The 67,440-nt window shown below is 50.8% G+C and overlaps 5 protein-coding genes and 1 long non-coding RNA gene across 8 annotated transcripts in view; 1 reads left to right on the top strand and 5 right to left on the bottom strand.

Moving 5' to 3' along the window:
* LOC144228576 (eukaryotic translation initiation factor 3 subunit C) overlaps positions 1-5,357 on the bottom strand; it is a 20,508-nt gene extending 15,151 nt beyond the window's left edge. The window contains exons 1-8 of the mRNA XM_077760442.1: positions 5,315-5,357; positions 5,041-5,179; positions 3,558-3,623; positions 3,266-3,455; positions 2,749-2,874; positions 2,503-2,557; positions 2,262-2,371; positions 1,538-1,665 (exon numbers count right to left, since the gene is read on the bottom strand). Of these exons, the coding sequence (XP_077616568.1) occupies positions 1,538-1,665; positions 2,262-2,371; positions 2,503-2,557; positions 2,749-2,874; positions 3,266-3,455; positions 3,558-3,623; positions 5,041-5,141 (776 nt within the window). The 5' untranslated portion in view covers positions 5,142-5,179; positions 5,315-5,357. The remainder of the gene's footprint in view (positions 1-1,537; positions 1,666-2,261; positions 2,372-2,502; positions 2,558-2,748; positions 2,875-3,265; positions 3,456-3,557; positions 3,624-5,040; positions 5,180-5,314) is intronic.
* Positions 5,358-16,082: 10,725 nt separating this feature from the next.
* On the bottom strand, positions 16,083-28,951 carry CLN3 (CLN3 lysosomal/endosomal transmembrane protein, battenin). Of its 2 annotated transcripts, XM_077760438.1 has the most exons (18): positions 28,523-28,951; positions 28,091-28,304; positions 27,203-27,396; positions 26,893-27,015; positions 26,661-26,739; positions 25,107-25,203; positions 23,983-24,054; positions 23,525-23,604; positions 23,068-23,153; positions 22,496-22,568; positions 22,270-22,413; positions 20,944-21,056; positions 19,912-19,958; positions 19,768-19,836; positions 19,619-19,674; positions 19,435-19,528; positions 16,564-16,704; positions 16,083-16,461 (listed from the first exon to the last, which is right to left on the bottom strand). In XM_077760438.1, the coding sequence occupies exons 4-18, from the start codon at positions 26,936-26,938 to the stop codon at positions 16,342-16,344; spliced, it is 1,317 nt and encodes a 438-aa protein (XP_077616564.1). In that variant the 5' UTR covers positions 26,939-27,015; positions 27,203-27,396; positions 28,091-28,304; positions 28,523-28,951; the 3' UTR covers positions 16,083-16,341. The 2 variants fall into 2 exon arrangements, with proteins under 2 accessions (XP_077616564.1, XP_077616565.1); XM_077760439.1 differs by lacking the exon at positions 16,083-16,461 and adding an exon at positions 18,432-18,499 and having other exon boundaries at positions 16,616-16,704; positions 28,091-28,951.
* A 25-nt stretch (positions 28,952-28,976) lies between these two features.
* APOBR (apolipoprotein B receptor) lies at positions 28,977-34,069 on the top strand. Its single transcript, XM_077760437.1, has 4 exons — positions 28,977-29,034; positions 29,382-32,816; positions 32,902-33,167; positions 33,258-34,069. The coding sequence occupies exons 1-4, from the start codon at positions 28,978-28,980 to the stop codon at positions 33,325-33,327; spliced, it is 3,828 nt and encodes a 1,275-aa protein (XP_077616563.1). The 5' UTR covers position 28,977; the 3' UTR covers positions 33,328-34,069.
* A 64-nt stretch (positions 34,070-34,133) lies between these two features.
* On the bottom strand, positions 34,134-38,453 carry IL27 (interleukin 27). 2 transcript variants are annotated; one of them, XM_077760440.1, is made up of 5 exons: positions 38,296-38,453; positions 36,114-36,286; positions 35,933-36,031; positions 35,138-35,296; positions 34,134-34,464 (listed from the first exon to the last, which is right to left on the bottom strand). In XM_077760440.1, the coding sequence occupies exons 1-5, from the start codon at positions 38,324-38,326 to the stop codon at positions 34,159-34,161; spliced, it is 768 nt and encodes a 255-aa protein (XP_077616566.1). In that variant the 5' UTR covers positions 38,327-38,453; the 3' UTR covers positions 34,134-34,158. The 2 variants fall into 2 exon arrangements, with proteins under 2 accessions (XP_077616566.1, XP_077616567.1); XM_077760441.1 differs by lacking the exon at positions 38,296-38,453 and adding an exon at positions 37,730-37,985.
* A 16,745-nt stretch (positions 38,454-55,198) lies between these two features.
* NUPR1 (nuclear protein 1, transcriptional regulator) lies at positions 55,199-56,892 on the bottom strand. The gene is made up of 3 exons (XM_077760436.1): positions 56,605-56,892; positions 56,060-56,209; positions 55,199-55,509 (listed from the first exon to the last, which is right to left on the bottom strand). Exons 1-2 carry the CDS (start codon positions 56,717-56,719, stop codon positions 56,073-56,075), a joined length of 252 nt encoding a protein of 83 aa, XP_077616562.1. The 5' UTR covers positions 56,720-56,892; the 3' UTR covers positions 55,199-55,509; positions 56,060-56,072.
* An 8,868-nt stretch (positions 56,893-65,760) lies between these two features.
* Positions 65,761-67,440, bottom strand: part of LOC144228571 (uncharacterized) — a 4,022-nt gene continuing 2,342 nt past the window's right edge. Inside the window, exons 3-4 of the long non-coding RNA XR_013334222.1 lie at positions 66,357-66,464; positions 65,761-66,008 (exon numbers count right to left, since the gene is read on the bottom strand). This is a non-coding gene — a long non-coding RNA (uncharacterized LOC144228571). The remainder of the gene's footprint in view (positions 66,009-66,356; positions 66,465-67,440) is intronic.

The raw sequence follows: 67,440 nt of genomic DNA, 5'->3' as shown, positions 1-67,440 counted from the left end.
ATACATGCAATCAAAATTCAGTGTTCCGGATCATCTGTGGTTTTTGTCTTTTCTTCTTGTTCTTTTTTCTCTTTTGTACATCTTTTTTTCCCCCGTGGTTGGAAATCAATCTTAAAAATTGGTCTTACGTGGTGTGCCTGGGTGGCTCAGTCGGTTAAGCATCCGACTTCAGCTCAGGTCATGATCTCACAGTTCGTGGGCTCGAGCCCCGCGTCAGGCCCTGTGCTGACAGCTCGGAGCCTGGAGCCTGCTTCAGATTCTGTGTCTCCCTTCCCCTCTGACCCTCCCCTGCTCATACTCTCTCTCTCTCTCTCAGAAATAAATAAAACGTTAATAAAATATATTTGAAAAAAAAATAAATAAAAGACATTAAAAATTTTTTAAATAAAAGAAAAAAACAAAAACCAAAAAAACCCCACACATATGGCATCAGAAGTGTCGTAAGTAAACACAAGTCAGATATGCGTGCTCGCTGGACTTGACTGGTCAAGTCGAGCACAGAATAAAAGAATGCTTCCCTCTGCCTGGTCCTCTGTAGTGGCAGGGAACTCACTACCTCTAGAGCAACACAAACCTAACTTCTGAAATCAGAGCAAATCCCGCAAACAACAACAGTTCCTGTAGGAACACAGCACATTACCGGGCGCTCCATGCTGGACCCCTATGAGGTGCCCCGGGGCCACTCTCACCCTGACCTCAGAGGAAGAACTGGAAGCCTAAGGTTAAGTAACTGAGCAAAGTTGACAGCTACCACAGGACTAAGGGTTGAAACCAGAATCTAAACCAGTTTCCTTCCCATCCTCTTCCAAGACGGTCCCGGCCAAGTTCATGAAGGCCTGCTGCAGTCTCTGTGTCACACTCTACCAGGTTCTCAGGGAGAGAGGTCAGAGTGGCAGTGCAGCGTGGCAGCCGCAGGCTCAGCCACTGCCCTACATCATTATGCTTAACTACCCTTGGAGGTAGGGTCAAGTGGCCCTCATTTTACAGGTGAGAAGACCTGGAAAGGGGAAATATACTGGAAAGGCCCAGTACCGCACGCATGGCTAGTTGAGGCCAGAAGTCGCACTCAGTCCACATACAGAGCATCATGTCACAGTTAAGTATCTGCCTCTGGGGGTGCCTGGGTGGCTCAGTCAGTTAAGCCTCCGACTTCGGCTAAGGTCATGATCTCACAGTTCGTGGGTTTAAGCCCTGCGTCGGGCTCTGTGCTGATAGCTCAGAGCCTGGAGCCTGCTTCAGATTCTGTGTGTGTGTGTCTCTCTGACCCTCCCCTTCTCATGCTCTGTCTCAGTCTCAAAAATAAATATTAAAAAAAGTTAAAAAAATAATCTACCTCTGAGGCTTTCAAATCCCATCCTTAATCTTGTGAGACCCATTAGCTTTGTGACCTTAGCCATCCAACATACTTGACCCCGAGATCCCTCCATTTGCCTGCACAACCTAAAAGGATCCCCGTGGAAAAAGCAACAAGCTTCAAGATGGTGCCAGGCATTCCCACCCTTCCCACTGTCACCTGAGGCACCCCTACTTTTCCTACTTTTTAAGGAATCTTGAGGCCAGCACGGTCTGTTTTCCTTCTTCCTCCTCTGAGTCTGAATCAGAAGACGTGGAACCCGTGTCCCAATCTTCATCATCCTCTGAATCTTCTGAGTCCTCATCTTCATCCTTATAGAAATAAGAGCATCAGGGGTGCCTCGGCGGCTCAGTTGGTTAAGTGGCCTACTTCGGTTCAGGTCATGATCTCACAGCTCATGAGTTCGAGCCTCACATCAGGCTCTGGGCTCTGGTGCTGACAGCTCAGAGCCTGGAACCTGCTTCGGATTCTGTGTCTCCTTCTCTCTGCCCCTCCCCCACTCACAGTATGTCTGCTTCTCTCTCTCAACAGCAGAAGGACGACGGGGAGACTGACTGGCTTCCCTGCTCTCCCAGCTGACACATGTTCCAGGGATTTCCAGGAGCAGAACAAGAGTGGTCATTTGTGAATCGGCACATGAAGAGCTGGACTGGACCACTGAGACGCAGCAAGAAGGGCTGACTTGCGCCAGGGACACACAGCTCCCCAGGCGCAGAGCTGGGCCCCGAATCTAGTTCTCTATGTCCCAGGTCACTCAGCGCTCTAATCCAAGAGGAAGCCAGTTCCCAAACCAGACACTCCTAACCCCACCCCTCCCAGCCCTAGGATTCTGGGGTCTTTTCCCCAGGGAGCCAAGCACAGTCCACAGCAGGCAAATTGCCCTTTGTAGTCTCACCCTGGCTCTTACCTCCATTTTTTTGAGGAATTTGCGACTGTCTCCAGAAGGGGCTTCTGATTTCTTCTTTAGGAACGCTGCGGCGCTGACTCCGTCCTCGTCCTCATCCTCATCTGAAGAGGCTGGTGGGAAAGGAAAGAGGAGACAGCCAGGTGGTAAAGAGCAGAGCTGAGGGGCCACCAAGAAACCAGGCCAAGAGAACCCCCAACTTTGGACTTCTATCCACTGGCAGGAAGGGTGTGTCCCCTCTCACCTTCTGAATCCTCCTCATTCTTCTCAGCATCTTCATCTGCAGACTGTTCGGGATTCTTGACAAAGGCAAACGAGACTGTAACTGACGATGCCTGCCAAGCACCACCCTCTCCTACCCCTTCACCCCAGACAGTTGTGACCCGATTCCTTCTCTAGTCACAACTTCCATCTGTAAATGCTTTTCTTTCTCACTTGGGGGGGGGTCCCTGGCCCCACAGTTCAGAAGGTCTGCCTCTAGCATCCCTACCTGCTTATAGTTTGTAATATGGGACTCAAAATCTCGGTTGTATTTTCGGATCTTCTGGCGTAGGGTGCTCAAGGCCTTGGCATTGTTCTTGTTCATCTTCTTCTTCCCTTCTTTATCCTCCCATAGCTAAAGGAACGATGAGGGGAGAAAGCGAGAATGGGGATTGGCGACTAAGCAGTATTTTCCTAACCTTCAGTAAACCATCCTGAGTGCTGCTATCTGCGTACCATCTGTACCACTTACCAACCGTATTTGTTATCTTTTAAGAATAAAAGACCCTTTGGGCATCACCACCAAATGAAGAAAACCACAAATAAATAACATAAAACTAAACAGGATTAAAATTCTTGGCCAAAAAAGGTCCCCCTCCTTGCTTCATCCCTCTTTTTCTCATGTTCCAGGAAGTACCGTATACACAGGACACGCCAAGAGGAGACAGGAGCCCTGGGAGCGGGTTAGGAGCAGGCCGTAGGCCCGCAATCCCCCCTGTACGCCTCCTCACCGCCAGGAGCCACACCTCATTAAGATAGTCCTCCAGGTCAGCCAGGATGCGGATATAGAACCGGGGGACACCTTCCTTGTCCACAATGCTCTTAGCCTTCCCATACGCTTTTCCCAGGAGCTCAAACTCTTCCAGGCACTTGGTGACATCCCGAATCTTCATGGCATTACGGATGGTTCGGATGAGGTTGGTCAGCTCCTCAAACCTAGATTGGGAGCCCAAAATCGCTTTGGACACGCGCGCCAACACCAGGAAACCCACTATTGCTGCAGAGAGTCCCCAGCATCCGGTGTCCCCCTGGCCTCACCTTTTGTCCTTGGCACTTCGGACAACTCTCTTGGTATCTTCTTCATCCTCACTGAGCAGCAACGGCCTGTTTGAAAGAATACAGATCACTAAACTCCCTTCCTTGCTCTAGTCTTTTCAAGTGATCTCTAGTTCCCTTCTCAGACGGGGCAGAAAAATGCAATTATTCAAGCCATCACACCACACTCATCTTTGATTGGTCTTCAAAACCTCATCATATATAACTCAATCACTTAAGCCTACTTCAAGTATGCCCTTTTTCAAATTGTTGCACATACAAAAACGACCAACTCCAGAGCGCCTGGGTGGCTCAGTCGGTTAAGCATCCAACGTTGGCTCAGGTCATGATCTCACAGTTTGTGAGTTCGAGACCCGCCTCAGGCTCTGTGCTGACAGCTCAGAGCCTGGAGCTTGCTTTGGACTCTGCATCTCCCTCTCTCTCTGCCCCTCCCATGCTCATGCTCTGTCTCTTTCTGTTTCTCAACAATAAATAAATGTTAGAAAACTAATTACATGAAGACACAAGTAACTAAGCACCAAAAGAAAAAAAAAAGAAGGTACTTCAACTAGAATGAATGGAAATGGCTTTAAGGAGGTGGTACTTGAATTAGATCACAGAAAGCAATGTTTCCCAGAGTGTGAGAGGTCAATGGCAAGGGAAAAGTCTGTGGCTTTAACAGCTCCGTTACTAGCACCTTCCTCTAATAAGACCACAGACAGCATTCAACCGGCAATATACTTCTACTCTTTTCCTTCCATTTTATTAATTTTTCCAATTATTTTCTATTTTAGAAGAAGTGATGTTGGTTTTCTGGTCATGGCAATGATAAAAAATCGTATGCAGGTAGGTACACATGTATACCTGTGTGTATTTTCCAACAGCAGCACAGGAATATAGAAAAGGTCAAAGTGACACGTGTAGGAAGGAAGTTGGAGAAACAACATTCCACTGTTTCAAAAGGTGAAAAGAATTTTAATTTTCAGAGATAGGAAAAGAGTCTTTAAGTGAACATAGAAAACAGAAAAGAAAAGAAAATAGGTGTTTATGAACCAGGGTTTCAAAGCCACATCAAGCAGCTCTTGAATACCAAACGAGAAATTTGGGTTTCTTTTCGTGAACAGGATTTTTTGGTGGTAAGAATAACTACGACTTTTGCTGGAGTCCGATGATGACGAGCGGAGAAGCGGTACAGATGCTGTTGACATATAAGCCGGTTAGGAAGCTGATGTAACAGACCCAGCCAGTGGGAAACCTCTGACTCTATCCCTGGTACCCGGCGGGTGGACTCCCAAGTTCACAGCACCGCGAAGCATGAAGGCTGTCCCACCAACACTAGTCTGGTTCCTCACAGTCTCGAAACGCTCGCGATCCTCTGAACTCGCTCTCGCCCCCACTTCACTCCCCTCCCACATACGCGGCCCGGCGGAGCCCGCCGAACCCCGCACGCCCCGACTGTTCACCATCGCGCAATCCTCCCACTTACTGTTTGCCGTAGTTGCCCCCGACAGGTTTGGTGACGAGCTCTTCCCCCGACAGGGAGGACTCTGACTCGCTGTCCGAACCGGTGGTGAAAAACCGCGACATGGCGACGGGCTGAGAGGCTGCGGCGGACGCAGCGGGACCTGCGGAGAGAGCCGGAGTCACAGGCCACAAGAAGGGACCGAGGTCGTTACCTCCCGACTCCCACCTCTCACTGTCCCCGCAAGCAACCCGATCTGCGTCCCCTCCTCAAAGAACAAGGCCCAAGAAACACACACCGTCGGAGCTCGCGAGTCACACCGCGTAACCGGAACAAGCGAAACGGAAGGAGAGGGAAGGCGGGACACTTACGTCATTTCCGGGAGATGCAGCCGAACTACACCGGGGACTACAGTTCCCAGTGGTCTTCGCGCCACTCAGGGGGCAGAGACAGGCCTGACGTCACCTTGGCAGGCAGGGCGGTTCCTCAAGAGTCTCCCAGCCAACTGCGCGATGTTGTCACGCTTTACTACTCAGTTACTCAGCCTCACCCGGCGGAATCAGAATTTCGGGGCCGGAGGTTTACTTTTTTTAAAGTGTCCAGGTAATACTGATGAACTGCTAGATTTTGGAGCTAGCCTTAGATAAAACTTCGAATCACACTTTGAATTCAAATCCTACCTCCACCACTTTGTGTGTATTTAGGCAAATTTCCTAATCTCTCTGCGTTTCATTCTCCCCGAACTATAAAATGACAATAATAGCACCTACCTCATGGGGTGTATGAGAGTTAAATGGCTTAGTAGATGTGAAGCATTTAGGACAGTGCCTTGTATAAAATAAGCATATAATAATTAGCTAGTATTCACTCATTATTCCACGAATATTCATTTACCAAGCATATACCATGAACTAACAGTGTTCTAGGCACTGGGTACAGCAGTGAACAAGACAGAAATGGTCCCTAATTGCACAAGGAACTCATAGCCTATTGGAGTAGCATAAATTCGCAAGTAAGCATAATTTCAGATAGTAATAAGCACCATAAAGATATTAAAGTAGCTGATTTGGTGGGAAAGTTATTTTGGATAGGAAGGTCAGGGCCTCTTTGAAGAGGTGACCTTTGAGTTGAGATCTAAATGAGAAAAAGAAGGGAGCCATGCAGAAGAGCATTCCTAACTCTTCTAGGAAAGGGAAACAACAAGTGCAAAGGCCCTGAGGCCACATTCTGGGAGTAAAGAGAATGCCAGGATGCTGTCAGCAAAGTTAGCAGGCATTAATAGTATAGTAATAGATAATATCAGATCATATAGGTCCTTCTAGTCCTGTGGATTTAAATCCAGGTGGATTGAGGAAACCATCAGCAGGGGTTTTACCAGCACAGGGACTGTCTTACATTTTTAAAGGTAGTTTCATTCATTCAGTATTTACTGCATGTCTGGGCCGGTGTTTAGCATTGGAAGCACAATGCTTCTCTTAAAGAAAAGTAGCAATTAGCAGCACTGAAAGGAAAGAAGGAGGCCACTTTGAGTAGGGAAAAGAATATGAAAATCCTGGAGACAGGAGAGCTCAGGGCACATTCAGCAGCTGGTATACTGGGGTTAGAATGTGGCAGGGCCTCTCCGCACATCTTGGCCAGTCATCCCTGTTCTTCCCTTCTCCCTCTTTCTGTCTCAGTCTCACTCTCTTTTCCTCCCTCCTTTCCCCTCTCCCCACAGGCCCATTTGATTCCTGACATCAACCTTATCACCTCCCCAAACAAAAAGAATGCATTGAAATTGTCAAAGGAGCCCAAGGTAAAGGGGAAAGGAGGTTGGATGAGATAAAGATCAATGTCACTGAAGATGAAGAAATGCAAATTCATGCCAAAGGAAAGCTACTGATTTTAGTGTGGTTTCCTGTTATTCTCCAGACCCTGACAATTTGCAAAAAAATATATATATATATCATCTCATACTCAATTTTTTAAACCAATCTGTAACTAACTCAGTATGAAAAATATCAATTGACAGGGAGGTTTTTTTTTTTAGTAAACTTTTTATTGAAGTGTAACATAGGTTCAGATGGTAAGTGTACAGGTTGATGAATTTTCTTTTTTTTCCAAAAAAAAATTTTTTTATGTCTTTATTTTTTATTTTGAGAGGGAGGGACAGAGAGAGAGAGACAGAAAATCTGAAGCAGGCTCCAGACTCTGAGCTGTCAGCACAGAGCCTGATGTGGGGCTCGAACCCATGAACCATGAGATAGTGACCTGAGCAGAAGTTGGACGCCTAAGCAACTGAGCCACCCAGACGCCCCAATTTTGCAGCTCTTTTTATAAGGCACATGGACTCATCTCATTTTTTTTTTCAGAGAAAGAGAAACCAGGGGAGAGGGGCAGAGGCAGAGAGAGAGAGAGAGGGAGGGAGGGAGGGAGGGGGGAGAGAGACAGAGAGAGAGAGAGAAAATTTCAATCAGGCTTCATGCTCAGTGTGGAGCCCAATGTGGGGCTCATTGCCATGACCCTGGGATAATGACCTGAGCCAAGATCAAGTCTGGCTGCTGGATGCTTAACAAGCTGAGCCACCCAGATGCCTTTACAACAACCCTTTAGAGAAGAGCATAGTGACACCTAGAAGGTCAAATGACTTGCCCAAGATCACACGGCTAGCCCATATTCCAACCCAAATATTCTTTTACAGCCATCAAAACTGTTGAGAGCTTTTCTGTTTTAGAGCTAGAGCCTCACGATGTTTGAGTGAAAAAAACAAATTTGGTCTTCCAAATAGGATGGATGGGAATGAGGACAGCAGAGTAAAGAAAAGCTGAGAATTTCTTCCTTTACGAGCAGAACTGGGCTTCATAAACTGGAGCCAAGCACAACATGGGCGTTTTTAATAGGTGAATTTTGTTAATGCCTAGATTTTGATGGGGTCCTTCGTGGCCGCAGGGCAGGAAGCACACCCTGGCAGAGCTTTGATCAGTCCAGTGCCTACAGCTCACGCGGGCGTCACAGTCCCCTTGGCAGATCGCTTCTCTCTGAATGCCTGTAGTCATGCAGCCAGCAAGCCGAAAGGTGTTAGTCATCGCTGGCATTTGAACGGCGATTTCATATGCATAAAGGCATCTGAAATTCATGACAAACCTGTAGGCAGGCTGGAAAAGCAGCTACTACTAACCTCGTTCTACAGATGAGAAAACCAAGACTCAAAGTGCAGGTGACGGCTAAGCTAGTGACAGATCCTGTACTTCAGAAGCCACAGAAGACTCTCCTGGATACACTGTTTTACTTTCTAATGCTGACCAAAGCGGGATACATTATAATTGTAAGAGGGAAGCGGCTGACTGAGAGGAGACAGGACTGAGCATGGGGGAGGGGAAGGGGGGCATTAAGGCCCCTCTCTGGGACTGAATCCTAGGCACCACGCTCTCTCTCACTCACTCAACTCCAGCCTCAGTTCTGGTAGATCTGGTGCCTCATTTTTAAAACAAATATCTTAAAAAAAAATTTTTTTTTTGTAATGTTGTTTATTTTTGAGACAGAGAGACAGAGAGAGACAGAGCAGAGACAGAGCGGGTCTTCCAAAGTGGGGCTCATGTTCACCAGAAGCAGGGTTCATGCTTACCCAACGTGAGACTCAATGCGAGATTCATACTCACCAACCATGAGATCATGATCTGGGCCAAAGTCAGATACTTAACCAACTGAGCCACCCAGGCACCCAGGGCTATAGAATCTTTATACATCTCAGTATCTCTCTCAATGCATTAAAAACAAATTTTTATTGTTTATTTTTGAGAGAGAGTGAAAGAGAGAGAGTGCACAAGCAGTGGAGGGGCAGAGAGAGAGGGAGACACAGAATCCAAAGCAGTCTCCAGGTTCTGAGCTGTCAGCACAGAGCCAGACCCGGGGCTCGAACCCACGAACCATGAGATCATGACCTGAGCCAAAGTTGGATGCCTAACCCAGTGGGCCACCCAGGCGCCCCTCCCTCAATTCATTTCATGTACTATGTGATCAATAACATGTCCTTATGATTAATAATGAAAGGCAATGGAACATACATACAAGTAGATGCACCAACTGTTTTCGTTTCTACCATCATCTATTAGTTTTGTCCNCTGAGCCAAAGTTGGATGCCTAACCCAGTGGGCCACCCAGGCGCCCCTCCCTCAATTCATTTCATGTACTATGTGATCAATAACATGTCCTTATGATTAATAATGAAAGGCAATGGAACATACATACAAGTAGATGCACCGTTTTCGTTTCTACCATCATCTATTAGTTTTGTCTGCTCTTGAGCCTCATATACATAGAATTATAATGCATGTCCTTTTTTGTGTCTGGCCTCTTTCAGAAGCCTGTAAGATTCACCCATTTGTCACATACCCATAGTTTCTCCTGTTGCGATTGCCAAATACTCTCCCATTGTGTAACTAGGCCACAATGTATTCATTCTCCTGTTGATCTGGGTTGTTCCCACTCTGGAGCTATGATGAGTAACACTTTTATCAACATTTTTATACAACTCTTTTTGTGGACGTGAATACTTATCTTCTTTGGTGAGATAGACCCGTAGCTGAACCATCGAGTAAATGTACATTCAGCTTTAGAAAATACTGCTATGCTTGAGCTGTATTTATAAAGGAGAAAAAGAAAAATATACTTTATTTAAAATATGTACTTGAGGGGTGCCTGAATGGCTCAGTTGGTTAAGTGTCCAGCTTTGGCTTAGGTCATGGTCTCATGGTTCATGGGTTCAAACCCCACGTTGGGCTCTGTGCTTACAGCTTGGAGCCTGGAGCTGGCTTCGAATTCTGTGTCTCCCACTCTCTCGCTCATACTCTGTCTCTCTCTCTCAAAATCAATAAACATAAAAAAAATTTAAGTATGTACTTAAGGGGTGCCTGGGTGTTCAGTCAGTAAAGCGTGCAACCCCTGGTTTTGGCTCAGGTCATGATCTCATGGTTTGTGGGTTCGAGCCTCACATTGCGCTCTATACTGACAGCTCAGAGCCTGCTTGGGATTCTCTGTCTCCATTTCTCTCTGTCCCTCCCCTGCTCACGCATCCCTTCTCTCTCTCTCTCTCTCTCTCTCACTCACTCAAAAATAAATAAATAAACTTGAAAAGCAAAGCAAAGAAGTACTTAAATATGTAAATGATACAGTGTGTTTCCCTAGAAGATACAAGGAAGTAGTCAGAGATTTGCACCTACTTACAATGACCTAGTTGGATTTGTGAGAAGACAATTATAATATGAACAGATGTTGAACTTTTTTCTTTATATTTGATCATTTGAAAGAGGTATGTGTATATATACTCAGCCTTTTTACATATATTTAGAATCACAGTGAATGAGGCAGCTACAATGCCGCCAGAAAACAATACATTTTTACTATAAGGGATGCCTTCAGCGAGGGGATTTTTCCAAATATAGTGAACAGCTCTTGGTAGAGAGCCAAACAAAACAAAATACAATCTTCCTTCAATGTAAATGATGGTTGAATTCCTGGAAAACTCAGTGTATATGAAAAGCAAGCGAGATAGATCTTGAGTTTACGTGTAAAATGAAGTTAGATTCTTGGCTCACGTTGTTAGATTTCTTTTTTTTTTCTTTTCTTTTTTTTTAAATATTTTTTTATTTATTTCTAGGAGAGAGAGAGACAGCGTGAGCAGGGGAGGGTCAGAGAGAGGGAGACACAGACTCTGAAAAAGGCTCCAGACTCCGAGCTGGCAGTCAGCACAGAGCCCGACGCGGGGCTCGAACCCACGAACCGCGAGATCATGACCTAAGCGAAAGTCGGACGCTTAACCGACTCAGCCACACAGGCGCCCCACACGTTGTTAGATTTCTAGCATCTGACAACAATGCTGGATGTCTAGCAGGGACACTGACAAGGAAAATTACTATCCGTGCAGGACAAGATTACACATAGCAGGGGGGCGCCTGGGTGGCTTAGTCGGTTAAGCGTCCGACTTTCGCTTAGGTCATGATCTCGCGGTTCGTGGGTTCGAGCCCCGCGTCGGGCTCTGTGCTGACTGCCAGCTCAGAGCCTGGAGCCTGTTTCAGTCTGTGACTCCCTCTCTCTCTGACCCTCCCCTGCTTATACTGTCTCTCTCTCTCTCTGTCTCCTCTAGAAATAAATAAAACATTAAAAAAAAAAGATTACACATAGCAGGATGGCTTGGCCCTCACCCTGTAAGGGCGCTGCCTTCATTCACAGTGAGATTCAAAACCCCCACAAACACAAAATGACGACAGGGGGCAGTATCGCCCCATTGAGAACCACTGTCCAAGCAAGATCTGTTCTGTCCAATACGGTCGACAGTAACCATCTATGGCTTGTTATATATTAAACGAAATTAAAAGTCCAGTTTCTCAGTTATACTAGCTACATTTCAAGTGCTTAAAAACCACTTGTAACAAAACTACCCACAGAGAAAAGCCCAGGTCCATATGGTTTCGCTGGTTAATTTTGCAACTACTTAAAGAATTAATACTAGTTCTTCACAAACTCTTCCAAAAAAAAAAGAAGAAGAAGAGAGAATACTTTTCAGCTCATTTTATGAGGTCAGCATTACCCTGATACCAAAAACCAGACAAAAATGACATAAGAAAACTACAGACTAATACTTCTTATGATTAGAGACACAAAATCCTCAACAAAATACTAGAAAATCTAATATACAGACCATGACCAAGTAAGATTGATTAGGAATACAAAGTTGTGAGCGGGGGGCGCCTGGGTGGCTCAGTCAGTTGGATGGATGGCTCTGGCTCAGGTCATGATCTCGAGGTTCATAGGTTCGAGCCCCACGTTGGGCTCTGTGCTGACAGCTCAGAGCCTGGATCCTGCCTCAGATTCTGTGTCTCCCTCTCTCAAAAATAAATCAACATTAAAAGTATTTTTTAAAAAAAGAATATAAGATTGGGTTAACATATGAAAATGAATTAGTGTAGGGGCACCTGGGTGGCTTAGTCAGTTAAACACCTGACTCTTGATTTCAGCTCAGGTCATGATCTCACGATTCTTAGGTTCAAGTCCTGCATTGAGCTCTGCACTGACAGTATGGAGACTAATCCTGCTCTCTCTGCTTCTCCCCTACTCACTCTCTATCTCTCTCTTAAAATAAATAAATACACATTAAAGAAAAAAATGAATCAATGTAAGACACCATATCAATAAAAGACAAAAACCACATGATCATCTCAATAGATGTGAAAAAAAAGCATTTGACAAGATGCAAAACATCTTCATGATAGAAACACTTTACAAACTAGGAACAGAAGGGAACTTCCTTAATATGATATATAGGACATCTACAAAAAATCCACCGCTAACATCATACTTAATGATGAAAGACTGAAAGCTTTTCCCCTAAAATCAGGAATAAGACAAGGAAGTCTACTCTTACTACTTCTCTTCAGTGTTGTACTAGAGGTTCCAGCCAGGGCAATTAAGCAAAAAAAGTTACATAAAAGACAGCTAGATTAAATAGGTTTGCAGAGGACATACCTTGTATATAGAAAATTCTAAGGAATTTGCCAATAATCTATTGGAAGTAATAATGAGTTCAACAAGATTGGAGGATAAAAGAGCAAAAGACAAAAAGCAATTGTATTTTTATACATTTGTTAAAGACCAATCCCAAAAGGAAACTAAGAAAACAATTTCACTTACGAAAGTACCAAGAAAGAATAAAATACTTAGAAATAAATTTAACAAAAGAAGTGCAAAACGTATACTTTGAAATTAGAAAGTGTTGTTGAAAGAAAATAAAATTCTAAATAAGAGGAAAGACATCTCATGTTCATGGATCAAAAGAGTTAATATTGTTAAGTTGGCAATACTTCCCAAACTGATCTACAGGTTCAGTGCAATCCCTATCAAAATCGCAAGCTGGTTTCTATGCAGAAAGTGACAAGCTCATCCTCAAATTCATAAGACATTTTTTAAAAAGAAGAACAAAGTTAGGGGATTCACACCTCCCTATTTCAAAATCTCACTAAAAAACCACAGTAATCAAGACAGTGCTGTAATGGCATAAGAATAAGCACATATGAATAGAATTGAACTGACAGTCTAGAAATATATCCCCAAATTTACAGCCAACTGATTTTTAACAACTGATTTTCCAAAAACAAATCAATAGGGAGTCTTTTTCTTTCCTTCACAAACATTTTTTAGAAGTTTAATTATTTTTGAGACAGAGAGAGAGAGAGAGCGAGCGCGAGAGCATGAGCGGGGGAGGGGCAAAGAGAAAGGGAGACACAGAGTCCAAAGCAGGCTCCAGGCTCTGAGGTGTCAGCACAAAGCCTGACACGAGGCTCGAACCCATGAACTGTGAGATCATGATCCGAAGTCAGACGCTTAACTGACTGAGCCACCCATATGCCCTGGGAGTCTTTTCAATAAATGGTGTGGGGACACCTGGATATCCACATGCAAAAGGATGAAATTGGGCCCAGTTTGGGGGTCCCCAAGACCACCCTCAAGTTCAGTGATTCCCTAGGAAGACTCCTAGGACTCAGCATATGGTCATACTCATGGCCGAAAGGAAACAAGCCAAAACTCAGCAAAGGGAAAAGAAAGATACATGGAATGAAGTCCAGGGAAACCAGATGCAAGATTCCAAGAGTCTTGTCCTGGTGGAAACACACAGGATATACTTAATTCTCCCAGCAATGAATTGTGACAACACCTCTGAAATGTTGCCAACTAGGGAAGCTCGTTGGAGACTCGGCACCAGGGTTCTTACTGGGGGCAGGTCACACAGGCATTCTGCCTAGGATGCACCAAAATTACTGATCCATGTTACACCATGGGTGAACCTTAAGAATATTATGCTAAGAGAAGGAAGCCATTCACCAAAGGCCACATGGTATAGATGAATCTATTCACACAAAATGCCCAGGATAGGGAAATCTATAGAGGCAGGAAGTAGACTGGAAGTTTCTTAGGGCTGGTGGGGGTGGGGTGGGGATGGAAGAGTAGGGAGTAATAGCTAATGGGTCCAGGATTCCTTTGTGGGGTGATGAAGGTGTTCTAGAGTTGACTGTATGGGCATACTTATCTTTGATTATACCAAAAACCAATTATAGTACACGGTTATGTGAAGTGATGTATATCTCAATAAAGCTGTTAAAAACATTTAATCAAGATTGAATAGGTGTTCACTCACTTAGCAAATGATTGAAAATGATTATACCCAGTGCTCAGGAGGGTGCTGTGAAACACACACACATGGCTGGTGCACTAAACTGGTGAAAAAAAACACCTTTCAGAAACTAATGTGGTTACTTATCAGCACTCAAAAAGTACGCATCCTTCAAATTTCACTTTTGAGAATCTACCCCAAAGGAATACTCTTGGATACAGAAAAATCTAATGTACAAAGGGTTATTTTTAATAACATTAACAATAATAAAAGATGGAGACAAGACAAATGGCCAGCATTAATAGAACGATTAAATAAGCCATAAAGAGCCACAGTGATGGAATACTATGTACCCATCAAAACGAAACCTGCTTTTCTATTTAAAAAGTTCCTGGCCTGAAGAACAAACTCATAAATTTGTTGAACTGAAAAAGAGGAGGGGGGAAGACCTATAAAGAATGTTTTTAAGGGGGGTCTGGATGGCTCAGTGGGTTAAGCACTTCAATTCAGGTCATGGTTTGTGAGTTCGAGCCCCACATCAAGCTGTCTGCTATCAGCACAAAGCCCCCTTCGGATCCTCCGTCTCCCTCTTTCTCTGCCGCTCCCCTGCTCTCTCCTCCTCTCTCAAAAATAAACATTAAAAAAAAAGAATGTTTTAAAAAGGAAAAGCATAATTCAGTGGTGCTCAAAAAGTGTGGTCCCAAGGGACCCTGGGGTGGCTCAGTTGGTTAAGTGTCTGACTCGTGATTTTGGCTCAGGTCATGATCTCATGGCTCGAGTTCGAGCCCTGCATAGGGTTCTGTGCTGACAGCCTAGAGCCTGGAGCCTGCTTTGGATTCTGTGTCTCCCTCTCTCTCTCTGCCCTTCCCCACTCGTGCTCTCTCTCTCTCAGAAATAAACATTTAAAAAATTAAAAAGTATATATGATTTGTGCATTTTACTGTATAAAAATTATACTTAAAAAAGGACGGTACAAAAATACTGGATTCTAGTTAATGTGCACGCTGAAGCATTTAATGTTCATTTGTTTGAGTGAGAGAGAGGGAAGAGGAGCGGCAGAGAAAGAGGGAGAGAGACCTTAGGCAGCCTCCATACTGTCAGCACGGAGTTTGACATGGGGGTTGATCCCACACACTGTGAGATTAGGACCTGAGCCAAAAATCAAGAGTTGGATGCTTAACTGACTGAGCCACCTAGGCACCCCCGTGTGCTGATGTGTTCAGAGGGGAGTGTATTAGGGCAGCCTGTCTGGCTTAGTCGGCAAAGCATGCAACTCCTGGTCTCAGAGTTGTGGGTTCGAGCCCCAGGCTGGCTGTAGAAATTACTTTAAAATAAAATCTTGAGACGCCTGGATAGCTCAGTCGGTTAAATGTCCGACTCTTGATTTTGGCTCAGGTCACGATCTCACAGTTCATGAGATTGAGCCCTGTGTCAGGCTCTGTGCTGCTAGAGCCTGCTTGGGATTCTCTCCCTCTTTCTCTGCCCTTCCCCCACTCGCTCTCTCAAAATAAACTTTAAAAAATAAAATTAAAAAAACAGGGGAAGTGTATTAAAGTCAGCCTCCTACTTTGAAATGGTGTCACAAAAATAAGATAGGCTGATTTGGATGGAGTGTTACATACGGGATAAAGTAATTATAGCAAAAAGGTTTACTGTAGAACTGTGCCTACATCAATATGAATTCTTTCAACCTCCCTGTATGCTTGAAAGCTTACATGTTAGGGGGAAATGTTTGTAGACTGCCCCATGCAGTGAATGAATGAATGAATGAGTAAAGCCTCAAAGACGAAGTAGAAATCTGCTGCAATGATTTTTGCGTTTCTTGCATTTCTCTCCTGTGTATATTCCAAAGTGGGTTTGTATTACTTGTATATTAAAAGAAAAAAAATTTTCAACCAGAAAAAACGGCACAGGAATCAACTGATAAAATTGTTAAAACAGGCATTTATTCCAAGGACATAATGCCGTGAAGAAACTCCCCAAGGCCAGCCCGGGAGTGGGAGAAAACGGCTGCCCCCCCACGCAAGGGGGAACGGAACCTCAGCACTTCTCTGCACCCCAGTTTAGGGAAGTCCAGGGCAGAGCTCGTGAATGGGCTCTGGGCTGTAGGCCCACGGTCTGACTCGCCCGCCTGTCAATGCGGGCCCAGATTAGTGTGTCCTGTGTCCCAAGAAGCCAGAGTGTCAAGACAGGTGACAAAGGAAGTCGTGCAGAGGTAGGGCCAGGAGCCCGGACAGGGAGATGCCCAAGGTGTCGGAGATACAGGCGGCTGCCATGGCAAATTCCCGGTGCTCATCACTTGTCTGGGGAGGGCAGGGAGCAGGGGTGAGGCTTCGGTCCTGGACGCCCCTGCCCTGGCCGTCCCCAGAGAGGCCACCCACAGCCCTCACCCAGCTGGTGCTGACCTCCAGGGCGATGTTGTGGAAGGTGTTCACGTAGGCAGCACCGCCCAGGAGCCCCTCATACAGAATGATCAGGAAGATGAGGTAGATGCTGGGCAGGAAGCTCAACCACACGTCCACCAGCAGGAAGGCCAGGTTGAAGCACTGTGGATGCAGGCGGAGGGGAGGGCTGAGGTGGGCAGGAAGGGGGGCCGCGATCCCGCGCGGTGGCCCCAAGATCTGAGAGATGCTGAGAGGGCTGACGGGCCTGGACCAAATCCCAGCACCCAGCTGGCCTACCAGACCTTGAGATGTGGGGTGGGCTTTCTCCCCGTCCTGCCCCAGCACCCGACACCTCGCAGGTCATTCCCCACCTCGCCTTGGCTCATGTCGCTCCTGCTGCCCGCCTGGAACGCTCTCCCACGTTCCCCTCACGTGGGGTCTCCTAGTCACCACTGTTCACCGCTCAGTTTGGACCAGGACCCCCGCCACCCCAGTGCCGTCCTCCCGAGGGCCCGCCCCTCCCCCACTTTACCAGGCTATATGCGTGAACAGGCAGTTCTCAACCGGGTGTGACTGTGCAACCCAGGGGACATTTGGCAATGTGTAAAGGTGCTCCTGGCGGTCAGGAGTGAGGAGGGAGTGGGCAGGGGTCATGTCCGCTGCTCAACACCCCTGCAGGGCACGGAACAGCCCACAATAGAGGATGATCCAGCGCCACTGTCACCAGTGCCGAGGCTGAGGAACTCAGCTATAAGGTTCTCGGGTCTCTTAGGAAGCCTCTCCAACCCCACCCAAGGGGGTAGGTCCCTCCTCTGTGCTCCCGTCCTCCAGAGGACCCCCAGTGTCCCAGGTCTGAGCACACAGGGTTGCCTCCCCAGGGGGTAAGCCACCACGGTGGTTCACACGCTTGATGTGCTATGTAGACCTGGGGGTCTGGTGACCCATAGACCTTGCCCTCAGAGGTTCTAATTCATTAAGTCTGAGCACTTAACCTAACACACACCCACCCAGTAGGGGCGTGTGGGCAGCTCAGTTGGTTAAGGGTCCAACTTCAGCTCAGGTCATGATCTTGCACCTCGTGAGTTCGAGTCCCTGCAATGGGCTCTGTGCTGACAGCTCGCAGCCTGGAGCCTGCTTTGGATTCTGTGTCTCCCTCTCTGCCCCTCCCAGAGATTCTGTCTCTCTCTCTCAAAAATAAACATTAAAATTTTATTTTAATAAATGAAAGAGCACGCCCAGTAATACTTAAGTGACTGGCAAAACACTGCAAACGCTTGTGTCTGTGGTATCAGGCCAGATACTTTCTGTAATGGAATTAAATGGTGATAAACCACCAATTCTACAGAGCAGCCTTGGTTAAAAGTACAGCTAGGGGCGCCTGGGTGGCCCAGTCAGTTGAGCTTCCGACTCCTGATTTCAGCTCAGGTCATGATCTCACGGCTCGTGGGTTTGAGCCCCACATTGGATTCCATGTGGGGCATGGAGCCTCCTTGCAATTCTCTCTCCCTCTTTCTCGCTCTTCCTCTCTGCTCTCCTGCTCATGAGCACGCAAACACATGAACTCTCTCTCAAAATAAATAAATAAACTTAAAAAAAAAATTAAAAAAAAGGATAGCTAAAATCGTAAACTACACATTTCAGTGGCATCTACTGAGAACCCTGAGCTTAGAATGGTTGACGCAGCGATTTGGCACGTGGGGGTAACATAGCCCTGGGTTGGCAGTACTGCTCAGACAGGAAAGAAAGCAGCTGGACGGCACGCACACGGCGTCATCATAACACGGAAGTGCACAATCTACATTTGTCTTATATCTTATTATCCGAGAACTGAGCTCAGCTTATTAAAAAGGACTTTTCTGTACTAACCAAAGACTTATTTTGAGAGTTACCTTCAGGGGCTGTAGACACAGGACCTTGAAACAGCGAAGGCGGGTTCTGTGAAGCTACTTTGGTTAGACTGTTGGGAGTGAGTGGAGTTTGTTCACTTAACACTGTAAAACTTTTGCTGCGGGAAGTTAAAATTTGCTCACCAGCCTTGAGGTCAATAACCTGTTGACTACAACATCACCGATTCTATTACAATGAACCATCCAGAATAAAAGAACGGTACGTTCTTTTCCTATCCTTAGAAACATTATTTGGAATCTGTGTCTCCGCAGGAGGCTTGTACAAATAACCATTACGTAAGTGCTTCTAATGGATTAAAACATAACATAAAATCTCGTTCTTTTCTTCTTCTTCTCATCTCTATTTCTTACAACTGCTCTGAGAAGCAGATGTTGGCCATACCTGATTTATAGAGGAGGAAATCTAGGCTCAGGCTGGTTTAGAGACCTGCCCTGAGTCACACAGCTACAGAGCACAGAAGGTCGGCCAGGCTCCTGAGGCCACGCATTTTACACGGAGCCGGAGCCCTGCCAGCCTTTTGTTCCCTGGGCCCAGAACCTGATNATAAAAGAACGGTACGTTCTTTTCCTATCCTTAGAAACATTATTTGGAATCTGTGTCTCCGCAGGAGGCTTGTACAAATAACCATTACGTAAGTGCTTCTAATGGATTAAAACATAACATAAAATCTCGTTCTTTTCTTCTTCTTCTCATCTCTATTTCTTACAACTGCTCTGAGAAGCAGATGTTGGCCATACCTGATTTATAGAGGAGGAAATCTAGGCTCAGGCTGGTTTAGAGACCTGCCCTGAGTCACACAGCTACAGAGCACAGAAGGTCGGCCAGGCTCCTGAGGCCACGCATTTTACACAGAGCCGGAGCCCTGCCAGCCTTTTGTTCCCTGGGCCAGAACCTGACGGTGGGCAACGAACACTTCCTGCTGAGGGAGGGAAGCCTGGGGTCTGGGAGCTGAGGTGGGAATGGAGGGAGGGCCGAGCTCGGTACCTGCAGCAGGGCCAGGACCCACGTGAAGCGGATTCGACAGCAGCGGAGAGAAGACCGGGAAACAAAGACGCCAGCCTGGTAGAGCATCTGGTACCTTCGGTGGAGGCAGGGAGTGGGAGGAAGCCCCTTCGGGTGCCACCCCTGGGCCCCTGCCCATCCGGCCACCCACCCTCCCCCTTCTTACCAGCGGTACTGCTGAGCGTGCGTCAGGGACGTGTTCCGGAAGAAGAGGAGCTCAAACTGCAGCCGAGAACAGACAGGGCAGATGGTCAGAGACACGTGGGGCCCCCGCCTCGGTTGCTACTTCCACCCCTCCCAGCAGCCTTCACTCACAAGGCCCTGATTGATGAAATACTCCGCAAAGTAAACCAGGACCAAGGGGACGATGTACCACAGCAGGCTCTGAAAGGGTCAGAAGCGGTAAGTGGAAGGCTGGCAGGTGGCCACTGGCCACAGGGGACCCGCCACCGTCCATACCTTGAACACGGTCCACCTTTCCCGAAGGGAGAGGCTTGGGCTGGAGTCTGCAGGAGAACAGGAGAGAAGGGCAGGTGAGGTCGGCGCGTTGACTCAGCAGAGGGTGCTGGTGTGCAGGAACCAACCACACTCACACTCGCAGTGTCAATGTGCTTAAATGCCACTGGACTGTAACAATTCCAAGTGATCAAATTGAGGGGTGCCTGGGTGGCTCAGGCAGCGAAGCGTCTTGACTTCAGCTCAGGTCATGATCTCACAGCTCGTGACTTCAAGCCTTGAGTCGGGCTCTGTGCTGACAGCTCAGAGCCTGGAGCCTGCTTCGGATTCTGTCTCCCTCTCTCTCTCTGCCCCTGCCCTGCTTGTGCGCATGTGCGCACACACTCTCTCTCTCCCTCTCTCAAAAATAAACATTAAAAAAATGGTCAAGTTGGTAAACTTCACATTAGGTCTATTTTACCACTATATATATATATATATATATATATTAAAAAAATGAACTGGTGAGACATCTTCATGGCCCTTGCACAGCTTAAAGGCCACACAGCTCCATCCCAGCCCCGCTGTCCCCTCCTTTCTGTTTCTTGAACATCCAAGCTCATTCCCACCCCAGGGTTTTAGAACCTGCTGTTCCCTCTGCCTGCAATCTGTTTATCCCAACATCCATAAGGCTGACGCCGGCCATTCAAATTTCCGCTCAAGGACACTGCCTCAAAAAGGCCTTCCGGACCACCATCTCTATGTAGGACCCTTCTGTTTCCTCCCAGTTCCCAGCCACAAAACTGCTTTATGTCCGGCCAGCACTTACCAATGCTTGAAAACAACACGCTTCTGATTCAGCTACTTGTTCACGAATCTGCATTATGTCAATGACCCCCAGCAAGCACTCAATGAGAGCACTTCTTGCATAGATGAAGGCAAATGGCTCTTCCCAGCACACCCATCTATCTCCCCTCCCGACTGACCCGGGTCCACTGTAGACAGCAAAGGCTAAAACCCATGAGAGAGAGTGATGGATGGCTCTGAGTCTCCTACCTGGCTTCGCCTCTGGGGCCTCGCTGCCTATCAGGGGCTGCCGCGCTGATGTCTCTGCCTCTTCCTCCCCTCCAGGGTCCTGGGGCTCGGGAGATGTGAGCAAAAAGAAATAGCTAGGAGCGGGTGGGATGGAGATAAGACCGGAGCGCCTCGGTCAGGCCAGGCCGGAGAGGCAGCTCCCTCCCAGGGCAGCCCCCAGCCTCACCCCGTCATTTCTACAAGCGCCCCATCCGTGCTGGAGAGCTCCAACCGAAGAGCTCCAACCGTAGAAAGGTGCCTCCTTCTTTGGAGCTGAAATTTGCCTCCTTGTTGTTTCTACTTGTGGGCCCTCGTTCTGACTTCTGGCTCACACCAAGCAAGTCAACCGTTTTCTTGTGGCGGTTGTTCTAATGATCGCTCTAGCTACTGTTTACTATGCGTCCATTCAGCTTCTCAAATTTGAGTCACTTCTAATTTGTCAGAGCTACACTCCTCCTGTATATGGTATTTTTTTGCTTTTGTTATTTTCCTTTATTGATTCCCTTTTCTTTTTTTTTTAAGTTTATTTATTTTTGAGAGGGGGTGGCGGGGCAGAGAGAAGGAGACAGAGGATCTGAAGTGAGCTCTGTGCTGGTAGCAGAGAGCCCAATGCGGGGCTCAAACCCACGAACCGTGAGATCATGACCTGAGCCAAAGTCAGATACTTAACTCACTGAGCCACCCAGGTGCCCTGTTTTAATTTATTTTTGAGAGAGAGAGAGAGAGTGTGAGCAGGGGAGGGGCAGAGAGAGAGGGAGACACAGAATCTGAAGCAGGCTCCAAGCTCTGAGCTGTCAGCACAGAGCCCGACGTGGGGCTCGAACCCACAAATTGTGAGATCACAACCTGAGCCCAAGTCAGATGCTTAGGTGACTGAGCCACCCAGGCGTCCCCAATTAATTCCCTTTTACTAAGTGGCCTCCTTCTAAACAATAACCTGTGGAATCACAGGTGTGATTGGCTAGTTAAAATTTTGTCCTGATACACCCAGAATTAATAAAGTAAAGGACCCCCCTGACCCCCGCAAATCATCTTGGAATCCACACTGTCCTGGAGGCTTCGCACACATCACCTCAAGAGGACGCAAGAACTACTACCACCATTTAAGATCTGGGGAAACTGAGGGCCGGCAAGGTGGAGCACCTTGCCCACCACACAGCCAGCAAGTGGCGGCTCCAGAACTCAAACCAAGCCCATCAGAGTCCCGAATCCACATCCCCTCTTTACGAGGCGGCCGGGATCCGAAGACTGGGAGCAGGATCTAGTTTTCTCCCCTTTCCCCTCACCCTCCCAGCCCAGGCAGCCTACCTGGCCAGCAGCAGGGCGGGAATACCCAGCATGGACAGCAGGGTGTGCTGGGGGGAGAGGCCAGCCTGGGTGAGGCCAAGGTAGGACAGTGCCCCCAGCAGCCCTGCTCCCCCCGTTCCTGAGGACCACCAGGAGATCACAGCCCTGAGAAGAACACAGGAGATGAGCAAGGGCCAAAGCCAGCACTGGGAGGTCCTCTCCCCCACTCCCTGCTCCGCTGGCTTACCTGGGGTAGAAGGCAGTGAGCGAGAGGAAGGTGACCTCCCCCAGACCTGACGAGATGCTAGCCAAGACCACACCTGTCGGGGGGGGGGAACAAGCATGGCAGTGGCCACACCCAGCCTCCCTGATATCACCGGTTCCCTGAGGCATCTGGCCAGGGCTTCCTTGGCATCAGCTCAGCGGGGCTAAAAACAGATCCCTTGGACAGGCGGGCTTCAGACCTGAAGCAGAACCAACCCGCTCCCCCGCACATCCCCTTGTAGGGAATGGTACCTCCATGCACCCAGGTATCAACTCCGGAGCAAACTCATCCCTGATGCCTCAGCCACCCCCATCATGGGGTCTTGGTGACTGCTCATCACGAGCTCCATGTATTCCATCCATTTCCTCCGCTCTCCCCACCCCCCATCCCGTCCAAAATGACCTCTGGCCCCATCGCCTACTTGTGACAGTCCCAGCAGGCTTCTGAGGGTTACAAAAATAATCCCTTTCCTCTGGGAAGCTGGGGAGACTACCCCAAAATGCTCAGTTTCAGTTCCTCTGGGTTCCCCACCTGACACAAAACCTCACACTCACCACACAGGCTGGTCCCCACGGAATGAGAAAAGGCGACTAGGATGAAGCTTCCGGCGCAACAAATCCCACTGATGAGAACCCGGGGGCTGAGGGGGAGAGGGAGGGAAGAGGGGAGTCAGCTTCCGCCCGCAACCCCCCAGCCCTCCCACCATCTTCTTTTTTTTTTTTTTAATGTTTTATTTATTTCTAGGAGAGAGAGAGAGACAGCGCGAGCAGGGGAGGGCCAGAGAGAGAGGGAGTCACAGACTGAAACAGGCTCCAGGCTCTGGGCTGGCAGTCAGCACAGAGCCCGACGTGGGGCTCGAACCCACGAACCGCGAGATCATGACCTAAGCGAAAGTCGGACGCTTAACCGACTAAGCCACCCAGGCACCCCCCTCCCACCATCTTCTTAGCCCTCCTGGCCTCCTCGCGCTCAGATCCCACTTGCCCTTCCTCCCACCACCCCCGCCCGGACCTGTAGGGCAACAGATGAAGACCAAGAGGAGCCAGTAACTTGATGACCAGGGTGGGGAGGATATCAGCCAGGAGCACCGCCTGGAACAGGAGAACAGATTAAGACCCCAGACGGTCCCAGGCACAAACCTCCCAACCAACGGCCAAGGAAAGACACAAACCAGCCAGGTGGACCCGCTACCAACACAGGCTCTGAAGTCAGAGAGCTCTGGGTTCAAGTCCCAACTCTGCCGCTCCTGAGCTAGGATTCACACGCTCTGAGCTGCAGTTTCCTCATCTGGCAAATGGGGGGTGGTTATAGCACCTCGCTCAGAGCACTGCTGTGTGGATCAAATGAGCCAATAAATGCCACATACGGGAAAGGCTCAGCCAATGGTCTTAATTATTATAATCACGACAGTCACAGCTGGATGCTGGGGGTGGGGTTGGGGGGCGGGGGAGGACCAGATGGGTACTCACAGCCGTGGAGACAGAGTTGCAGTCAAATCGAGATGAACTATTGTGCATGCTGGGCGCTGGGTCTGGGTCCACCTGATAAAAGGAAAGAGTCTTTTACCCGGGGAGGCAAGAAGAGAGACAAAAAGGGCCTGGCACCCAGTCTGAGCTTAGCCCTAACTTGAAGGATGGCCTTGGCTCAGCATTGGCCTCTTGGGACCTTGGGTTTTCTATGTGCACAACAGACAGGGTGAGGTGACCATAGAAACCTTAAGCTAAGGACCCGAAGGCCAAAGATGGCCCTGTAAATGGGCTCTCCTTGGGGAACACATTCAGGAGCTTTCATTTTTAGAAATTTGGAGTTCCAAAAAAGCTGATCTTGGACCAAATTCTCTGTTGGACCTGCAAGGTGGTGGCTGCTGTCCTTGGACGTGCACTCCCCCCTCCCCCCCCATTATAGATAAGAGGTTCTCCATGGGAGGTGATTTAGTCCCCAAGGAACATTTGGCAACATCTAGAGACATTGTCATCTCAACTGGAGAACTGGGGGTATGCTACTGTACTGGTATCTAATGGGTAGAGGCCAGGGGTGTTGCCAAACACCCTACAATGCACAAGAAAGCCCCACAACAAAGAATTCTCCAGCCTAAAATGTTCAGTGTTGGGGCTAAATAACCCTGCCATGGCCCCACCCAGCCAAAATTCGAGTTCGGACACCTGGTACCAACTGATTCTTTTTTAATTTTTTTTTTAAATGTTTTATTTTATTTCTAGGAGAGAGAGACAGCGTGAGCAGGGGAGGGTCAGAGAGAGGGAGTGACAGACTCTGAAACAGGCTCCAGGCTCTGAGCTGGCAGTCAGCACAGAGCCCGACGCGGGGCTCGAACCCACGAACCGCGAGATCATGACCTAAGCGAAAGTCGGACACTTAACCGACTAAGCCACCCAGGCGCCCCTGGTACCAACTGATTCTTAAAAACCCTTCCCACTCAGAGTTCTGGGAGACTGGGAACTTTAGCCCCCTTGCCCAACCCCTTGGCTACCCCCATTCCTTGAGTTTTTTAAAGGGGGCCCCTGCCCTAGGGTGAGTTCTTCATCTTCCCACAACGACTAAATATGGTGGCTGTGATAGAGGGAGGGTCACTTACTTGGCTTTGGTTCCCAGACGCCCTCTGGTGGCTAAGGATGTCATGGGCAGCGCTGAGCATCACCACATAAGAAAAGTTGTTGCAAAGGCCAAGGAGCCTGGAGTGAGAGGGATCAACTTTTTGTTTCTGCAGTTTTATTGAGATATAACTGACACAGAAGAGCAGATCCTAGCCTCCTTCCAGGCTTACAATCTACCCACAGTCCTAGCACCAAATCTCCCCTTCCTGTGGCCTTCAGTCAGCTGACTTGTTTTTTCTCTATCACTAGACCCATCTCCATTCAACGTTAGGGCTAGAAATAACAGGTCTTGGGAGGCAGACTTGGCTACACATCTTCTCTCTCCCAGGAAGAGAAGGATGTCATCCTTGATGACTCTCTCCTCCAAGCTCCCACCATGATTCAGTCCCTGGGACATTTCTCATCCACTGACCCACGGTCTCTGCCGTGCTGTGGGACAGTAGAAAGATGCCGGGGCTTGAAGCTCAGAAGGATGGTGTTGGGGGGTGGGGGTGGCCAAGCCTGCTGCTTCCTACTTGAGTGGCCTTGGTCTACCCATGTGCAAATGAGGATACAAGTTTCTCTTCTCACTGAATCTCACAGAGGGCTGCAGGGATGAAAACAAGATAATACCAAAGTCCTTTATGACCCACGAAGGATCTTTTTTGCTTAGTCTCATTTCCCAGAGCTGCGCTCAGTGATGGGAAAGGAACTGGGCCAAGAGCCAGAGATTGCACGTGCTCCTTCACTAGGCTGTGAAGTGGTACAACCGTTCTCATCTCACTGCTATGAAACCAAGGCTCAGAGCGGTTACTCTTCCAGAGTCACATGGGAAGCCACTTCTAACCCAATGTGCCACCCAAGCCCTCCATGGTCAGGTTAGTGCTACAAGTATTTCCAAAGCTCAATATTTGAATGATTCCAGAGCTAAAGAGCTAAAGAGCTAAAGGCTCTTTTAAAAAGCAGGGATGTGCTTATTAAAACATGCAATCTGGAAAATAACTGGTTTTCTGCTTAGAGTAGTGACTTAGTTTTCTTTTAAAAAGTACATGCATTGGGGCGCCTGGGGGCTCAGTCGGTTAAGATCCGACTTCGGCTCAGGTCATGATCTCACAGTTTATGGGTTCAAGACTCGCGTCGGGCTCTGTGCTGACAGCTGGCTCAGAGCCTGGAGCCTGTTTCGGATTCCGTGTCTCCCTCTCTCTCTGACCCTCCCCGGTTCATGCTGTCTCTCTCTCTCAGAAATTAAAAAGAAATAAAAAATAAAATTAAAAATACATGCATTTACAAATTTAAAGCCTGAATTGCTTGAAGTAAAACATGGACTCGTTCCTACAGGTGAGCTGAGGATCTGGCCAAAATGTGAAGGTGGTAGGTAAATGAGTAGTAAGGCCTTGGAACTTTACCGGGTGCCTCCAGGCAAACCAACTGGTTCATTAAATATTTGTGAATTCAACTCCTTTTTCACAGCTCAATTCTTTCTTCCCTCTTTCCTCCTGTTGCTTCCCCTCTTCCCGCCGCATTTTTACTTCCGCTGAACTCTTCAGGCCACTCACCAGAAACCCATCGCGTTCTTCCAAAGGGCGCCCTGACGGTCTAACAGAGGGGACCGAGGTTCGGGGGCGGTCTCCTCCCCTGCAGGGCGAGAAGAAGAAAGCATGACCTCGACCCCACTCGCAGCTGCACGAAGGCTCCACGGGGATCCTCCCGGAACCGAGCCAGCGGCCGAAGCCCGAGTCTGGTGGGGACAGAGGCTGTCACTCTCAGGGGGCGGGCAGGAATACGCACCCTCGGAATCCAAAAGGCGCCGCCGAGAGCCCGCACAGCCTCCCATGGCATTGGGTTCAGATCCCTCGAAAAGTTCAAAGTCAGCGAGAGTCCAGACTTGGCTCTGCCCCGGCGGATGAGGGTCTGCGACAGATGAGAAGGATCAACGCCCCACTGCCGGTCCCAGCTCCGGCTTCTCCGCTGCACTCGCGCCCGGCGACCCACCACGTTATCCCGGGGCGCCATCTCGCGCCCACGCACACCCCACCACGTCCCACCCGTGGGACTCTGCCCCCGCCCCCTTTAAAGCAGGGGGCTCTGCGGTCTGTACCTTTAAGAGCAGCTGCAAGTTCGGCGCCGAGGTACCGCAGGTGGGCGGGTCACGTGACAACACCAGCGGGTCCCTCATCACGTGCTTGGAGGTCACCACAACTTCCGGGTTCTCGGTCTTCGCTTTAGGCCTTCCCAGCCTCGGGGCGTGGGACAGAGAGAGGCCAGGAGGACCCCGAAACGGCTGGTTTAAAACTAGAGCGGATAGGATGAGCAAGAAGAGCCATGATGTTAGACTAGCGGCGCGCGAGGTCTCGACCGTATCCTGCCAGCACTAGGCATGGCAGCGAGCGGCTTCAGCTCCTCTCGCCGCCCTCAATTGACAGAAATAAATATGGCCACCTGGCTCCTCCCTTCACTGTTCCTGGTTGGGAACAAAGACAGCCGGTTTCGGGTCATTCTTTTTCCTATCTGTTGCCCTTAGATTGCTTAAGGACTGAAAATAAAAATAACACTTATCTAAAAGGATTTCTATCTGTTGGCAATATTCCAAAGCATTAAAGAGATCCCTTTCCCCAAATTATCCTAGAACCAAAGAATATCGCAGAAATAGTCCACCAGCCGGCTTTACAGATGAGAAAACAAAGAAAGGACGCTTGCTGGTGATGATGCAAAGTGAGACCTAACTGTGACCCTACAGACCTTTTTAGCAGTAGGAAATAGACCACCAGAGGCAAGTGGGTTTGGCTGAGCAGGTTGCGGCTGAGTCCCTGCCTGCATCAAGGATACTTAGACCAGACGAGTTCTAAGGTCCAAGATTCTGATTCTGTGATCGTATCTAGTTCCTTTAGTTGGAAATTTAGAAAGTGGGGATCAGGGAGGGAATTAGGGGAAGAGTTGTAGATCAAAGTCACTTCACACAGTCCCAAATAAGTGATTATTCTCTTACCTTTCTCTAAGTAGTTAAGCAGCATCCTGAATTTTCTTCATGGAGTCTTTCCCCTGCTAATCCCTTCTATGGGCTTCCACCAGCTGGTGCCCACCTCTATCAGCTCTTTCTCACCACCAAGTCCTCAGACTGCTGTTTGAAATGTGTCCCCTTTGGTCTGCTTCCCAGGTCACTCAACCAATGAAATATGGTGGCCGACAACCCTTGCGGTGCCCTAGAAACTCAGCAACATGTCAAACATGGCCTCTGCCTTCAAGGAACTCATAAGACGTTGGGAGGTAGACACAAATAACCACAATCCAAAGCTCAGCCAAGTTTTGTTTTGCAAGAATGAGTACAGATGAAAGAATGGGCATTGGAGCCACCAGCCCAGCCCCTTCTTCCCCTTAGGGAAGCATTAATGACCCTGAAATGAGAAGCCAGAGCTCTTACCAACCCCTCTTCACTCCTACTCCTGGTCGCTAGGCAAAACAGGAACCACAAACCCCAGCTTCCTCTCACAGAGTGGCTGTGGCTTGAGGGGAGACGGAAATGGCTGAGGTGTGAATACAAGACCTGAGTCATTTAAGCTGCAGTTGCCGCAGGCCCCCTTCCCCCCTCCCCAATGCTGAGGTCTCCTGCTCCTACGTTTTTCTTTATGGCCCCCCTTCCCTTGCCCTTCAGCTCCAAATATGCACCTGAGTCCCCTGGGGTGATGCACTCCCATTTCCCAGCCTGGACCGTAAGCTGCTGTGGGCATTGCAGAAGGTGGGCAGGGCCTGGGGAGGGGATGCGTCAGGGAGATTTAGGGGAAGAGGAAGTGTCTTGGGCCCCGGGGGAAGACTGGCTTGTCTCGGTGGGTGGGGACGGTCATTCGTCATCTTTCTGGACACACAGAGACAGACAGGATGGATTTTCTCCGGCTCCATCTCCCTGGGCTGCATCAGGCCTTGAGGGGGGCATTGGTGAGAGGGGCAAGGAGACACCAGAGACTTTCGCCCTGTTCCCTGGGGCTCACCTTCCCTCCTCCCTTTGAGACTCTCAAGTCTTGAGATTCCTTTCCCAGGATCAGGTAGCCTCCTAGCCTGATTGTTTCTGGATTTCCATCCCCCCCCCCCACCTCCACAGGTACACCCCTCCCCTTCATCTAGCCCTTTCCTTTTCCTTCTGCAGATCCAGTTCTCTTTCTCCTCCCAGATCCCAGACCCCCTCTTCTGTATCTGAGTTCCTCTGGGTCGGGGTCCCATCCTAAACATCCGAAGAAGGCTGGCTCTCCCCTCACTGCTTGTGTCCCCTCCCCCTTCTCTTCTAGGACTCCCTCGGCACGTTTGTCTCCTACCTTCTGGGCGATGAGGTCCCCACTGCAGAGAGGAGGGAGGCGAGGCCAGCTAAGGAACTGGGGGAGGTGGCTGCAGGGAGGCCAGAGAAGACTGACGAGCAGGAAGCCCAGGAAGCCCTGGAGGGCCTTGGAGGCAAGGGGGGTGGGGGGCGGAGAGGGCCCGGAGAGGCTGGAAGATGCCAGGAGGGAGGCTCAGCTGCAAAACAGACCTGGGGTTGGGAAGAAGGCAGCTGCCATGGGTCTCAAGCAAATAGGCAGGACACTGGGGCCTGGGAAGGACCCAGGGGTGCCAGGGGCCAGGCGCCAGGTGCCCACTCAGAGGCCAAAAAGCCATCCGAGGCAGGGTCGAAGGCTGATCGAGACAACAGCAGCCAAGCCGAGGCGAGTCAAGGGCCCGATGAGCAGGAAGTGAACAGAGAGGGGACACTGAGAACCCGGGACCAGGAGGAGGAGACGGAAGAGGTCAGGGAAAGAAAAGCAGGGGTGGCCGGAAAGGCGGAGTCAGAGTGGACCTGGCACAGGGAGCCTGAGGGCAAGGTAGCAGCGGGCAGCAGGGAGTCATTCGAGCAGGCGTTCCAGGAGGCAGTTGCAGAGGAGATCCAAGGGCCTGGGGCCAGAGAGGCTGGGAGGGAGGATGCGGTGATGGTGGTCCTAGGGGCTTGCCCAAGCACAAGGGTACAGAACACACAGGAATCAGAGACAGAATGTGAGGCTGGGGCAACTTCAGGCAGGGAGGAGGCTGGGACAGCCTCAGGTGGAGAGGAGGGCAGGACAACCTCAGGCAGGGAGGAGGAGGCCGGGACAACCTCATGCGGAGAGGAGGAGGCCAGGGCAGCCTCCGGTGGAGAGGAGGAGGCCGAGGCAGCCTCTGGTGGAGAGGAGGAGGCCGGGGCAGCCTCCGGCGGAGAGGAGGGCAGGACAGCCTCAGGCAGGGAGGAGGCCGGGGCAGCCTCAGGCGGAGAGGAGGAGGCCGGGGCAGCCTCAGGCGGAGAGGAGGAGGCCGAGGCAGCCTCATGCGGAGAGGAGGAGGCCAGGGCAGCCTCCGGTGGAGAGGAGGAGGCCGAGGCAGCCTCCGGTGGAGAGGAGGAGGCCGGGGCAGCCTCCGGTGGAGAGGAGGAGGCCGGGGCAGCCTCAGGCGGAGAGGAGGGCAGGACAGCCTCAGGCAGGGAGGAGGAGGCCGGGACAACCTCATGCGGAGAGGAGGAGGCCAGGGCAGCCTCCGGTGGAGAGGAGGAGGGCAGGACAGCCTCAGGCAGAGAGGAGGAGGCTGAGACGACCTCATGCGGAGAGGAGGAGGCCAGGGCAGCCTCCGGTGGAGAGGAGGAGGGCAGGACAGCCTCAGGCAGGGAGGAGGAGGCCGGGGCAGCCTCTGGCGGAGAGGAGGAGGCCAGGGCAGCCTCCGGCGGAGAGGAGGAGGGCAGGACAGCCTCAGGCAGGGAGGAGGAGGCCGGGGCAGCCTCTGGCGGAGAGGAGGAGGGCAGGACAGCCTCAGGCGGAGAGGAGGAGGCTGAGACGACCTCAGGCGGAGAGGAGCCTGGGGTAACTTTAGGCAGGGTAGAGGCCAAGATACCTTCAGTTGAGAAGGAAGGTGACCTCGCGGGAGCCAGGGACACAGAATACGGGGCAGTAGCCTCAGGAGAAAGGGTCTCGGAGGGCACTGGGAGGACCTGGGCATTAGAGGAGAGGGCCGGGGAAGACCAGGAGGAGGAGGTGGGTGAGAATAGAAAGGCTGAGATGAGCTTTCCCCGCAAACGGCCGCAGCCTCTGGGAACGGAGGGCATGGAGGAAGCAGGGAAGGACGAGAGAGCAGGGAGGGAGCCTGTAGAAGGCCAGGGGCCAGAGCGGGAGGGAGAGGGGTTTGAGGTCCAGGCAGATCAAGGAGGGGAAGAGGCCGAGGGAAGGCACGAGTCGGTGGACAGGACAGTTTCGGGCAGCCTGGAGGAGGTGGTGCAGGCAGAGAAGGCCAAAGAGGAGGGAGAGGGCTGCTGGATCTCAGAGGCTGAGTTGCCCACGAGCAAAGTGGCAAATGGGGCTGAAGTTGATGCTGGCTTGGAGGCCACCCCGGAGTCCAGCCTTGAGAAGATGAGGGAGGAGAAGAATGAGGGGGAGGCCCAGGCAGGTGGAGAAACACTGGTGTCAGAGCACAGTGGCCTTGAGCCCGAGGTCACCGAAGGCCAGGACCCCGGGTTGATGGCAGGCTCCCAGATCCCTACAGAGCAGCCTGAGGAAGGACAGGGGGACGAGGAAGAGCCCTGGGCCATTCCAGCCCTGAACAAAGAGGAGACAGAAAGGAGCCTGGAGGAATACCCCAGGATCGTGGCCTGTGGAAAGCCGGATGCCTCTGGGATAGTAGCCCAGAGGAGGGATGTGGAGAGAGGGGATTCCCAGCAAGAAAAAGCAGATGCTGAGGAGGAGGAGGAGGCTGTAGGAGGCCAGGCATCCAAGGAGGCCAAGGCCGAGGGAGGCCGAGAGTCTGTGCTCCCAGATGTCCCGGAGGCAGGCGGGGAGTGGAAGAAAGCCGAGGAAGCAGAGTGGGGAGCAGTGGAGGGAGAGGCCCCCAGAGCACAGAGCCAGGCCCTGGGTGGAAGGCTCAGTGCAGAAGCGGGGACAGGCCCGTCACTGGGAGAGTCAGGTGACAGAGAAAGCGAGGATGAGGATGTGGCGGAGGCCACAGTCCCCTGCAGGGCAGACACAACATCCAGTGGACTCTGGGGGCTGGAGGAGGCAGCTCTGAGCCTCCAGGAAGACACAGGGGCCGGTTTTTCAGCTGCTGAGGTCGTGGGGGATGAGGCCGATGGAAGGGCCGCTGTGGCTGGGGGAGGGCCCAAAAGAGAGGCTGGGGAGGCTTGGGAATCAGAAGGGAGGCAGGAGCCTGGGGGAGGAGAAGAGCTGGTGGAGGCTGCATTGGAAAAAAGCCCCGGGGGGCCAGAGTTTGGCCCGGAGAGCTCAGCAGACATGGAGGTAAATGGCAGAGGGGGCCAAGCAGAGGCTTTTGAAGCCAGAGAGGGTGAGCCCAGGAGAGAGGGCACAGAGGTTAGGGAATCTGCAGGGGCAGAGGGAGGCTGTGAGATGGATGGCTTGACCTCGGGTTCCCCGGTGGAGAGGGCAGAGGGGACCATGGCCACAGGAGAGGCCGAGGGGGTCCCGGGAGGGCAGACGCTGTTGGAAAAGGAGGCTTTGGGGGTGCAATGGAAGGAGCAGGGGCAAGGCAGTGAGGGGCAGTGTGGGGACCACCACCCTGAGGAAGAGGCACAAAGGCCCTTTGAAGTGGAGGATGTTGAGCTGACTGAAGACCAGAGAGCAGAGGCTGAGGAGATTGTTCCAGAAGGCCTGGAGGCTGAACCTGGGCCACGCGGGGAGACCGCAGGACTGACCGGAGGGGATGCTCACAGCGGCAGCTGGAGTGAGGTGAGGGCTCCGGCCAGGGTCCAGGGCTGGACACAGTAGAATCCGGAAGCCAGCCCCATGGTACTCTGTGCCCCTGTCCCTTCAGGCCCTGCTCCCCGGGTCTCGCCTGGACGTCTCTGTGTCGCGGAGCCGTGTACTCCTGTCTCGAAGCTCCTCACAGCGTCGCTCCCGGCCCTCTTTCCGACGGCCCCCCGCCCCTGAGCGGCAGGAGGAGCCTCCCAGCCCCCCACCCGAGGAAGAGTGCTCAGCTCCTGAGCCAAGACTTCTCCAGCCAGAGGAACCCCGAGAGGCAAGCCCCCCAAGGCCTGAAGGGACCCCGCTGCCGGCCAGGAGAAGGCCCCTGGGACATGGGTAAGCAGAGGAGGGCTGGGCTGGGCTGGGCCGGGGACGGAGGCTGTGGACACAGGGAGAGCAGCGCCCACAGCCTGTCCCCATCTGCAGGTTTGGCCTTGCGCACTCCGGCATGATGCAGGAACTGCAGGCGCGGCTGGGCCGGCCCAGACCCCAGTGAGCGCCCCGAGCCCTTGGGAGCTGGGCCCTGAACGATGCACCCAGAAGGGTCCACCAAATCCCGCTTGGGCGCTGGCCCCTCTGCCACTTTGGACACACCCTTTCTGCCCTCTGGGCCTTCGTTTCTTGGTGTGCCATTCTGGGAGCGGACAGAGGCAGGCGTCTGTGAGCTGCGTGTACGTGAACGGGAGGAGACCGACCCTGCCGCATGGCTGATGGACTCCCCGGCCTCCTGCGACCGCGCCTCTTGCGGCCTGTCCTGACTACCCCTCCGAGTCATCTCTGCGGGACTGAGAGGACAGGACAGTTCTCCTCCCGGCCTTCCCTCCCTGACCTCTCCAGTCCCCACCGAGGCCTCCAGAGGGCTGTGAATCAGGAGCAAAGCTCAGGGGTGGGCGCTGGCCCAGAGGAAAGGGGACAGGAGGCCTCATGAGCTCCCTCTGCGATCAGAGGTTGATGGGAGCCCAGCAAGCCAGTCTGGGGGAAGGTAAGCCAGGAGCCCCCAAAATGTAGGACCAGCGAGGGGTCCAGGATGGCCAGAGACTACAGACTCCATGCCGGGCCCTCTGGTCCCTTGGCGTCCGGTGCCCCTTCTGTGAAAAGAAGCTGAGGCCGAGAGAGCATGAGAGTGCTTTATTCGGCAGCCCGCGTGGCAGCCTAGCCCGAGGACAACTAGCAGGTTCTGAAACAATAAATAAACCATCGTTTTCCTAAACAATAAATAAATATCCAAGAAATAAATATCTGGCAGGGCCTAGAGGGGCCTTAAGTTATTGGGTGGGGGTTGGGGTGGGAGGCCGGTGGAGTCCTGCCTTGTTTAAGGCAAACGAGCTCAGAGGCTGTCCTGTTGGCCTGAATGGAAGGGCGAAGGGAAGGGGTGAAGGGAAGGGGCTGGGGAGCTGAATGATGAGCACCCCGAGCCTGGGGCTGGGGTTCTGGCCTGGGAGAGCAAGAGCAAGTCTCTCACGGCCCGAGCCAACACGAGCTCCAGGGAGTGCAGCAGCTGGTAGGTGTAGAGCAGCTGAGGCCAGGACGGCTGCACCCGCATCTGCGAGAGACCGCTGGGAGCCCCCGGGAGCAGCCCCTTCCTCTCCTCGTTGTCTTCCTCCTCGGGGAGGTTGAGTCCGGCCGCCAGCACCTGCGGGGAGAGGCCCCGTGGGTCAGACAATGGCCAAACGGACCATTCATTGTTCCTTTATGTGCCCCGTGGTACAGAATGGCATCAGATACCACAAGGTCATGATTTCCTGGGACAGCCCCTGCTTCGGATCTTCCATTATGTCATCATCTCAAGTGTCCTGCCTGATTTTTGTTTTTTTTTGATTCAAGAGAATGGAAGTCACAGAGTAAGTTGCCGCCCGTGGAGCTGGCACACCACCCCAGGAGTGCCCTGGGCATTTGGGATTCCCGAAGCTTTTCTCTTAAGCGTCATTTTGGGATCCGAAGTGGGCAGCAAGGTGGCATAGCCAGTCTTCACGCTGCTTACATTTTCTGTTTTCCTCTTATTGAGAATAAAATGCCTATTTCCCTTGGAAACGTTCAGGAGGACCCGGTGATGTTAGAGGCTAAGGGAGAAGGGAACAGGGTTTGCTGTAGGGCCAGGAGCTATTCCGGGTGCTTCAGAGCTGCTCAGACCAAGACATCGAGGGAAGGCGGAGCCAGAGCTGACACACACACACACACACACACACAGAGGATCTACAGCCTCTCCTTCCAAACTTACCTAGCCTGTGGGCAGGGAGTGTTTTAAAAAGGGAGCCAATGAGCCTCACCGGGTCTCTGGGAGCCGGGGAGGGGACTGAACACTGTACCTGGAAGTGGAGATGCCGCTGTAAATCCCGGAGATCCAACCTCATGGTCCATAGCTTCGTCTTCTCTGAGCTGGTCCAGCCCCCCTGGCTTCCCAGGCTTCCCAACAGGGCATGGAAGGGGCGAAGGGTCACGGAGAGGAAGCAGAGTCGTTCTGCATCCTGGGGGAGGGCAGGGAGGGGCTCAGGAAAGGCTTGCAGGCTGAGGATCAAACCTAACCCCGACTCCACTCCGCTGTGCTATCGCTCATTATCCACAACCGTACCCTATCCTCTTCCCCACCATCCCCTTTCACGTCCATCTCCTTTTTTTTTTTTTAAGTTTATTTATTTTGAGAAGGAGAGGGGGAGGGAGGGGCCGAGAGGGAGGGAGAGAGAATCCTAAGCAAGCTCTGTGCTAACAGCAGACTGGGGGCTCAATCTCAGGACCCGTGAGATCATGACCTGAGCCGAGATCGCGAGTTGGATGCTTAACCGACTGAGCCGCCCAGGCACCCCCCTCTTCCTTTCATGTCCGTCTCTTCACTTGTGTTTTTATCCTGTCTCCACCCTCCTTCCTACAATAATCCCACTCCTAATCCCAACCCCATCCCTCCTCCGTATGTGCAGGCTCATTCTGACCCTACTTCTTTATTCCAGCCGGATCTTTATATCCAATGACCTGCTTGGCCTCATCCAGATCCGATTCCTCCATTCATCCCCAAATCCATTTTCCATTCAGTCCCCAATCTATCACCACCCACCCGGCCCAGCCCTACCGCCAGCTCTCCTGCCCCACTCCACCGGCCCCCCACTCACAGAGAGGCTGTGCCAGGCCTGGAAGGTCAGGGAGACATTGGGGAGCTGATCCCCCAGGGGCAGGAGGTCCAGGCTCACTCCTGGGAGGTGAGATTCAGCCTGTAGGGTAAGATCTGTTAGCGGAGACAGAGGGACTGGAGATTTGCCCAGCCCCAAACCCAGTTGCATCAGAGAGACTCACAAAGTGGTGGGCCTGGGTCCGAACCTCGGAGAACAGCTTCCTGGCCAAGTGCAGGCTGATCTTGAACTCCCTCCGCAACTCCTGCAGGCTCATGGGGGACCTCCCTGGTGGTCTTGGGAATCCCCAAACACCGGCACGAGCCAGGAGCAAGGAGAGCAGCAAAAGGCTGAACCCTGGAGAGAGGGGGAGATGGGCCAGGTGGGGGGAAAGCTCGAGAAGAACTCAGTCTGCCTTTTCTGAGCCTGTGCTGTTGGTAAGCCCTGTGTGCCATCTCGTTGACCCCGCAAAGCCACCAATACGATGGGAGCTATTGAGGACACCACATCACACCTCCGTATGAACAAAAGGAAGATACCCCTTCTTCGAGGCAGATACAACCTCACACAGAAGGCCCATGTTTACAAGCAGATCTCAGGCTCGATCTCGACCCGTCACTAACTCCCTTGGCTAAATGTCTCTTTCAGTGAACAAACTGCCCAACTGTACGTGGCAGCCTGGGTGCTATTATCCTGTGAGTTTTGCAGATGAGGAAAATGAAGCTCAGTGAAGCTGACTAGCCCAAGGTCACATGGCTAGAGAGTGAGAGAACCAGGACTGGATTCCAGATCTGCCCAAATGCAGAGTCTGGGGACTCAGAAGAGGCAGCCATCTCCCCCCCACCCCCACCCCCTGAGTGGGCACACTGTTCTGCCAAAAATTCCTTGCGCTTAGCCAGGCGGCTCCGATGGCCCAGGGGTGGCCGGCAGTGCTAGAGGCTCTGTCCCGGGGAGTCAGAAGGACAGATTGGTCCAGCCCCCACCAAGGCAGATGGATCACTCTGCAGTGTTGGAAGAATGGGGGGTGCCAGGGGCAGGGGGGAGAGGACCCAGAATGGGAGATATAACCTCTGTTTTCTCATCCGGGTTCTTCCCTTGAGCAAGTCACCTCTTATCTCTATGTCTCAGGTCCCCAGCTGTAAAATGGGGTAGTCGGACCAGCTGATTTCTGAAAGTACTTCCTGCCCTGAGTTTCCTTGACAGAAGGGAGAGGGGCCCGAGGGTGGGAGGTCTGGGAAGAGGCCAGTGTTTGGTGGTTTCTGCATCAGGGAGAGGAAATCTAGCAATCACTGGAGTTACACAATTCTCCTCAAAACACAAACCAAAACTAGGCTGTAAGTCTGTCTGTTCCTGCTCACCCTCCTCTCCATGCTTCTCCCTTGTCCACTCTTGATTTCTAACCCCTGGGCTCTGCTTCTCAAAACGTCCTGCAAATAAAGATGAAGGAAAGCTTCTGGGCACCTCACCTGCCAGTGTACTTCTAGAGGTGGTAGGTGGTTCCTGGGACCCCCAGCCTTCAGGATCCCTGGTTTGGGGACCACTCTGGCATCCCAGAGACTTAAGGCAGAGTGGGGTTCTTCTTAGTTCCATTTTGAGGGAAAGTGGGTACCCCCAGGCTCTGGTGGATGTTGCCACCCAAAATTGAGCTATGCCATTTCCTACTGACCCTCTGTTTCCTCTCTGAGCTCTGGAGCCCCAGACCCTTCCCTTGGCTTCTCCCTATTCTCTGTACCCAATCCCGGGTCCTTGGCTCTGGCTCTTTCCCCATTCTCCAGCCCCTGGTCCCCACTATGGCCGTACCATCTGTTCCTCTTCCTGTGGCTCGGAGTCGAGTCACCCACTGCGGATTGGACCTCCTTCCAGGCTACAGACCCTTGACCTAGTTAGGCTGCCGATGCCTTGGCCCCAGCCCCACACTCCAGCCAGCTCCTCCTGCTGCTCTTCCTCTACCAGCCCCAGTTCTCAACCGGACAGTCCAGTCCCTGCTCGTTTGCTCCAACCAAACTCCTCACTTGTCTGCCTGGCCCTGGTCCTGGCCAAACTGGCTGCCCGCCTCTCCCCATTCAGGCCAGTCAAGGCTTCCCATCCTCTGCCCAGCCCTGGCCAAACCATCACCCTCCTGCCCCCTCCCCATTCGTGCCAGCCAGACTGTCCCCTCCGCTGCCCAGACCTGACCAAACCATCACCCTCATTCATGCCAGCCTCATTCCCATCCTCCGGTCGACTGTACCCTGTATCCTTAGCCTTGGCCCACCAGTTGCCCCTCAGCCCCTGGCCCCCGTCCACACCAGTCAGGCCCTCCCACCCCCTGCGCAGTCTCAGCCAAGTTGCCACCCCTCTGCCCCCAGCCCTGGCCTCAAACTCACGCCAGCCAAGGTCGCCTGCCATCTGGCCCATGACGGGGCCCAGCCTGTGTGGCCAGCCATCTCCCGGGCAGGGGTCTTATACTGGGGGCTGCGCCGGTTTCACTTTCCGTCCTGCTTGTACTTTCGGCTTTGCGCTCAGTCTTCCCTCCCCACCACCCCTTGCTGAAATGGGGAAATGTCATTTCCCTTCCCAGAGGGGGCGGGAGGTGCAGTGGGGGGTGGCGGGAAGCTAGGGTTTCGGGCAATCCAAGCTCCGGACCCTCTGCTGAGCGCCCAGGACCAGCCCTCCCCTCGTGTCCCCACTCCCAGGTGAGCCACAGCTCTAGTGGCAGGTGGGCTCTGGACCCTCAAACCCTCCTGTTTCTCTGCTCTGTCATTACCAGCCTATGCCATCACCAGCTCGCTGTCTTGGCAAAAGATGGACAGCCAGGTAAGGGGATTGCCCCTCAGAGAGGACTTGGGGTTTTGAGTCATCCTATTCTTTTCTGGTTTACCAGATGGCTGAGGGAGGGAGTGCGAAGGAAGTGTGGAAGACATGGGGGGGGGGGGCGGGCAGGATGGGCCTCTGTGTGGAGCACTGGGGCCCCAGGCTGGTCAGGGTCAGGGCTCAATATACAACCAGGGTCAGGGCAGATGAGAACAGATCCATCCAGGGCCAAGAGCTCTGTCTCTGGCCAGAATAAGATCTAGGATTAGAGCCTACCTATAACCTGGATCAGGACTTGGTCTAGNAGGGAGTGGGGAAGTCATGGGGGGGGTGGGCGGGCAGGATGGGCCTCTGTGTGGAGCACTGGGGCCCCAGGCTGGTCAGGGTCAGGGCTCAATATACAACCAGGGTCAGGGCAGATGAGAACAGATCCATCCAGGGCCAAGAGCTCTGTCTCTGGCCAGAATAAGATCTAGGATTAGAGCCTACCTATAACCTGGATCAGGACTTGGTCTAGGGCTGGACTTGATCGAGAGCTTTGTCTCAGGCCGACATCCGAGCTCTGTCTGTGTTTGGGGTCAGAGCTATCAGTGACCTGGAGGCTCTGCTTGGGACCAGTCAGAATTGAGCTTAGACCTCAGTCCAGATTGGGCTGAGCTTCTGACAGAGCCTGTGACTCGGGTCAGGGCTCAGGCTTGGGCTGGGACGAGAGCTCTGTCAATGATGGGGGCCAGGGCTCAGCAGGTTGGGGCCGTGTGAGGTCAGGATGGGGCTCAGCCAGGTCCCAGAATAATCCTTCCCTGTGTGTTTCTGCTCTGTGGATGGCTGTCGGGGCTGGGCTGCCTCAGCCACAGGTCTCCCTTCCAGCACAGTCCACCCCTAGCCCCACCCTGGATTTTCCATCTGCAGGGACCTGATGGGGGTTTCTTGGTCTTCCCCGAGGCCCACTTTCCTTTTGGGATCTGTGGGGTTTCCCTGCTGGGTCCCTGCAGTGAGACAGAAACCATGGGGGCTTTCCCTTCCTATACCCTGCCTCCTTGGCGCGACACAGGCCCTGCCCACCGGGGCCGCCTGGAACCAACTGCCAGGGAAGTACCAGTACATTTTGGGGAGCAATCCCAGAGAGCTGCTTGGAGGAAAAGGAAAAGGAAGAGCGGCTGGCATCTGTCTAGCCCAGAAGGGTTTCGCTTGCCATGTTCCCCAGTGGTGATGGCTCATTCCCCCACATCCCACGCAGCCAAGGCTCCCCCACTCTGGGGGGTCCCAAATGTCCTGAGACTGGTTGTGAGGACAGACGCAGGTACTGGTTGGTCTTCCTCACACCCCAAGTCCTGCAGTCACCCTGGAGGCAGGCCACCCTCTCACCCTCTGATATAACCACTCTCCACCCTTTGCCATTACTCAGAACTGCTGTGCCTCTCAAACCTTGAACCCCATCTCCCCCTTTCTCACCACAACCTCCTGGTCCTCCTGACTTTGTCTGATGGCTCCTCAACACCTCCTGTCTCTTGTCGCTTCTCTGCCCTTCTCAACCTGGCTACAGTGGACTCCCACAGCCTCACCCCTGGCCCATGCCCTGTTTCTGCTCTGGCAACTGGAGCTTTGTACTTGAACATGATAAACCACCTCATACTGGCTTGCCTTTGCACACGCTCTTCTCTTTGTCTCCAATGCCCTCACTGCTTTCTGGGAGTTCCCTCTCCTCAGCCTTTTCTGAATGTACCCCTTGTCACGGGCTTCCTCCCCCGAACAGCTCATTCCTTCCTGCCATAAATCCTGTCTCCAATGGACATTTCATTTTTATTTATCTTGCTTAGTCTGTCCTTATTCATACCACTCCAGCCATACTGGCTCCCTCATTGCCAGGCATGCTCCTGCCTCAGGGCCTTTGCACTTGCTATCCCTTCTTCCTGGAACACGCTTCTTCCAGATATCTACAAAGCCCACTCTTTTCTTTTGATCCCTGTTCAAACGTCATCTTCTCAAATGGAGTCCTCACTGACTACCCTATAATATGCAACCCTGCCCCTGGCACTTTCTCTTTTATTTGTTCTAGAAATAAATGTTGCAATTTCCAGCTGTAACTGTGGATCTATACATTTTTCTTTTTCTTTTTAAAAAATGTTTTATTATTTATATTTTGAACAACAAAGACAGACGGAACATGAGCAGGGGAGTGGCAGAGAGAGAGGAAGAAACAGAATCAGAAGCAAGCTCCAGGCTCCGAGCTATCAGCACAGAGCTGGACTCGGGGCTCAAACTCACAAACCGCAAGATCATGCCCTGAGCCAAAGTTGGACGCTTAACCAACTGAGCCACCCAGGTGTCCCTACATTTTTCCTTTTAGATGTATCCATTTCTCTCAGCTGTTTCGAAGTGCTATTATTTAGATAGATATACAATTGGGATTGTTATGCCTTTTGGAAAAGCTGGCCCTTACTTGGAAGGTAATGTCTCCCTCTCTCTCTTTTTTTAATGTTTTATTTATTGCTAGGAGACAGAGAGAGAGAGAGACAGCATGAGCAGGGGAGGGTCAGAGAGAGAGGGAGTCACAGACTGAAACAGGCTCCAGGCTCTGAGCTGGCAGTCAGCACAGAGCCCGACGCGGGGCTCGAACCCACAAATCGCGAGATCATGACCTAAGCGAAAGTCGGACGCTTAACCGACTAAGCCACCCAGGTGCCCCGTAATGTCTCTCTTTAACCCTGGTAATATTCCTCCCTTTTTTCCCACTGAAGCTTACTTTTTTTTTTTTAAATTAATTCAATTGGTCCTGCTCTTTTAGATTAGCATTTACATAGCTTATCTTTTTTTTAAAACATACTCATTTTTAACCAATGTTTTTAATTTGCAGTGGGTTGCATTAAAACAAAATTTCAGATTAATATTTTCATCAGTTTACATGGTATTTATCAGTGTCTCTCCTAAGCAAATAAATATTCTATTGCTAACTGAAGGGATCTGTCCTATTTAAATGTGAAATCAGTTCTTAGTCCTGTGACCTTAGCTTCTTGATGAGTTCAAGAAAGATCATTAATTTGTAGTTTGTCCTATTTTGTCTCTGGTTATAAAGGGCAACTGGTGCCTTTTCCAGATTTTATACCTTTAAAAAATGCACATTATTTATGTTGCTTTGTTTTTTTTCTAGCTGGGTACTTCAGCACCATGTTAATTAGATGTGATAGTGAACACCTTTATTTTTTCTTCATTTCAGAGAATAAACTTCACATTAAAATTTTTTAATGTTTTTATTTATTTATTTATTTTTAATATTTTTATTTATTTCTAGGAGAGAGAGAGAGAGAGACAGCGTGAGCAGGGGAGGGTCAGAGAGAGAGGGAGACACAGTCTCTGAAATAGGCTCCAGGCTCTGAGCTGGCAGTCAGCACAGAGCCCGACGCGGGGCTCGAACCCAGAAACTGCGAGATCATGACCTAAGCGAAAGTCGGACGCTTAACCGACTAAGCCACCCAGGCGCCCCTGTTTTTATTTATTTTTGAGAGAGAGAGAGACAGAGTATGAGCATGAGAGGGGTAGACAGAGGGGGAGACACAAGAATTGAAGCAGACTCCAGGCTCTGAGCTGTCAGCACAGAGGCTGATGCGGGGCTCGAACTCACAAACTGTGAGATCATGACCTGAGCTGAAGTCGGGCACTTAACCGACTGAGCCACCTAGGCACCCCTCTCTCTTTTTTGTCTGCTTGCCAGGGGCGGAAATGTTTGCTTGTTAGTGCACTGATATATCCCCAGAGGCTAACAATAGCAGCTTCTTAGCAAATCACCGAACAAATCTGTCTTCCACCACAAGTGTCTAATGCAGGTTCAGCTCACGACTGGCGCTCTGTAAGTTGCCCCAAGAGAGCGGGAGTTCTGCTGACCCCTGAGCTCTTGCTGTCAGCCTTCCCGCACTCTGGCCAAGGCTCCAGACAGGTGCTGAGGGACGGAAAGGCTGTCTTGGGGCCACTGGCCATGGCCCTGGGCTGATGACCTTGGCAGATCCTTGCCAAGAAACCAGAGGGCCAATGAGGGAAGGGCTAGCCCCTGTCCACCTCCTTGGAGAATGGGCCTGGGCCAATCTCTGTCTACCTGGGCCTCAGTTTCCACAAATGGAGCTTGTCTGGTGAGCTGAGGCTTGGGCTGGGGCCAGCAGGAAATGGAAGGGAAGTGGTGAAGGCTGAGAACTGCTGGAAAGGAAACCAAGAACCCCGAGCTGTGTAGACTCCAGTATGCAGCAGGTGACAATTCTGGTGACCTCAGGTGAGTCACTAGCCGCTGGACCTCAGGTTCCTCATTGAAAAGTAGTAGCAGTTTTCAAATGCTGCCACTATTATTACGTAGGGAAATTAAAACCTAGATGATTTTTAAAAAAGAGAGAAAAGAGCCATCCACCAAATTTCTGATTATTTTCCAAGTACCCCGTTAGAGCTCTGACCCCGTGGGACACTCCATGGGGTTGCATGGGAATCCGGAGCCCAGGAAGTAGAAGTTAGAAGCTTCAGATGTGACATCAGGATGGAATCAGGGAGGGGAAGTTTTATTCAGAGTCAGCACAGCAGACCAGTGACAGAACGAAGCCTGGAACTCCAGTCCCTTATTTCCAGCCTGGGCTGGTGAGGGGAATCCCTGGGCCCTCTGATGTCAACTCGGAGGCTTAGAACTAGCCCCTCGGTTAAATCGAGATGGGGTTTGGTGAGCAGAGGAAGGCTGGGGGGAGGTGAGGCCAGCGTGGAGCTGGGGCCACGCCTGGGAGTCTCCCACACACAGGGGGTGAGACCCTGAGCCGAGGTGCGAGGCCCGGCGCCCACCCCTTTTTGGTAGCATGGACTTGGAAAAGCCCAGAGCCCCAGCCCTCATCATCTGACTTCTGTCCTGTTGTGCACGTGCACCCCCACACCACACCCAGGGTCAGTCGTTCATTCTGCAGCGCGCACTCACCACGCCCCTTCCCACCGATCTTGGGGGCTGCCTCTAAATGGGGTGTCTCGTATGGGACTCCCGACCCTGGGTAGGGGGGCCTGGCAAAGGGGAAGGGCTTCTCTCCCTTGATCCCATCTCTTTTTCTCCTAAAGGCCTCAAGGCCATGGCAGACACCTAAGGAGGGCTGAGAGACAGGGGTGCGGGCGGGGGGCGCACCACTGATGAGATATTGATCACTAGGTGTTCCGCGTATGTGACACGGGCATGCAGGGACCCTGAACTACGCAGGGTGTGAGGAGAAGGTGAGACCCCAGCTCTGTGGAGTACCAGGAAGGAAGAGTTCGAAGCCCAGGAGGCAGGGCTGCAGAGGAAAAACACTGGCCTGGGGATAAAAAGTCCAGGTTCACGTCCAGGCCCTGCTCGCCCTTCCCCCCCTCAAGTGTACCCTCTGGAGAGACAGAGGTCCAAACACTGGGCTTCAGTTTCCCCATTTGTAAGATGAGGCCCATGATCCCAGGCCTGCCCACCTCACAGCTCAGACCTGGAGGTGAACTTGGGAGGACATAGGACGTCACAGGTCAGGACCCCACTTGGGAGTCAGACAGTCTTAGGCTGCTTTCACAGCCCCTGCACTTCCCTTGGTCAAGTACGACCTTTGTTGAGGCCCGCATTCTCCCTGCTCTTGGCTCATCTACCAAGTGGGGAGGCTCCTTGTTCTGGCCGGATGGGACTGCTGTGACGATTAGGCACATAAATGGCTGCCACTGAGTAGCTGTGTGACCTTAGGCAAGTTACTTAACCTCTCTGTACCTGCTTTGTCAACTACAACATGAGGAAAATAATACAAAAGTCTAAGACTGTTTAGACCATTCAATGAGCTATTATGGACAGGTCGAAACAGGGCCTGGCATATGGCAAAACAATAGTTATAAGGAAAGAAATGTTTGTTGTCATTAATAAATACAAGGCATGGTTGCCCTCCATGGACAAAAAAAGGCCGAAGGAGATTGGGAAGAAGAGGGTAAGAAACAGAAGAGGCTGCCATTACACCTTAGGAATTGTGATGTTTGGGGCTGTGGGTGGTGGGGGGCGCAGGCAGAGTGGGCCTAGTGACCCAGAAACATGCATCAGGGCGTAATTCAGGCCCAAACGGAAATCTCAGGGAGTCAGCCAACTGGGCCCTCGACCAGCATGTGGGTGGCCTCAAATTTGAGAACCAGCAAGTGGGACTCACCTCCCAGGCCAGGTGAGGCCTCTTCTTGTCTATAGAGAAGACTCAGAACAGAGATAGACCCTGGGCCGAGCCCCAGGATGGGGCCTGCCAGGGTGGAGGCCCGCAGGCCCGAGCAGATGCCAGGTCCTCCGGCAGCCCCAAGCTCGGGGCGCCACCGGGCCCTGGGCCACCCCCGGAGCTCTCACCCGGCAGCCTCCACGGGGTCTCAGCCACCATGGCCACCGTGTCCCTCACTCGTCTGGCCCGCTGCGTGTGCAGCCCCCATCTCACTCCCCCAGAATGGTGCACACTCCCTGCTTTTAGTTTTGTGTCTTATCTGATTCATACAAAAGAATATGTCCAGCATATATGCTTCTGCCCGCCTGCTTTTCAGTTTTGGTCCTGGGCTTACGGGTCCCTGTGGCTTCTCAATCCACTGAGTAAAAGCAAAACCTTCTCAACGGCTTTTACAAAGTCCACGTAATCCTTCCCCCCCACCAATCCTGTGTTCCCTCCCACACCTTTGGCTGTCCCACAAACACACCAGGCACACTCCTACCTCAGGGCCTTTGTACCTGCTATATTCCTTCTGTGTAGAACACTCCTTCCTCAGCTCTTCAAATACCTGGCTCCTTGTCCTCAGGTTTCATCTTTTCATAAATGCCTTTTTCCCTGGCTTGAGGACTGTCCCATCCCATTCCCACCTACGCTAAGACCCCTAAGATCTAGACGTTAGTCTCTCGGCTTTTCCATTTTTCTACACATCCTGGGCCCTTCCCAGGCCCCTAGGGCCTTCCCCAACCTCCTCCAGACCCACCTTGCCAGACACGAGTCCTGCTGCCAATATGGATATGAACAACTTCCACTCTTCCCACGATTCTCCCCTGGTGGGAGAGGGGAAGACAGAATTCGGGATTGAGTACCAAGGTGGGGTAATCGTGCTCCCTGCCCACAAAGGCGGCCACCTAACTGACGAGACTGGATAAAATAAACACGGNAGATCATGACCTAAGCGAAAGTCGGACGCTTAACCGACTAAGCCACCCAGGCGCCCCATGGCCTACATTTCTTCACCCGGAGAATGGGCAGAGCAGTGCCTTCCTCAGAGAGAAAGAGAGAGCAAGTGAAAAGGTGCTCTGGGAATGGGAAAGTGCTCTCACTATTGAGAGCTGATAAAGAAAAACCTGTCAACTGGTGAGCAGGAGAGAGGGGCGGGAGGGAAGAGCGTTGCTTGGGGTGTCACTGACATCTGTTATTTCCGCCTGCCCACCCATCCTTCGTTTCAAAAGAAGCGTCTGGATTTCCCTTTGGGAAATTTATCCATCTTCTTCCAGAGGCTGATCTCCCCTTTGCCCCCACCACGGTGGGCACCTGACAGGCCCAGCCAGTCAGGGCCCTCGGTGCCCCTCACGACAGTGAACTGGTCAAGGATAACACTGAGAATCACCCCTGAACTTGCTGTCAGGAGAAGGTTTTCTCTCTGCAGATATGACTAAGCAGATGGGGTGTGAACCTGAACCTGCTGTTGGCCGTGAGGGAAGGCCCTGCCCCGGGCTGGAGCTGGCACGTGGGAAAGTAGAGCTGAGAACGGGAGAGGGAGACAAGGATCTTATCATTACTTTGAGCTCCTGGATCCAGCTATTCCTGAAGCCCTTATTTTGAAGTATGCAGTTTTGTTGAGTGAATCTTTTTGTTTTTAATTTTTTTTAATGCTTATTTATTTTTGAGAGAGAGAGAAGAAGGGGCAGAGAGAGAGGGAAACACAGAATCCGAAGCAGGTTCCAGGCTCTGAGCTGTCAGTGAAGAGCCCGACACGGGGCTCAAACCCACGAACCTTGAGATCACAACCTGAGCCAAAGTTGGGCACTTAACCGACTGAGGCGCCCCTCTTCTTTTCTGCTTAAGCTATTTGGAGCTGTGTTTCTGCCACTTGCAGCACGTTTTTGTCCCCTGCCTGCTTTGAGCCACCTTCGCTGTGGATTTCCAATGCTTCTGAGGTCTCCTGTCCAAATGGGGCCAGGGTTCAATCTTTTTTAAGTTTATTTATTTAGTTTTGAGAGAAAGAGAGAGAGAGCGCGTGCACACGTAAGCAGGGGAGGGGCAGAGCAGGTGCAGAGGAGAGAGAGAATCCTGAGCAGGCTCCACAGTCGGTCTGGAATCTGACACGGGGCTCGAACACACAAACCACGAGATGGTGACCCGAGCCGAAGTTGGCCGTTTAATCGACTGAACCACCCAGGCATCCCCAGGCTCAATCTTGATGAAGAGATGATGCCTCCTGCATTCACTGAGAGTGCCCGGATCCCAGCTGGCCCAGCCCCGCACCCTAGGGTCCTCTCCGGGTCCCCTAGCACCGAGGATCTTGCCTGGGTGACTGTGATGAGCGGTGGGAGTCAGAAGAACGCCGGAAACAGTGACACCGCGAGAGGGCAGAGGAGAGGGGCAGATTAGAGAGGGTGGGATCCAGGGAGGCTCCCAGCCCCCCAGGGCTCCCCGAAGTCCACCAGGAATCTCATTCCCCTGAAGTCTAGAACCGTTCACCCGTCCAGGAGTACGACTATGCACTCCAAGCTTTCTGTAAATACCAGGAAATCCCCCTGGAGGGATGGGGGCATGGGGCGGGGTGGGGCATGGGGTTCAGGGTGAGGAGAGGGTGATGCTTGTGAGACATGGAGGGAGCTTCCTGCAAGAGACAGGCTCTGACACAGACCTAGTGAACTATGTTCCTTTTCGGCCTCAGTTTCTGCATCTGCAAAATGGGGGTGAGGACTGTGTTTGTCCCATGAGGTTGTGGGGAGGGCCAGATCTGTTGGATGAGCAGAGGGGGAAAGCTCTGGAAGGCAATGCTGCTTATTGAGAATTGGCAGGAGTCTGACGGGTCGGGATGGGAAGAGAAACGTCCCCAGAAAAAAGGGCGCCGCGAAGCGAGACTAGTCCCGACATACTCATTCGCAAATGTTTACTGTGCACCTAGTTGGCGCCAGGCACCAGCTCTGAAGAATAACTTAGCCTAAGGGGCAGATGGTTGCAGTTCAAACCCCACACACAAGAATATGGACTGTGTCAAATGGCCAGTGGGGAAGCATGTTAAGAAGGATGGTGGCAGAGAGGGCTTCCCCAGAACACCTTTAGGAGTCTCCCCGGGGCGTCGCACCTGTTCCACAGAGGGATCCGCCTCACCAGGTTTAGGAGCTGGAGGGGTCAGCACAAGCAGAAGAGAGGGCACTTAGGTCACCCAGCCCAGCCCCCCACCCCCATCTCTGCCTCTGGCCGCCGAGCCTCCAAGCCCTTCCCATTGCCTTGGGCTTCTTGGCTGCTAGCAGCCCCCTCCCCTAACCCCAGACAATAAATAAATAAGCAAAATGCAGAGTATGTTCGATGGTACTACGTGCTCTTTTACCAAAGAGGAATTTCAGTGCCGAATCACTCCCTAACTTCCTTCTGACCTTCATTTAAATGCCCTCCCCTGTCAGTGAGGCTTTCCCTAACCAAGGCGTTTTCAATTGCGCAAGCCCTGCTGAAATTCCTGCTTTGTTTGCTCACTTTTATTGTTTGTCCTCACTGGAATGTGAGCTCCATGAGAAGAGAACTGGTTTATGCTGTAGCCATAGCTTCTAGTATATTCCCTGGCTCAATAAATATGTAAACACACACACACACACACACCAAAACAAAACAAAACAAAATAAAAAAGCTTCTCCAAACCAGTTTTCCAGAAAAGAGAGGACAGGATAAGCCTGCACAGAGCTGGTATAAACAGACCATGAAATGATTACAAATGAACCTCAATTTTTATAACTCAAATGTAAGGCAAAAGTTAGAAGGAGGGTATGTTCCGTCAGGAGGACTGAACCCAGGGAATGGTGCTCATCTTCTAATTCCACAGCATTAACTGCTTTGGTGTTCAGAAAAACAAAGTATAAGGGCGTCTGCGTGGCTCAGTCGGTTAAGCGTTCGACATTGGCTTAGGTCACAATCTCCCTGTTCGTGGGTTCAAGCCCTTTGTCGGGCTCTGTGCTGACTGCTTGGAGCCCGGAGCCTGCTTCGGATTCTGTGTCTCCCTCTCTCTCTGCCCCTTCCCCTGCTGGTGTTCTGTGTAGGTATGTCTCTCACTCTCAAAAAATGAATAAACAGTAAGGAAAAAGAAAAGTATACATTCTTTTACACAGAAAAGGAAGTGCTTCTAGTTGTCAGACACCTGGGCGCTACATCCGGTCCCTGGGGAAAGGTACTCTGTGTGCTTGCACAGGGACTCTGGGAGTGGGTTCTTCTTTCTTTGCTTTCTCCAGCCTGGGACTCCCTGAAGCCCACAGAGCTCTCTAGAAAGCTTGGGCGTGGGAGTCAGCACACCTAATCCACTCCCAGCTCAGCCCGTGACCACCAGTGAACCCATAACTCAGGCCTTTGTCCTCCTCCAAGACTTTGGCAAATATTTAGTGTGATAAGAATAATTGCTCTGCGGGGCACCTGGGTGGCTCAGTTGGCTAGGTGTCCGACTCTTAGTTTCGGCTCAGGTCATGCTCTCCTGTTTGTGAGTTTGAGCCCCGCATCGTGCTCTGTGCAGACAGTGTGGAGCCTGCTTGGGATTCTCTGTCTCCTTCTCTTTCTGCCCCTTCCCCCATCTCTCTCTCTCTCTCTCTCTCTCTCTCTCTCTCAAAAATAAATAAATAAATCTTTAAAAAATATATACGTGTATAGATAATAACTGCTGTGGCTGAATATTTTTCAGCTTTATTGTTGAAGTCAAGTTGGCGTATAACATGTAAGCTTCAGGTGTCACGTGATAATTCGACCTTCGTGTGCACTACAGAGTGATCGCCACCAGCAATCGCTGGTTACCATCCATCACCGTGCAATTTTTATACACAAACCAAGGTGGAGTTTCCCTACATCTCCTTTTAGGCTCATCCGATTCCTGGTAAATCAGTGAGGGCCATGTGGCTTTTATTGCTACAGCAGAGGGATGTCAGTATGGTTTCATTTTTAGTTCAATGGCCATGGGGGACTGAAGGCACAGAGGATCATAGCACGGAAGCAAGGTGGATGGGGTCGGGGTGGCGCAAAGTTCAAGGTACTCCCCAAGTCAGGGAAGAAGGGAAGCAAGTTGGAAAGGAAACGAGGAGAAGTTAGAACTGGTGTGCTCATTCTGAATAGCATGGAGAGATCTGAGGACGGAAGGGACCGCGCCCCCTTTTCCAATGGAGGACAGGTACCCCTGCCCCCAGCTGTGGGAGGTGGCCCGGAGCACACAAAGAGCAGGGCTGTGAGGGCTGATAGGAAAGAACCGACAGAAAGGACAAGGGGGCGCCTGGGGGGCTCAGTCAGTTAAGCATGTGACTCTGGATTTCAGCTCAGGTCATGATCTCGTGGTTCGTGAGTTTGAGCCCCACATGGGGCTTTGTGCTGACAGCATGGAGCCTGCTTGGGGACTCTCTCTCTGCCTCTCCCCTGTTCGTGCTCACTCGCTCTCTAAATAAATAAGTACACATTAAGATGAAACAGCAAAGAAAGGACAGGAAGGGCAGTGGCGGGGACAGCGTGGCAGGGAAGCAAGGGGATGTTGAGGCCTCCAGCACTCCGTGCCCCTTCCCAGCTCTGCTCCTGGGAACCCTGGAGAAAGGAGAGAAAACATCGCAAACTGATCCAATCAGACCCCTGCTGGCAGCAGAAAAGGGACAGGGTAAATCAATTTCAACAATAGATTGTAGCTCTTGCACACCTGAACTCTTTTTCTGTGTCATTGTTTCAATCAAATACTTACACGCTGCTTACTATGCATTTGGCAACACTTCCTTGCTTAATCACAGCACAATCCAGTGTTTAATGTTACTGGAATTCCTATTTTTCACACAGGGAAACTGAGACTAGAAAGGTCAGGTAACGGACCCAAGGTCACGCAGAGAATAAGGGAGCTGGGACTTGAACCTGCAGTCTGGGTCCAGAGCCCATTGTGTCTGCTTCTCTGCTGTTTCTTTAAGTTCTTGTTCTGGGTCAGGTGGCCTGCTAAGTGCTTGAAAAACTCAATTTCCTTCTCAAAACTATTCCTCCCAGAACGGTGAGTGTACACTTCATCTCCTGTTTACAGATGTGGAAATTAAGATGCAGGGTAGGGGCGCCTGGGTGGCTCAGTCAGTTGAGTGTCCGACTTTGGCTCAGGTCATGATATCATGGTTTGCGGGTTCGAGCCCCGCATCGGGCCCTGGGCTGACCGCTCAGAGCCTGGAGTCTGCTTTGGATCCTGTGTCTCCCACTCTCTTTGCCCCTCTCAGCTCATGCTCTGTTTCTCTCTCTCATAAATAAATAAAAACATTAAAAAAAAAGATGCAGGGTAAACTGGGGTGCCTGGGTGGCTCAGTCGGTTAAACACCTCACTTTGGCTCAGGTCATGATCTCACAGTTTGTGTGTTCGAGCCCCACGCAGGGTTCTCTTGCTGTCAGCAGGGAGCAGCCTATTTCAGATCCTCTGTTCCCCTCTCTTTCTGCCCCTCCCCCACTTGCACACTCTCTCTCAAAATAAATAAACTTAGGGGCACCTGGGTGGCTCAGTCGGTTAAACGTCAGACTTCGGCACAGGTCATGATCTCGGGGTTCGTGGGTTCGAGCCCTGAGTCTGGCTCTGTGCTGACTGCCAGCTCAGAGCCGGGAGCCTGTTTTGCATTCTGTGTCTCCCTCTCTCTCTGACCCTTCCCTGCTCATGCTGTCTCTCTCTCAGAAATAAAAAAATAAAAACATTAAAAAAAAGATGCGGGTAAACAATAACTTGTCCCAGGTCACGGCCCAGTTTGCAGACAGGATCTGGACTTAGGTCTCGGTGACCCCAAGGCTGTTCCAGACACTATTGCTGTGTAACAAACCATCCCCAAATGTAATGCTGTGAAATGGCTGTTTTATCCTGCGCTAAGTCTGTGGATGGGGAATTGGACGTGGCCTTTCTGGTTAAGACTCAGATGCTGGAGGTGGCTTGACCGCTGGGGCTGGAAGCCATTCGCAGGTTCCCTTCGCTCACACGTCTGGAGCTGGAGGATGTCTTTCGGCCGGGACTTCGCCGGGGCTGAGGACCAGAATGACATCAGCACGTGGCCTTTCCGCGTCCTCTCTCCATGTGTCTTATTTTGGACTTCCTCGCAGCAGGGTGACTGGGCTCCAAGAACCCCAGAGGCAAGGCGGAAGTGCACGATGTCATGGTGTTTTACGGCACCGCCACTTCCGCCTGACTCTACTAGTCAAGGCACTTGCAAAGTTCCCCCTGCCGCGTTCAAAAGGAGCACAGTCCGTGTCTGCCGTTTGATAGGAGGGTGCCATGGAGGGCACGTGGCTTGGGAGCGCTTGCTGCGGTGACCATATTTGGTAAATGCAGCCTGAGACAAAAGCCCCGTGGATCTGATGCCTTCACACTTGACATTAGAATCACTCTCCCGGCTCCCAAAGCCCAGCCTCCACCTCTGAAATCAGAATCTCTGCGAGGAGGAGCCGGACATCCGGGTCTTTAACGCACCTGTCACCAGGTGGTTACAAGGAGGCTTTCTCCCATGGATGCAGAGCACCTGGTCGGGCTCATAAACAGCCGGAGTTTCTCTGAGTGTGAACGCCCGTGACCGTTAGCACACAAGGTCATCCGAGGTGTGCCCAGGTGGACTTAAAAAAGTTATATTAGATGTTCCTTTCTATAGTCTTCGAGTTATGACAAATGATTGTGGCTTTTCTGTTTTGGGTGGTTATGTAGTCTCCTTTTAAAGTGCATTTGGGTGGAAAAGGTGGGGAGGCAATTTAAAAAGTTCTAGGTAAACAATGGTGTAGCCTAAATGCACACGAAGCCGTGTGAAAGATGAGGCGGGGAAAGCCCTGTGGCTGACCATCAACAATGGTGGCCATGACTATTGCTATCACTGGTGTTACCTTTAAGGAGTGCCAGTTAAAATCAGCTTTGGGTGCTTTTGAAATTTGAAAAAACTGCACAGCCCTGAGTGCTGCGTGGGCAGAAGAGGACTAGGTGTTTGTGAAGCAAACCCCTTGGTGAGTTTCCGGATTCTCGGCAAGGAGCTGGGAATCCTTAGAATGGTGGGAACCTGGTGGGGAAACTTCCATAAGCTCCCGAGGGGAAATAGAGGCCAGTCATCCCTCTGTTCTCAGGAGGACCCCTAGAAACTAAGGAGACAGACATTACGTGCAATTAGGGGAGGAAAAAAAAAAAAAAAAGGAGAGTAAAAAGTGGGTGGAACAGAAGAGGGATGTTCTGGGTGCGTAGAGTCAAGCACAGGTTCTTGTCCTGACTGGGTCCCTGTCTTGGTGTTGTAGCTGCTTCCTGCCCCCGCCCCACCAGACCTTGATTTCCCCTTCTGCAAAGGGCAGAGTGGGGCTCTAACATCCAGGATCCTTTCAGATCCAAACATTCAGTAATTCCAAGAATTGTCTGGTTCCCGGAACAGCCACATAAAGGTCTCCCAGGCAGAGTTTGTGCCCAGGTAGGGCGAGGCCAGGGAGGGCCAATCACAGGCCAGGAGTGAGGGTGGCATATAGGGCCTCCTGGCAAAGTGTCAAAGGGCCCAGAACATAGGGAGTGGCCACGGTTCAGCCACAGACACAGCACTTCGCAGCCTTTGTTTTCTCTATTCAAGTAGACCTTTTGACAGGAAAATAGGCAGAGAAGGAGTAGTAATTAACCAGAAATGAACTAACATCTAGGATTCCACATTGTCAGTGCAGTGTATTCTCAGGCGTATAGTAAAAAGGGGAAAATCCCAGGCTTCAAAAATTAGATGGACCTAAGTTCAAAATCCCAGGTCCTCCAAACTGTGGTTGTGTGACTTTGGGCAAATTACTTAACTTCTCTTAACGTCAGTTTTCTGGTCTGTAACATAGGATCAAATATTAATATGCCTATTGGGTTAGTGTAAACTACTGGTATTCAAGCAAGCAGAGGTGATCCCACTCTGGAGTGGGGTGGGTTTGGACTCAATGACCTTTACTCCTCTTCCCAGCCAGAAAATTCTGTGACTGTTGGTGGGTCGGACTCAGGGGAGGCCAAAGGACAGAGATTCCCCAGAGATGGACAGAGAGTCCCCAGAGGTTCAAGCTGGTCTTCGAGGGCTGTGTACCCAACAGATGCCTCATTCCTTTGTCCTTAACAATTGGCTCCAAGTTTTGCAGCCTAGGGCTTATAGGGAAGGGCAGGAGAATAGGAAAAATATTTTGCCCAGGGCCAGACTTAGGGCTTTTCTCCCCACCTTGGGTTGAGTCCGCCAGTGGAAAATGTTTCTTGCTAGTTTTTTCCAGTATCCGCTCTCCTGCCCTCCCCAAGTTTGAGCTAACACGTGGCTAAGCACCTAAATATTACATTTCCCAACCTCTCTTGTAGTTAGGTGTGGCCATGCGTTTAAATTCGGACCAGATGTAACGTAGTCTACTTTTAGATCATGGTCTTCAAAATGAAGGTGTGGCTTTCCCTGGTCCCTTCCCCCATCCCTTTCCACGGGCTGAGATGCAAGTGTGATGGCAGATACCGAAGCAGTGAGTTTGGACCCCATGGTGGAAGCCATGTTTTGAACATGGCAGAACAACAAACTCAAAGTAGCTGGAATCCCTGACAGTCAAGTTATCCTTTAAGCCCGAGAGTACTGACCATCGGAGCTGCTATGTGACAGAGAGAGAGCCTTCTATCCCGTTTTGAGTCTTCATTACAGCAGCCCAAACCTGTACCTTGATCAATAGATCATCTCACTTGCCCTATGTTCTTCCTAAACTCTGGTCCCAAGGCTCAGGGTCTATAATAGGTAAGAATCTTCCTCCCTCAGCTGACCTCCCAGAACCCTCTGCTGGCAGCCCCCTTGGTAGAGGGACTCACCTTATAGGACAGCGAGAATCCTTGAACTTGAGCCAGTAATCTGGGCTGAGTCTCTTAATGCTCTAAATCTCAGCGTTCTCCATTTTGCAGACGGCACCAATAAATAACGTTAAAATAACGTTTAAATACATTTTAAAAAGGGGGCTTTATATTAAAAAGACATGATATGTAAGATGGTTTATTCTGAAAGGGGAGAGGAGCTGCGGAGGGGACTTCTTTCACAGGCAGGATGACAAGGAAACAGGAAATTTCCATGCCTTTCCTAAGAGACCACAGAGGCGCATTTGCCAAAGCCTCTGGGGACCAAAATAAAATGAAAGCAACCAGGCTGGCCTCTACTGGTCCCTACCAAATCGGGACGCTCTCTCCCAGACACATAACCAAGGACAAACATTAACAAAAACCGCGCTCGTTGGTTCATGCAGAAGCAGACACATGCAGGCAGAGACAAGACACAAATAAAACCACGCAGAGAGAGGGGACAAAATTCCACACACAAGCGGCAACTGCTGAATTTTGTTTATTGTCCTTTCCGCCCTTAGGAGGTTCCAGTTTCTTTGGCGTCTTTCCTTTGGGGGGTGGGGGGTTACCTTTCTTGACTCTGCGTCTCCATTCCCTGCCTCTTGCTCCCCACCCCTAGCTTGTCCTTTTCCTGGGGCTGGGGGTGCTTCCTGTGTGGCCCCTCAGAGCCTCAGTCAGGTGGGGTAAGTCCTGGGGTGGAGTGGGAGGGCAAGCAGTCCTGCATCCCTCCCCCAGGTGCCGATTCTCCGAAGTCCTGTCTCCATCGCTGTGTGGTGTCCGTGCTCTGGCCTCATCTGGGGCAAGGAAAGAGAGAGACAGTTCTAATTCTGGGGTTCTAACTCTTCCTCTGCTGGTCACTTGCTCTGGGTCTCCAGAGAAGGACCCTACCCTCTCTGGGCCTCTGTTACCCTCTTCGTAAACCAAACTTCCCTCCAATTGGCAAGGTTCTGTGTTTCCCTTTTTGTTCTGGTCACTAGGAAACTCAGAGTCTGATGTGTGTCTCATTTTGTTCTATGTTGAGACAATGGTTCTTTAAAAATTTTTTTTTAATGTTTATTTTTGAGGGAGGGAGAGAGACAGAGTGCGAGCAGGGGAGGGGCAGAGAGAGGGAGACACAGAACCGAAGCAGGCTCCAGGCTCCAAGCTGTCAGCACAGAGCCCGATGTGGGGCTCAAACTCGAGAACTGCGAGATCATGACCTGAGCTGAAGTCGGACGCCCAACTGACTGAGCCACCCAGGCGACCCACGACAACGGTTCTCGGAACCCTTCTCTCCACCTGACCACACACATTCGGGCCTGTCCTTCTGAGGCAGAGAGCCTTCTAGGTCCCCTGACTCTTTACCTCCAGCTCTGCCTCAAGACCGTGCCCCTCGCTTTTTCCGCTCCGTGTTCTGAAGCTTGGTCACCAGCTTCCTCTCGTGGCCGCCGGGGCTGGGGCGGTTGGTGTTGGCAGCAGCCTCTCTCTTGCTGCGACCTTTCCGGCCTCCCGCTCCTGGGAACCAGGAAAGAGGCTGTGATGAGGTGGTTGGAGGCCTGATACATCCAAGGAGAGGCAGGGTGTCGGGAGTAGGGGTTGGAAAGAGCATGGGTGGCAGACCGAAGAGTGGTCACCACATAGCTTTGGGGCAGTTGTAGCCCCCGTCTCCCCATCTGTGGAATGAGGGCCCCCCGTGATCTGCTGTTGCCCCAATATTCTAGGGGCATGTGAGGTCCCAGAGCTGAGCAGGACAGCACTCAGGGGAAGGGGGGTTGGAAGGGGTGACTGGTGGGGTCAAGGGAACAGGTTGGAGAAGGGTGGGGGTGTGGGGAGAAGCCCCAGGAGGAATCCTAGTTGCAGGCTGGAGGTTGAAGGCAAGGGACCAGGAAGGTGACAGGGCCAGACCTTACCCAGGTAAGAAGGAGCCAGGCCATAGAGGTCGTACTCATCCAGGCTGAAGTCTTCATCCTCCGGGCCCAGGGGCTGCTGGGCAGGGCTGGCTGCTTGCGGGAAGGTGGCCGTCATACCTGACTTTCCCTTGCTGTCTCTCTGTCGTCTCCCAAAGCTTTGTTTGTGTCTGGTTTCCGGACACCCCCCTGTTCACTGGCCCCAACTTATAAGGCCACGTGTCCTCCTCAGGCCCTGTCTGATGCAATCTGGCCCTTTCCCAGAACCCGACCCAGTAAACAGCAATCACGAGGGGGGGGAAAGAGTCGTGCTGTGAGTCCAGCCCCTTCCCCTCGCCTCCTCCCTCTCACTGGGGCTCGCCCAGCTGGGTATTTTTCCACAGAGGAGATCCCCGCCCCTGGGGAGGAGGAGGCAAGAGGCAGAATCTGAGCATAAACATTCCTTGGGATCAAGGCCAGTGGGGATGGAGGGCCGCACCTGGCTGAGTCCTTTCTGTCTGTCTCCTGCCCGCTGCCACACGGCTGACCCCCATCCCAATTCTGGCTCAGACTTGGGACCCTGGTGGCAGATTATGGAGCCAAGACCACACCACGAAATAGGTCAGCCGTTCTCACCCCTCACATACCCAATACCCCTTTTTGATAAGAAAAATCTGGAAAGCCCCCTTCATATCCGGAGCCGGGGGTGGGGGTGGGGGGGCAGAGTGGGCCCCTAGGTAGTTTCCCTCACCCAACAGGGAGGCTAGCGGAATAGTTAAGAGTGCACATTCTGGAGCCGGCTGCCCTGGGTTCAAACCTCTGGTGTGCTACTTCCTGGGTGACCCCAGGCAAGTCACTTGACCTCTCCGTGCCTCGGTGTTCTCCTCTGCACAAACGAAGATGATGATAATTGCACTGACTTCATAGGGTTGGTGAGAGACTCAAATGAGACACTACAGGGAAGGACACTCACGACAGTGCCTGGGACAGTCGTGCTGTCTAAATTGCACTATGTGAGCATAGAATAATTTGCCTACTTTCCGAAAAACTCAATGATGATTTCCGAAAAACTCACTGTAATGTAAAGGAGACATGAAAGGAAACCCACTTATAATGAAATGATGTCTTTCAAAACACAGAAATGCTGAGGTAGAAGACATTATGAAGCAAACAGGCATTTGTACCTATTTAATATGAACGCAAGGAAGGGATTCAGATAAGAAACGCGTGAACATGAAATTTTCCATGCTTGCCTTAAGGGATCTGCCCACGTGGGTTGAATTGACCCGGAGAGCCCACACCCTGGGTTGCCCTCTCATGTTTTCCCTGAGGTTTTTGTGCCAAATCCCACGGCAGGGACTGGGAAGGAGGCAGATGCAACCTTCCCCGTGTTGTTGGGTTTTTTTGTTTTTTGTTTAAATTCAGCACTATAGGACCTTCTCGGGCTTAGCCAGGTATTCATTCTCTGCTCACTTTCCCACTCTGCTGTGAGCCCATCCAGCCACCGTTCCCTCTCACTGTTGCCGAAATTCTACCTTCCCCCAAACCTCGTAATAACCCAGTCTCGTTCTCTGTTTAACACGAAGAGGCACTTCCGCTCGCGTTTCTCCCTAGCCTGAGCCAGAATTAAATTTAGTTTTTGTTTTTCAGGTTTCGTTGATGTGCGAATTCTTGAACATCTAGGAAATGAAAGTGAGATCACCTGAATCAAAGAGAGTTTGGGACAATCACTCAGGGGCCAAGCGCAGGCCGGGCCACACTGTGCTGCGTCAGCATACTGGTTCTTTTATTTAAATTTTTAAATGTTTATTTCTTTCTGAGAGAGAGCGAGAGAGAGGCAGAGAGGCAGAGAGAAAGGGGGAAAGAGAATCCCCAGAAGGCACCGCATGGTCAGTGCAGAGCCTGACACGGGGCTCGAACCCACAAACGGTAAGATCATGACCTGAGCTGAAACCAAGAGTCGGATGCTGAACCAACTGAGCCACCCAGGTGCCCCTGGAATATTGGTTATTTTAAATAAAAGTTACTTAAGAGACAGCCTGTGTGAGAAGGGCAGACCCTCCTCTGTTTCCCTGAGAACAGGAAATAAATCTCCTGGGTGAAAGTTACCCTCCCTGTAGTGGGAAGTAAGGAGACACCCCGATCGCCAGACACAGGAAATTCAGAGCCAAGAGGTCTGTGACTTTTTTACTAACTTACTAGCCCAGCCCAAAATCTATTTAAAATTGCTTAATAATTAAAGCTCCCAAAGTTAAATTTCTTTCTCCTTTCAATTCCTCGTGGATTTACTGTCTCTTTATCTAAAAGGATAAAAACTGCCAGCTTCGGTCATTTTGTTAGGTCTCAATTTCCCCGACTGGGACTCCACGTGCACATAATAAAACTTCACTTTCCCTGTTATTAATCTGTCTTGTGTCAACTTAATTCTTAGTCCAACTGGAAGATAAGGAAGGACAGAAGAATCTTCCCCTCTCCACTAATCATAACAGAGCAGATGGTCAGGGAAAGAGGAAAGTAACCTGAAACCCAGATGACACACCCAGACAAATAAAGGTGGAGACAATGAGGAAATATGCGGTTCTTCCTAGGCAGTAGGGCTCCATCGCTGCATGCGATGGGGTGCGTTCTAGTGTTATGTCTTTGTAAATGAGTGTTTTAGCTTCGTGACTGCCTAGCAGGACAGTCAAACGTCTGCAGGATGTGGGACAATCCTGCAGGTGACCCTCCCACACGGCCTCCCTGTCACGATCACTACCATGAACCCCCCACCCCCACCCCCCAAAATTCCCGAGCTGCCCAGGCCCCTGTAACGCACTGCGAGATCTTGGGCTCACTTCTGACTTTCTGTCTGCTCAGCTGTAAAGGGGAGGTGGTGACAAGACCACGAGGTGTGACAGGCCTTTGTCCTGAGCCAGCACAGCGTGGACTGCTATTTCCGCTGATCTTCAGAGAAGGGAAATTGAAGCTCAGAGAGCAACTTGCTCAAGGTCACACGGCTGGTGAGTGGTGCAGGATTCCTCCCGAGGTCTCCCTGACCCCAGTTCCAGCCTGGTTCTAGGTCGACACAGCTGGGCAAACACTGGCAAAGTTTTGGCAGCTGTGTGTAGGGAGGCACTGGTCAGGGATTCCTTCCTCCCGCCACCCCCCCGCCCATCCTGCCTCCTTCCCCCAAATGATTAATTAGTACCTGCTTTGGACCAGGCTTAGTACCCCACGAGCCTCATTTTATTATACTTTCTCCATAGCATTCAGTGATCACTGACGGAAGTATCTTTTTTCTTTGTTTCCTTCTACACGCTATGTCCCCACTCGAATGCAATCCTGGTTTGGTTTAGTTTGTGGTTCAAGGAGTAGGCTCTGCTTAGGTCCAAAGCTCGGTTCCTGGGCCTGTTAGTTTTGTGCCCTTAGATAAGTTATTGAGCCTCTCTGTGTCTCGGTTTCCTCATCTGTAAAACGAGATTAATGATAATACCTTCCTGGTGGGATTGTTGTGAGGATTAAAAGCTCAATTCTTGCCAAGGCTCAGCACAGTGCCTAGAACAGAGTAAGTGGTCAATAATGTTAGCTGATTACTATTACCATTCACCAAGGCAGGAATCTTGTCTGTCTTATGGTGTGCCCGGGCCCTGGCACACAGTCAGTGCTCAATAAAAGATCAGCTGAATCCGCAAAACTCTTTAAAATCGGTGGGGTTTTCAGCTTCCAGGTGCTGGGCTCCAGGGGAACCCAGAGAACCCCAGTCCTAGTCCTGCGGAAGATTGTGAAGACAGTGTGACCGTCCTCCGTGGAGCCAGGAAGGGTCTCCCTGGCCTTGATCCTGCAGGTGCGGGAAGAAGAAAGCCTAGATCCCAGGGGAGCCGGGCAGACAGAGGGAGGGTGGCCAAGAGAGAAGGGACTTTTGGGAACCCATGGCATGGACCTGTAGGGCCCAGAAGGTGACTCAGTGGGAAAAGTTGAAGTGTGTTTTCCCAACTTCTAGCCTCCAGGTGAATATGTGTAATCAGCCAAGAGGAAGTTTATTTTCTTTCTATGTATGACTGTACCTTCGTGACATTCTAGGAGATGTCCAGGCACACCTATTACAACCCAGCATGATCAGCCTGGAGTGAACCCAGGGTGCTGGGGAGCTCTCAGGAGGGTACCCACCCCAATCAGGGGTGAGGAGGGTGGGGGCATGGTTGGGAGAGGATCACATCAGGTTTCCTAGAGGCAGTGAAGCCTGAACAAAGATGGCTGAGAAACAGAGGAGCCTGGGTGGCTTAGGTCAGTTAAGCATCCAACTTTTGGTTTCTGTGCAGGTCATGATCTCACGGTTCGTAGGATCGAGTCCAGCATCGGGTTCTGCACTGACACTGTGGAGCATGCTTCGGATTTTCTCTCTCCCTTTCTCTTTCTGGCCCTCTCCTTTTTATTCTCTCTGCCAAAATTAAGAAAAAAAAAAGAAAAAAGAGTGAGAAAGACACCAAGACATACCCAATTCCACGAGTTAAACTGTCCAAGTCATAAAAACATGGATAGCCTGAAGGATGTACAGATGTTTTTAGCTCAAAGGATCTGGGGGTTCCCAGGCTGAAGGCAGGTTACGTAATCAATCTGGGCTGGTGGCATCACTCTGTCCCAAGGAGACGCAAGAAGCCGAAATGTGGTGAAATGTGTCTGCCTGACTTTAGAGCAGCTGTCCGGAGACGCCCCCAAACCCGTCAGGTGACTCGCAATTATTCTTGGCTGTTTGATATCATCACCTTGGAGATAAATGGATGCATTCTCTCAGTGGGCAGTTTGGCAACACTGATCGGAATGTTAAATATGCCCTGATATTGTAGTTCTACTTACAGAGTCTCCTGGGGAAATGCTCCTAGCCCTGTTTGTAATTATGAAAAACTGGAAACAAGCTAAGCGTCCAACAGGAGGTGACTGATCAGTATCTTTTTGTGAAATACTCCAGAGTCATTAAAAACAATAAGCTGTGTCTCTGGCTCTGATCAGAAAGTCCTCATGAATGAAAAAACAAACAAACAAACAACTTGCAGAACATTCTGTGTACTATAATCCTAATTTTTACATTACATTTTTTAATGTTCTTATTTCTAAGAGAGAAAGACAGAGCGTGAGTGGGGGAGGGGCAGAGAGAGAGGGAGACTCTGAAGCAGGCTCCAGGCTCCGAAGCTGTCAGCACAGAATCCGACACGGGGCTCAAATTCTTGAACTGANTAAGCTGTGTCTCTGGCTCTGATCAGAAAGTCCTCATGAATGAAAAAACAAACAAACAAACAACTTGCAGAACATTCTGTGTACTATAATCCTAATTTTTACATTACATTTTTTAATGTTCTTATTTCTAAGAGAGAAAGACAGAGCGTGAGTGGGGGAGGGGCAGAGAGAGAGGGAGACTCTGAAGCAGGCTCCAGGCTCCGAAGCTGTCAGCACAGAATCCGACACGGGGCTGAAATTCTTGAACTGCAAGATCATGACCTGAGATAAAGTCAGGCACTCGACCGACTGAGCCACCCAGGCATCCTTTACATTACATTTTTGAAATAACATAGGTAATTGTGTGTAATACATTGTTTTCAGCATAAAATAAGTGTCACATCTCTTCTGATAAGTACAGAAGATGGATGGTCAGATAAAACAATCACAGAAGAGCCTAGAGTGATAAATTCTATTCCTGGAACTCTCCTTAGAGCTCAGCAAACACAGCCCCTTTACCAGAGGAGGAAGGAAGGACAAGACAGGCTAGCGTTCAGCACTCTACAAACGTCTAGAGCACCAATCATACGCCAGGCACTTGCTTGGAGCTGGGATACAGAAGTAAATGGAACGTGCTACCCGTACGCGAGGGGCTCATAGGCTGGTGGATGATAGTGTCCGATAAACAGGATGTTACCACCCAGCGTAGTAAGTGTGACAAGAGCACATTCAAGCTGCACAGTGCACCTAATCCAGGCTCGTGAGCAGCTCCCAGAAAAACTCACGTGTGAGCTAACCTAGGAAGTCAGAGAGATCGGGAGGTCAGTGTCCCAGGAAGGCCAAAGTGAAGGAAAGCACAGCGCATTTTGTTAACCAAAGGAGTTGGAGTGCAAGGGAATTCTAGTCCTGGATTTATTAGACAATGGTCTGCTGTTTCATAGTTCAGTGCTCTTTTTTATTTTTTATTTTTTAAGTTTTATTTATTTAAGTAATCTCTACACCTGATGGGGACTCCAGCTCATGACCCCGAGATCAAGAGTTGTATGCTCTTCTGACTGAGCCAGACAGGCATACCTAGTTCAATGTTTATTTTTTATTTATTTTGACAGAGGGAGAGAGAGTGAGAGAGCAGGGGAGGAACAGAGAGACAGGGAGAGAGAGAATCCCAAGCAAGTCCTGTGCTCAGCACAGAGCCCGCTGCAGGGCTTGAACTCACGAACTGTGAATCATGACCTGAGCTGAAGTGGGACAGGTGCCCCCAGTGCAATTTTTAAAATACTACCTGTCCCTGTAGTTCTATTGACAAGTACATCATGTTTCAGCACATATATCAATACTCTGGCGTAGAAAAAAGGAAGTGTATCCGGCTTCTGCTTACCCAAGTGTAGACATTAAGATTTTCCAAGTCCGATGGCTTAAAATATCTCTTTAGAGGAATAGTACAGACTTCTAACTAATATCTTCTCTTTAAAGGAATAGTACAGACTTCTAGTTAAGCCAAAATTTCTATATGAATTGGGTCATGTCATAGAATTCTTAAATCTGGAAGGGATTTTTTGTAATGCAACCAAGTATTTATTGTTTTTTTTTTTTTAATTTTTAATGCTTATTTATTTTTGAGACAGAGACAGAGTGCAAGTGGGGAAGGAGGAGAGAGAGGGCGACACAGAATCCGTCTCCCATCCAAGTACTAACCACTCCCGACCCTGCTTAGCTTCCAAGATCAGAGGAGATCAGGTGCATTCAGGGTGGTATGGCCGTAGACAGGGAGACACAGAAAGCAGGCTCTAGGCTCTGAGATGTCAGCACAGAGCCCGACGTGGGGCTCGAACTCACGAACCACGAGATCATGACCTGAGCTGAAGTCGGACATTCAACCAACTGAGCCACCCAGGCACCTCAGATCTGGAAGAGATTTTAAGTGGTCACTTTGTCAGTGGGAGGGGGGCAATGTCAGTTTGGGAGGGGGGCAATGTCAGCAGTCTGACGCTAAAGGGGTCGTTGTCTGTACACTGACCAAAATCATCTACTTTTTTATTATCACCATCACTTCTCAACAATGTCAGTCGTACAATATGTCTGTCACAGCCAACACTGTAGCCCTTAGTATGCCAGGGCACCTAGTATGCAAATATGTATGCGTGAAAAACGGGACCAAGTGGATATCAAAACTATCTCAAGTATCCATATTCGCTGTCTATTCATCTCATATCACCATATATTCTCCATTCAATTTCATTTTGTAAACATAGCTTGAGTAGTCAAAATTACATACGTACACAGAACTCACAACAATGTTTATTTTTGCAAAATGATGATATTTACCTCTAGTGAAGAGCCTTGTCTCTTCAGGTCTCAAATCCATTTCCCACTGAGGCCGTGGCGTCCGATGTCCGGTGCTGTCACTTCTATGTTCACAGGCTTACCTTCTCTGCTTGGTCCTCTGGCTCATTCTCGGTGGGGTGAACTGAGGTCTTTAACATGCAGCTGTATGTCAAAAAACTGGGCGGACAATATCACCTTGTAATTTCTGGTGAAGGTTTCCTGGATGGGATAGTGATCCTTGACTGTATAAATTCCAATCTAGGCATCATGTGATCTAGCTGATTTTCTGTGTAACCACTCCTGGATGGTAAGGTGCTCTGGGGATCCCCTATAGAAGTACTGGTCTTTCAAGGTGGCATCCTGCCTGAGGAATGTCAAGGAAATCCTGGGGGTCCAGCAGGGAGATCTTTCAGCATTTGTTTGTTGGCTTGTTCAATCTGATACATCATTCCATACCAGCAGAGGAAAATCTATTCAAAACACATTTTTTAAAAATTTTTTTAATGTTTTATTTATTTCTAGGAGAGAGAGAGAGAGAGCATAGCAGGGATGGTCAGAGAGAGAGGGAGTCACAGACTTTGAAACAGGCTNGGCAGCTGTGCGCCCCCCCCCCAGAGAGAGAGCCCCAGGCCAATCTTATTTTTGTAAGCAAAATTATTGTAGTTATTGAAAAAAGAAAGGCAGAGAGGCTAGGGGATAGGATGTCACCACACTCTTCAGAGTAGTCAGACCCTAGACTGGGATCATGGCGAATTTATACTTTTTCCATTCCAGATTCTAGAACTCTGCAATGTTTGACTTTCTCCAATGTATACCTATTTATTTTACTTTATTCTTTTAATTTAATTTATTTTTTAAAATTTACATCCAAGTTAGTTGGCATCTTGTGCAATAATGATTTCGGGAGCAGAATCCAGTCATTCATCCCCTACCTATAACATCCAGTGCTCATCCCAACAAGTGTCCTCCTTAATGTTCATCTTAAATCCCACACATGAGTGAAGTCATATGATACTTGTCTTTCTCTGACTAATTTCGCTTCGCATAACACCCTCTAGTTCCATCCATGTTGTTGCAAATGGCAAGATTTCATTCTTTTTGATTGCTGAGTAATACTTCACGCAATATATACCTATTTTAGAATCAGTGGGGGGGGGCGCCTGGGTGGCTTAGTCGGTTAAGCGTCCGACTTTCGCTTGGGTCATGATCTCGCAGTTCGTGGGTTCGAGCCCCGCGTCGGGCTCTGTGCTGACTGCCAGCTCAGAGCCTGGAGCCTATTTCAGAGTCTGTATCTCCCTCTCTCTCTGACCCTCCCTCCTCACTCTATCTCTCTCTCTTCTAGAAAAAATAAAAAAAAAAAAAAGAATCAGTGGTGGGGTAGGGGAGGAGATAATGGCAATTTTTAAGACTTAATGTACTGTATCCCCTCCCCACCTTGGGTTCCATACACACTATGCCACCTTCTGGTCATGCTATGGCTTCCTTTGTATGTGTTGGGGAGGAAAAGCAGTTAAGTGTGAAGAGTTAGAATTGGCCCCACCTGCCTGCCATGGGAGGTCAGATCCAAAGGAAGAGTCTGTAACCAAACCCAAAGAGTGCCTCCACTCAATGCACAGCAAGCCAATAAAAACTGACAACAAATTTTTGCGGGGAAGGAAGGTAGGTTATTTATTGGTGTGGTGCGATCCAGGAGAACGGTGAGCTAGTGCTCAAACGTCCCAAACTCCCCAATGGCCTACAAGTGAGGGTTTTTAAGGGCAAAATTTGGGTCAGGGACCTTCTGAGAAGGTGGATGCTGTTGATTACAAGCCCATGAAGTCATGTCAACAGATGTTCCTTGGGTTGTTCTGCTGTTGCTTTGTCTGCTCCCAGAGAGGTCAAAAGTTTGTTCCGTCCTTTGAGAGACTTGGAATCTGAAAAATATCTTTGTTCTGTATGTCATAGATTTCACGATATGCACCTGGTGCCTATGTGTTCAGGATAGTGCTGGTTAGCTCCCTGGCTGTGCTCAGGCTACTTATATGTGCATAAGCTCATTGGGCTGTATTCCTACAGGTTCCTTTAAATCGTAAGCAAGTACTCCTATCTCTTGGGCCTGGATCTATATGTCATTCCCTGGCCAGTCCAGCCATGCCTGGAGATGATATAACCTATAGTTAGTACTACCATCTGCACTAAGAAGATGGGTGTGGGATTCAAGCCTTTTTTGTTCTGTTCAGGTGGGTGATGGCTAGGGACAAGGTGAGAGATGGGTAGCTTACTTTCCATAGAAGGTGCCAGAAGCCCCCATGCACAGAGTCAGTTCTGAGCAGGAAGAAAGCAAAGAGTAGGGAGAGGTGTGAGCACTGATTGTCCTCAGCAATGGAACTCTGTGAAAAGAGGGATTTGTAAAGGGATCGTTAGGAAGTCATGCTACATAACTCCTTCCGCACGTCCTAAAGAGACCTTAGAGGTCAAGATCCTTGTGACTTTTCAAGGCTTTTTGGAAAAGATTTCAGATGTGATGCTCCGACACAATGAGACTAAAAGACCAGAAAGGCCCAGTTTTCTCTGCCACGCTGTGTCTTTCTCACAGGAAGGACCGGTGCTGTCCAGGCGAAAGGAGTGTTCTGGTCAGCACCACATTTCTAAATCTCCACATGTGACTTCGTGAGTTCTGGTTTGTCCATCAGTCTCTTTTGAGCTGCATCAGTGTGAGACTACCCTGAGAGGTTGCTCACAAAATGGAGTTTCTGGTCCTGCAGAGCTGAGGACCAAATTCTATAGCAGTCTCCCCACCAAGATGCTGCCCCCTCAATGGCCCTTCCTGAAGCAGAGAGAACACCTTCATTTTCTCTCTCACCTAACACGTACTTTTGTTATCTGCCAGGCACAAGGCTGTGTGCTAAAGATGCAGTGATGAACATAAACAGGCATGAGCCCAGACTTCGTGGAGTTTATAATCTAAGGAGTGAGGGGTAGGACAGACATAAATCAAATTATGCCACAAACAACTGTACAATTGTGACATTGTGTTAGGGTCACAATTACAGGTCTACTACATGGTGCTCTTGAGGGATTTGACCCAGTCAGGGAGATCGGAAGATAAGTAGATTTGGAGGGAAATAGGGAAGGGAAATGTGCTCCGGAGGAGGGAGGAGGGACGTGGCATGTATGAAAAACCTAAAGAAGTGGAGGCACTGAAGGGGCGAGGGAGGTGGAGAGGGTTGGGAGAGGAGGTGATGGGGGGTGGGGGGAGGAGACCCAGGTGCCAGTTCACGAATACCTTCGTGTTTTAGGAAGAGTGCTCTGGCCAGAATGTGTGAGGGCAGGCAATTTAAGGGGCTATGACCAGTCTCACTGGGT

This window comes from Crocuta crocuta, unplaced genomic scaffold (assembly GCF_008692635.1).
Source record: "Crocuta crocuta isolate KB4526 unplaced genomic scaffold, BGI_CrCroc_1.0 scaffold73, whole genome shotgun sequence".
NCBI classification, from domain to species: Eukaryota; Metazoa; Chordata; class Mammalia; order Carnivora; family Hyaenidae; genus Crocuta; species Crocuta crocuta.
Note: the sequence above shows the minus strand (reverse complement) of the source record. Positions and strands in the feature narration are given on the sequence as shown.

Coding starts and splice junctions, on each gene's coding strand:
- CLN3 (XM_077760438.1), bottom strand. CDS start 26,938: ATGGGAGGCTGTGCGGGCTCTCGGCGGCGCCTTTTGGATTCCGAGG. Junction 19,837..19,911: donor AAAGGTGGACCGTGTTCAAG/GTATGGACGGTG, acceptor TGACCCTTTCAG/AGCCTGCTGTGGTACATCGT. Junction 19,529..19,618: donor CACGCTCAGCAGTACCGCTG/GTAAGAAGGGGG, acceptor CCTCCACCGAAG/GTACCAGATGCTCTACCAGG.
- APOBR (XM_077760437.1), top strand. CDS start 28,978: ATGGATTTTCTCCGGCTCCATCTCCCTGGGCTGCATCAGGCCTTGAGG. Junction 32,817..32,901: donor ACAGCGGCAGCTGGAGTGAG/GTGAGGGCTCCG, acceptor CTGTCCCTTCAG/GCCCTGCTCCCCGGGTCTCG. Junction 33,168..33,257: donor AGAAGGCCCCTGGGACATGG/GTAAGCAGAGGA, acceptor CCCCATCTGCAG/GTTTGGCCTTGCGCACTCCG.
- IL27 (XM_077760440.1), bottom strand. CDS start 38,326: ATGGGCCAGATGGCAGGCGACCTTGGCTGGC. Junction 36,032..36,113: donor GGACCCAGGCCCACCACTTT/GTGAGTCTCTCT, acceptor CTTACCCTACAG/GCTGAATCTCACCTCCCAGG. Junction 34,465..35,137: donor AGCGGCATCTCCACTTCCAG/GTACAGTGTTCA, acceptor CTCTCCCCGCAG/GTGCTGGCGGCCGGACTCAA.
- NUPR1 (XM_077760436.1), bottom strand. CDS start 56,719: ATGACGGCCACCTTCCCGCAAGCAGCCAGCCCTGCCCAGCAGCCCCTG. Junction 56,210..56,604: donor CCTGGCTCCTTCTTACCTGG/GTAAGGTCTGGC, acceptor CCTGGTTCCCAG/GAGCGGGAGGCCGGAAAGGT.